This window comes from Chenopodium quinoa, unplaced genomic scaffold (genome assembly GCF_001683475.1).
Source record: "Chenopodium quinoa cultivar QQ74 unplaced genomic scaffold, ASM168347v1, whole genome shotgun sequence".
Taxonomy (NCBI): domain Eukaryota; kingdom Viridiplantae; phylum Streptophyta; class Magnoliopsida; order Caryophyllales; family Amaranthaceae; genus Chenopodium; species Chenopodium quinoa.
Window position 1 is genome coordinate 4,901,969 of NW_018743292.1, and position 60,948 is coordinate 4,962,916.

At 34.2% G+C, this 60,948-nt stretch overlaps 5 protein-coding genes across 8 annotated transcripts; 3 read left to right on the top strand and 2 right to left on the bottom strand.

Annotated features, from left to right (window-relative positions):
- The first annotated feature begins 8,787 nt into the window (after positions 1 to 8,787).
- Positions 8,788 to 14,355, top strand: LOC110736576 (anaphase-promoting complex subunit 11). Of its 3 annotated transcripts, XR_002514254.1 has the most exons (5): positions 8,788 to 8,997; positions 9,431 to 9,520; positions 11,185 to 11,333; positions 12,625 to 12,819; positions 13,066 to 14,355. XR_002514254.1 is itself a non-coding variant. In XM_021916830.1 (4 exons), exons 3-4 carry the CDS (start codon positions 11,195 to 11,197, stop codon positions 12,738 to 12,740), a joined length of 255 nt encoding a protein of 84 aa, XP_021772522.1. In that variant the 5' UTR covers positions 8,788 to 8,997; positions 9,431 to 9,520; positions 11,185 to 11,194; the 3' UTR covers positions 12,741 to 14,355. The 3 variants fall into 3 exon arrangements, 2 of the variants coding, with proteins under 2 accessions (XP_021772522.1, XP_021772523.1); XM_021916830.1 differs by having other exon boundaries at positions 12,625 to 14,355; XM_021916831.1 differs by lacking the exon at positions 9,431 to 9,520 and having other exon boundaries at positions 8,789 to 8,997; positions 12,625 to 14,355.
- Positions 14,224 to 16,394, bottom strand: LOC110736577 (hydrophobic protein RCI2B). Its single transcript, XM_021916832.1, has 3 exons — positions 16,215 to 16,394; positions 15,236 to 15,333; positions 14,224 to 14,468 (listed from the first exon to the last, which is right to left on the bottom strand). Exons 1-2 carry the CDS (start codon positions 16,293 to 16,295, stop codon positions 15,250 to 15,252), a joined length of 165 nt encoding a protein of 54 aa, XP_021772524.1. The 5' UTR covers positions 16,296 to 16,394; the 3' UTR covers positions 14,224 to 14,468; positions 15,236 to 15,249.
- Positions 16,395 to 26,867: 10,473 nt separating this feature from the next.
- Positions 26,868 to 29,201, top strand: LOC110736578 (pentatricopeptide repeat-containing protein At5g04780-like). Its single transcript, XM_021916833.1, has one exon. It carries the CDS (start codon positions 27,024 to 27,026, stop codon positions 29,172 to 29,174), a length of 2,151 nt encoding a protein of 716 aa, XP_021772525.1. The 5' UTR covers positions 26,868 to 27,023; the 3' UTR covers positions 29,175 to 29,201.
- A 16,432-nt stretch (positions 29,202 to 45,633) lies between these two features.
- LOC110736579 (transcription factor PIF3-like) lies at positions 45,634 to 50,954 on the top strand. Of its 2 annotated transcripts, none has more exons than XM_021916835.1 (8): positions 45,634 to 46,435; positions 46,915 to 47,062; positions 47,203 to 48,367; positions 48,460 to 48,558; positions 48,658 to 48,723; positions 48,873 to 48,932; positions 49,292 to 49,783; positions 50,275 to 50,954. In XM_021916835.1, exons 2-8 carry the CDS (start codon positions 46,974 to 46,976, stop codon positions 50,293 to 50,295), a joined length of 1,992 nt encoding a protein of 663 aa, XP_021772527.1. In that variant the 5' UTR covers positions 45,634 to 46,435; positions 46,915 to 46,973; the 3' UTR covers positions 50,296 to 50,954. The 2 variants fall into 2 exon arrangements, with proteins under 2 accessions (XP_021772527.1, XP_021772526.1); XM_021916834.1 differs by having other exon boundaries at positions 45,635 to 46,435; positions 48,873 to 48,938.
- Positions 50,955 to 52,309: 1,355 nt separating this feature from the next.
- Positions 52,310 to 60,664, bottom strand: LOC110736581 (cell division cycle 5-like protein). Its single transcript, XM_021916836.1, has 4 exons — positions 60,194 to 60,664; positions 57,618 to 59,321; positions 55,050 to 55,331; positions 52,310 to 53,595 (listed from the first exon to the last, which is right to left on the bottom strand). The coding sequence occupies exons 1-4, from the start codon at positions 60,368 to 60,370 to the stop codon at positions 52,819 to 52,821; spliced, it is 2,940 nt and encodes a 979-aa protein (XP_021772528.1). The 5' UTR covers positions 60,371 to 60,664; the 3' UTR covers positions 52,310 to 52,818.
- Between the last annotated feature and the right edge of the window lie 284 nt (positions 60,665 to 60,948).

The following is a 60,948-nucleotide window of genomic DNA, read 5'->3' on the forward strand; positions in this document are numbered from 1 at the left end:
TTGCTACCGGTTGGGTGTTCCCTTGTTCGCCGTATCGGCACCTTGTTCTGATTGCTCAAGGGTGTTTGATGGGGATATTTATGGGGATCATGCAGTGTCTTGTGCTAGGATGGTGGGTATTAAACATCGGCACAACGTTGTTTGTGATACCCTTGTTGATATTTGTTTCCGCTCTGGGATTTCTGCAAGAAAGGAGGTCAACGTTGGGTTGTCTGGAGGGAACGACGGGGCTCTTCGGCCAGCAGATGTGTTGCTTTACTCTTGGGATAGAGGCCTAGATGTCTGTGTTGACTTGACGGGGTCTTCTCCATTGACACAATCTGGGTTATCTGACTTCGTTCCTGGTCGTGTCGTGTCGGCTGCGTCTCAGCAGAAGCGGGACAAGTATGGGGCGCGTTGCAGGGCTATTGGCTATGGTTTTCTTCCTTTCTCCTTTTCTAATAATAATAATAATAATAATAACTTTGATTTAGATCTTACAACGACGCTTCGATTGCTTTTCGCTAATTTTTTATATTAACTTTTATAATTGAGAGAATTAAAGATTATATGAGATTTTTTTTTTTTTTGAGAAGTAGAGATTATAAGAGAGTAGGAATTTGAGAATATGAGAGTAAGAGAATAGATGAGTTGTGGAAAAAAATGGAGGAAGAAGTGAAGTATTTATAGGAATTAGGAAGCAAAGTAGCCGTTAATATAGTCGTTAATATGGCCGTTTATAGTCGTTTTTTGTTGTTGGAGAAATAAAAAATGTGGCCGTTGTGCACGGGCCGCGGGTCGTGCTGGGCCGTGCCTCGTGTCGTGCCTACGGGCCGTGCTTGTGGGCCGCCCTGCTGACCAAAATTCATGCCGCCCACCCGTGTCGTGCCATGCCTGTGCCGATTTCCAAAAATATTCACGGCACGGCCCACGGCTGGGCAACCGTGCCGCCCGCGTGCCGGCACAGCCCATGCCCACCTCTGCTATTAATACAATAAACATGTTAGTAACTTCAAGAAAGATTAAATCAACAAAGTAAATAAATCAAATAATAATTGAGATATAGATTTGGAACCAAACCGTCAGAATTATCAACCTTTCACGTCGAGGTAGAAGGCAACGTCGAGAAGGGCAAGGAGTATTCAAATCTCGTGAAGAAAGTATGGTGTTTGATAGAGGAGAGTATCAAGGATGTGTTTAGGCTAGGCTAATAATATGAAAAATCAAGAGAGAGGGAAAGTATTAGAAAGGCTATTGGTGATGATTGTTGGTGATTGAAAACGGGGGAAAACGACCTCTATTTATTGGAAAAAGAGGATCGAAGCGATCAGAAAGGATCCGAATTCGAATCGGAATAAAACTCCTTTTTATCGTGGTGCGATAGAAGTATCGTGGCGCGCTAGGTCCATCGCGACGCAATGGTGCTGTCATGGTGCGATGGTCCTACGGTTTTGCGAATTTTGTTTTTATCATAACTTTTGATCCAGAAATCGGAATAAGATAAATAATATATCGTTAGAAAGCTTTGGAAGTCTACCTTCCAACCCAAATATTATATCTTTTGTAGGATAAAAGATATGACCGAAATAGTGGAACATTGTTAGTTTTGGATAAAGTTCGGTATTTCGTTCATATCTTTTTCGTTTCCAATTGGAATTGGTATTATGATGTGTCATTGGAAAGATAATTTCAAGGCTATCCAACCATCCAAGATTTGGATAAAAATTATGAGGCACGAAATTCAGTTTTGACCGGGATTAGGATTATAAAAAAAGAGATGTTTTATTCAATATCAAATTATTAATCTTTATCTTTCGGGAAAGGATTAATTAGAACCTTCTAGAGGATTCTAGATGCTCGTAATAAATCCTTATTGGTTTAGGATTGTGATTAAGGCATTGGACCCTTCTCATGATCATTGGGTCGTAGGTAAGGTGGACCTAAGTCCGGTTTGGGCTCGGTTTAGTATTTTGGCCGTAACTTACTCCTTTTAAGTCGGATTTGGGCTTATATATATCGTTGGAAAGCTCTTTTCAAACTCCATCCAACTAAACAATAATTGGACCAGGATTATTGACCAAAATAGACTGGTTTGGACGTTTTTATAAGTTGGACACGAAATGAGTGATTTTGATTTAAAACATTTTAGGAAAGGTTAGGGACATGGTCAAGGCTTAAGGAAACTTCACGGGACTCTTTAACTCTTTACCAAACTCGTAAATCAAAGACGTGAAAGGTACTCATCGTTGGGTTTGTTTTTGGGGAGACACAATTAGGTGTCTACAGCATCCAAGGTTATTTTTTGCTCATTTGATGATCAAATAAGTATTAACCATCCTTTATTTGTCAAAATAAGCAAAAAATATCTTAGGTGCACCGTGCATTTGGGTGTATATAACAAAATTTTAAAAAAATGGTGTTAATAGATTATTAAAAGTAAAGAATGTAAAAGCAAAAAAATTATAAAAAAATATTTAGCAACTTAAGGCCAATGAACACTTTTACCGTGTGTTTGGATACAAAGAAGGGGAGAGAAGGATGTGAAGGGGAGGGAAGGGAGAAAGATGAGTTTTTCTTCTAAATCTCTTAATTGATGGAAAGATTATTTTTTTGTAATTTAATCACTCCATTTTTCTCCCCTCCAATTCCTTTCCTTCCTCATTTGTTATCCAAATGAAAGATATTTATTGCTCCATTTCCATTCACTTCCTTTCCCTCTATTTCCTTCAATCCAAACAAAGTGTTAACATTAGAAAATTTAAGAAAAAAAGAAATATGTCAAGTAGATTTAGACTGTATTTAACAACCCCTAAAAAATTTCCAGAGTAAGATTTAAGCAAAGTGTTATAAAGTACAGGAGACGGGAGTGCAAATTCATACTCCCTCCGTCCCTTGTAAGCAATTTTCACGGGAATTAATAAACATAAATAAGAAGTAGTAAAAGTACATTCGAAAGGTAAATTTACATTGGGTATGCAAAAAAGTAGAGAGAGAAAGTAATAAAAATACATGGAAAAACAAAATTTACATGGGAAAGTTAAATTTGTACAAATATTGTTGCAAATTGGAGGGAATTTTGGTAAAAAATTAATATTAATGGTACTTGAAAAAAACAAATGAGACTATCATTTTGGGATTTAAAATTGGTCATAAGGAACTATTAATAAGGGACGGAGGGAGTACCACAACTAGGGGTGAGCACGGATCGGATATCTGATCCGAAATTTTCGATCGGATAGTTCGGATATCCAATATCCGACCCATCTAATAATATGGGTTTTTTTTTACAGTAATAATATTGTTAAATTACTTAATTAATAGCAAAATTTAGGAACACCATCAGCCTAATCAGCAAATCAGCCACCGCACCGCAACAACCACCAACCTAATTTCGCCCACCAACACCACTAGTAAGACGCACCGCCAGTCTCGCCCACCAACACCACCAATTTCTTCTTGATGCCACACAAATTCCAGCCACCAAATAAACAATATCGGCCAACAAATACATCAATTTATCATATTGGGAGGTGCGGACGGAGGATTGCGACGGTGGGGAAGGAGGAGGAAGAAGGGGAAGCAGCGGGGTTGGGTTTCGGGAGGGGCTGGGGGATCGCGACGACTGAGGAAGTTAAGGTTGTGATGCGCCGGTCGGAGCAGGAGGATGCTGCCATCGATGGGTTGCCGCAGTCAGGGGGAGGGGGAAGTGGTTGTGCGGTAGGGATGAAGGTGGTTTTGGTTTTTTGTTTTTATTTAAGAAGATGAAGAGGAGAGATAAAGTTAGAAAAATAGGTGAGAAAGGGGGAGAGAAAGTCAGAGGCGGTGGGGGGGTTTGAGAGAATGATTATTAATTAGGGTTAGTAGATTTGGGCCTTGGGCCTTTGGGAAGGATTTTAAATAACCAAGCAATACTTCACCCAAAAAGTAATACGTACCAATAAGTGTTTTTTTTGGATATTGGATCGGATATCCGAATCCAAAATTTGGTTATTCGATATCCGGTCCAATATCCGAAAAAAATCCGGATCGGATATCCATAATTTTCGAATTGGATCATCGGATTTTCGGATCTTCAGATAGTTTTGCTCAGCCCTAACCACAACAACTCAAAAGAAGAGGGAGTACGTAACCACGAGTACATGACTCTCTAGGTCACTGAGTCACTGCTCAGCCTTTTCAAAATTTCCACTCCCTCCAACATTCTCTCTCCTCGATAGATACTCCGAGATTCTTGGTTGTCGATGTTCTTAATTTGAACTTCATTTTTAGGCCTTTTCCACTGGTTGAACTAATTACTGGATTTGTAATTTAATAACCAACGCTCAATTGGGTTTCAATTTCTCAATTCACTGCAATTTCTGGGGTTATCCGTAAAATTTCAAGGTAATTTTCTCTTGAACCATTTCAATTTTTAGGTGGAAATTTTGTGAAAGAATTATCAATTGTTGGAGCTCAGCACTTCGGCTCCATGTTATTAATGGATTATGATAGGTCCTATTTTGCGCATGTTTTAGGTGGGTATCTAAGCTCATTTGATTACAAAATTAGAGATCTTTGGTGCATATTTGCATTATTTGCTTAAGTTGTGCTCTACTACTCTTCATTTGTGTGTTTTGATGAATTTCAGGTGATTTATATGCAAATGGAGTATGGTTGGCTAATATTGAGTATAATAATCATGGAGTATGAAAACATATTGCTTAAGAATATCAAATCATGTGTTCGAGACGAACTTGAGTGAAAATGAAGCAAAACGTTGATGAAATACTTGACAAATATGACACCTGTTCACTATTATGCTCATAACTTTTTGTATACAAATGATAATGGAGTTATTCGAATTTCATTGGAAAGTAGACTTGAAGACCTTTCCAACGATATATTACACATCTCAAACGGAGCTCCGGATATGAAGCTATGACTGATTTAAAATGAGTGATACGCGCAGCAGAGCAGGCACGTCCATGCCCAGAACCAGGCACGTCCGTGCCTGGAAGATAGACTCAACAGCAATTTGCTACGCAGTGTGGCACGTCCGTGCCTCCTGGAATCCTAGTGCGCCAAAGCTTGGAGTTAAATCTTATCTTTTTAGGTTTATTTATATACTCTTTTAGGCTTTGTTTTAATTCATTCATTAATTAATTAAGCATTGTTTTATTTTATTTTCTCTCCTTAAGCACTAGTTCTCCTTTTTTTTTCCAAGTTTTGTAATTCAAGATTCAAGATTCAAGGTTTCTACTTTCAATTTTATTCAAGATTTGGTATTTATTTTTCATCCTTTGTTATTTAATTATGCTTTCATTATTTATTATTGTTTTTGTTTCTTTAATCATGTGTGAGTAGATTCTTTAATTCAAGGTCTAGTGTAGCCCAAGTATTATTGATGCATGAATTAAATCTTTAAATTTTTTGACAACTTTAACAATTGAATTGCTAAATTGATTGTGATTATGCCAATGCTAGGTTAGACGTAACTATAGTATTGCGATTATTCCATTGTTTTTACCACAGCGAGAGCTGGGTATAAACGGATTTGAGTAAATTAATTTAGGGTTTGATTCATAACACGAGAGTAGTTATGTTTGATAATTGGGAAGTGAGAGTAAAGTGTTTAATGTCTTTAATATGCATGATACCATGAGAATAGGATTGATTGTATGATAGGGAAACCATTGATATTCGAGAGAGATCCTTGGTAATTATTAGGGTTTACTTTTCCCCGTTCGATTGAAATCGTATGTTAAGGGTAGAATTACAATTGCATTGATAATAATTGTGGTGAAACTAAGATCTTGGATGTTTTTTTTTAGTATTTGAATTAATCATATTAATTAGTTTGTTTTCGATTTTTTTTCCATATTTTAGAACCTTGGATAATTGATTTTATTCGATTCTTGCTTAGTAGAAATTCGAGTCTGCTTAATTGTTTTGAATCATAGTCTCTTGGGATCCGACCCTTACTTGTCAATCTACATTAGTATTGGTCTGTTAGGTTATTTTTGATAGGTACGCGACACGCCTACCAGATTAAATGCTACAATTTATCCAAATTTGTTAGTTATTGTAGGGTAATTGTAGAATTTGTTTATACTATTCAAATTTATGAAGAAATTTTCTAATAATATCATTCAATTATTTGCAGAAATGGTGGTGTTCGCGGCGAATTAGTGTATCACTGTATCAGGGTATTGGTATGTATTCTTCATCTAATTTCTTATTAGGGTTTTGCAATATTAATTTAGGGTTTTTTCTGCTCTATATTATTATTGTAATATTGCTGGAAATTAATTTGAAGGTAAAAATGAAATAGCCTAACTCATTTAGTATATGCTTGGATGATTAATTGGTTAGAGAGAACTACTGCATTTGAATTGATTTTGAGCTTTTCCAATGGCGGATCCAAGGGGTACACAGAGGTACATGCTTCATGTGCTTGTGTGATTAATGGGTTAGAAAGAACTGTTGCATTTGTATTTGAAACATTGAATGTTTTTTGCTTTTCAAATATTCAATGTTTAATTCATTTTGATTATTTCAATTTTTATTATCTAGCTGTTAGATTAATAAATTACTTCGTATATAGATAATATATGGTTGAATTAGTTTTAGTTTTTTCAAGTGAGTAGTTGAATTAGTTGTTAGATTAATAGATTATTGTCTCCTTATCATTTTATACTTAACTCCGTTCAGTTTCAATTAAATGCTTAATCAAGTAGAAAAAAGTGCTGGCTATTGCTAATAAAAGTTTCTATTGTCGATAATGTCTTGCTTTTCCTATTTAGAATTATACCCACCATCTGGTCGATGAAATGACAGTAGTCTTATTTTGCTCAGTTTCATGGTATTGGTTTTGAATGGCGAAAAGGGTATAGCTTGAAAATTTGGGAGATTGGAGGGGCATGTTAGATTTGTAGTTCTTTGTAATTACTAGACCTTTACTAGTAAAACATGTAGCGGCTGTTACAAGATATTAGAAAGATCCTTTGAAGGCGCTCAAAACATTTAAATCAGTCAGAAAAGAGGAGGGGTTCAAGCATAATTTGTTGACATGTAAATGCATGATAGATAAGTTTGGTTCACATGGGAATTCGAAGCTATTCAGACTTTGCTTTCGGATATGAAAATGGATATTAATTATAGGATTGTACAAAGAGTGTACGTTGGGGCCATCAAGTATTACGGAAAGAAAGGGAGACTTCAACAGGTAGTTGATGTGTTTGAGAAGATGGATTTTTACGAATGTTATCCGTCAGTCATGTTGTATAATGTCATCTTCAATATCTTGGTTGAACATGGTTACTTTATTCAAGCTCGTAAAGTATAAAGATGGATTTGTAATACAATTATGTAATTTATACTTTGGTATTGAACTCTTTTTTTTTTTTTCCTATTGAATTATTTTACCTCATAATATTTTTATTGAGTTCGTACCTCCATTCCCCAAATCCTGGATCCACCAGAGGCAAGGTCGTAGTGGTTATGGGTAGCTGTCAAGTTCTGCTAAAGATTGTGGATTGTAGTGTGGGCTATTATTCTGTGTGAGTGCTGCTTTGATGCTGGGAGGTAAGGTCGGGTTGGGGGATAATGGGTGGCTGCTAGTTGGTTGGCAGGAGGCTTTTGGTTGTGGGGCTGCGGCAGTGTCGAGCAGGCTGCGTGTGGGTAGGCACCATGCAGCTACTAGGTAGATACAGGGGGTGCAACTGTGCGAGTGTCAAAGTGTGTTTTAGTGTTTATGTGAGGCCTCGGTAGCATTTTGCAGGCTGCTTGTGGTTGCGAACTTGCAACTTGCATGTGTCGCTGTTGATTCTACTGGTGTGCAACATATGTGTTTGCAGTCGGGGGTCAGGTGCTGGTGTGCGTGTGTGAAGCTGTGGGGGTGCTGGGTATTTATTGGCGGACCCACATGTAGTCATTGTAGGTCCCAGGACACACTATTTTTTTTTTTTAAAAAAAAATTAATAAAAACTAAAAAATTTAGTGAATTGCTAAAACACGTCCAGTATTTACCGGGTAACGCCCGTATTTTAACATGACTTTATAAACATGCCCCCATACAAAATGTACCCTATTTCACTTTCACTTTCTTTAACCACTATCTAACTTGTTACCCCACAAACCACCAAACAACCATCACCTATGAACAGCTACCACGTCATATTTTGTTTTTAAAAAAATTGCTTTACCCTTCACCAATTAGCGCAAAACGGTGAATGGACGAGTTTAAGGAAGAAACGACGCCACTGGAAAGGTCGTCGGAGCATACGGAGTCGGTGAATGCTCTGAATTTTTGTCGTTTTTTTTAAAAAAAAAATTTAATTTTTTTATTTCGTAATCATAGAAGAAACGCCTTAAATTTTAGAATCACCCTTGGAACGTTCTAAAATTTCAGGCGTTCAAGGGGGGAAACGCCTGAAATTTTAGAATGTTATGGGGGGAAATGCCTGGAATTTTAGAATGTTCCGGGGGAGATTCTAAAATTTCAGGTGTTCCTTCCGTGGAACATTCTAAAATTTCAGGCGTTCGTCTGAAACGACTGTATTTAAAAAAAAAAAAAGTAAAACAAGTACCTGATCGCCAACCCTCTTACCTTTTCGATTTCTTGACATCGTCCCTTATAGCCGGTCGCAACCCTTGGTGGCGACGGAATTGTAGTGGCTTTGCTTGGTGGTGACGGAATTGTGGTGGTTTGCTTGGTGGTGGTTGTGGATGAAATTTTTAAGGTGAAGAGAGAGAAAAGTAAAAGTGAAAGTAAAAGAGAGAAGATTGAAGAATTATTTAAGTATGAGTTAGTTTATTTAAGTATGAGTTAGTTAAGGGGGTTCATATAAAAATACAGGCGATAAATAACGATGAAGTTTAGTACCCCCAAAATTTATTACTAATGTTATTTTTCTTTTTTCCCCTTTAGATCTATTTCACGGTACTCCTTCCTCTCTCTCTCCTCCATTGAAGCGTACTCGAAATTCTCCATTGAAGGGGCTTCTGAGCTTTCTCTCCTCCATTGAAGCAGTCTCTAAGGTTAGATGCTTCTTTTTCTTTAATCATCTAATATTAATTTTGACAATCTAGTGTTAATCGTGTATTTAATTGTCAGTATATACTCAATATAGGGTTCTTCGAAGTTGGATAATTGAACTATCGGTCATAGATACTCGAAGAATTTAACGTAACTTTTGGAGTCTAGTTTAATAATTGAGTCAATTTTGGTTGAATCTATGCCATTTCCGCTCTTGGGGGAATAACCGCAGTTGGTGCTCCCTTAGGCATTTAGCAGGGCCGTACTACCTACCGTCTTCTGCTTCTTGGCCTTGGCTTGCAATGAGTCCTCCTTTCCTTTCTATCAAATAGTATTCATAGTAAGACTTGCATGTCTTAATCATATAGACTAAGTGAACGAGGTACAGAGAAAGCGAATGTTACTCACCCGCCCGCCACTGCTAATGTGTTGCAGGGTTTGGTTTGTCAAGCGTACTCGAAATTCTCCATTGAACCGGCTCCTGACTTTCTGAGCTTTCTCTCCTCCATTGAAGCAGTCTCTAAGGTTAGATGCTTCTTTTTCTTTAATCATCTAATATTTATTTTGACAATCTAGTGTTAATCGTGTAATTAATTGTCAGTATATACTCAATTTAGGGCTTCGAAGTTGGATAATTGAACTATTGGTTATAGATACTCGAAGAATTTAACGTAATTCTTGGAGTCTAGTTTGATAATTGAGTCAATTTTGGTTGCTAATGTGTAATGTGTTGCAGGAGGGTGGTTTCGGTGTTGGTGCAGGGGGAGGGGGTGGCTGTCGGGGCTGGGCTGGGGGGTGGCTATCGGGCTGGGTGGGGAATTGTTTCATTAATTTGCTTGTTCAGTGAGGAAAATTAATTTGCAACATGTTTATTGAACTTAAAATTGCTATTATTTTTGGCTTTGTTGAATTTGGATTTCTTTTCAAATTGATGTTCATTAATTCTGTTTTTGATTGTATGATATTTCTGTGATAGTTGGATTAATAGAAATGTTATGTATTTCCTTCGGCCCAAAATTAAAGGAATTGTGTTGAAATAACAAGCTTTTACATCTTTATCATGGTGCAAAGTAGTTTTTTTGTTTGTTATCATTGTGGGAAATTTGAATAAGTTAAACATTTAGATTGATTTATCTAATTCAACCTTTAACTTCAATTTCAGAATGAAAAGAAAAACAACTCAAGATATTTCAAGTTTTTTTACTGAAAAAGTGCCTACTCTAAATCCTCCTCCTCCTCAAAATGATACTCCTCCTCCACAAAATGATCTACCTATTAATCAAAAGTATTTTTCTTTTGTTCATTATACAAGCTTTGACTATTTTTTGATATTATATGCCGTCGATGGACGATGATGGGACAACCTATTAATCAAATCCTGAATCCGCCACTATGGGCATAGCGTGTAGTTGCATTGTAGTTATGTCACTTATGTGTGCCCATCATCTTGATTTCTAAATGCTTCATTTGATGCAGGTGTTGGTGGCAATGGATTGTTTGGTGTTGTAAAATCTAATGGAGGGAAAATATTATTTGAAGTTTAGAAAAATCATGATTGTGATTTTTGACTATAAGTTGCTGACATTTATTTTTGTTATCAATATAGTTCGCTGTACTAGTGAGTAATTGACTTATTCGTCAATCATTGACTCTATGACTTGTTGTAGCATTAAGTTCATTAGATGTATTATTATGATTTAGTTGGACTTGGACTTTTGATGCTGACATTGTAGTACTTTATATCATTACGTGGGTTTGTGCGGAAATGGTTTATCATGAGAAAAAAATGTTGGGACCTTTTTTTTTAGACATACCCAGAAGACTGTTACTTCCATTGTCATTGATTTGTTACACTAGAAATGTAGGAATTTGGGGGTATTAGTCGTATATGCTTTCTTTAAATTGCTGTATGACTAATACCCCCCGAATATTGAACAGCAATTTAAAGAAAGCATATTTTGCCTTTATGATGCTCCCAAATTACTCGTGTGTATTTGGCAATTGAAGCACTATATGATTAGTGTCTGCCTTTTGTTTATATTTACTGCGAGACTGACCATCAACTTGATTGGTGGTTGGAAAATCTCTTGATTTTATTCAACTATAATTTATGCTTATAGTCTGCTTTACTATGTAACGATGTTAGTTGCACACTATGCTAACTATTCTGAGTTTTTGCTTCTTCCCAGAGTAAAGAGGATGAAAGTTAACATTTTACAATGGCATGCTGTAGCTTCATGGACCTGGGATGCCCAGGATGAAACATGCGGAATATGTAGAATGGCCTTTGATGGTTGTTGTCCAGATTGCAAACTACCTGGTGATGACTGCCCATTAAGTATGTGACTTTCTTTTTATTTTTTTGTAAACTTTGACTTCTTTTGATACCTGAGTGATTTTCTAATTGTCCTGTTGAATGGTTAAAGTGCAAATAGATATGCTGATCGAGTGCATTATGCGTATATAGACATCAGTGCGCCTGATCTAGTGTTTTGGCAATCTTTTTATTCAGAGTAGGAAATTTGCTCAATAAAATCCACTTAACATCTAGTATTCCAGGTGTTTTGTCTTTTAAATATGACAGCACACTCTTCTGGTGAGATTCAAGTATGTGTTTGCAGTACTGAAATAGAGCCTGTACTCTATAGGAGAAAAAAATAAAAATTGATAGTGATACATTGAGATCTGAAATGTATATGGTAATGTTGGTCTGAATCATGCAATTTGGTGGTGGATAGTGGGAATGAAGATGAAATGTGGTGAAAATGACATTGCTCATCTGGGTTAACTGGTTAAGTTATTTAAATAGTAGCAGGCTGCTGATTAACTGGAAAACAACTCCTCTGAAGTTGATCCGTGCAACCTAAACCCTATTCATCTAGTATGCTCATATGGCATAGGTCACTTGTCATCTTATGATCTTTTCCTCTGATCTCAGGATCTTCTGGATTTTAAATCAGAAATCAGAATACAATCTATGCCAAATGATGTATATGGTGATGATATAGTACCAGGTTGGTTGGCAAAACCAAAATGGTATTGGCATGGATTGGTTGCCTTTTTGTCAACTGCTATGCTTTTGTCCTTTATCAACCTCTCTTCTCGCTATCACTTTCAGAAATAGAACAAGCCATCTCCATTATGGAGAGAGAACTGTAAGTACGAGGATCCCTTCCCATGCTGAGGATAACAATTGGGATCAATTGTGACCAATGCTATAGGTGTTCACCAGGAGGAATTTGTCCATATCAGAGGGCTAATTAGAAGAAAATCAAACTTTGATGCCCAGAGCTCTAGACGATTTGAAGTTCCAGTTGAGGACTTGAACCCACCATCAACTGCTTTTGCGTTAAACTTTGTAAAGCATTCTGTTTGTTTCTGTGAACACAAAAAGAGCCTAATTGTGCTTGTGTTCTGAGGTGTCTAATATTTTACATGTGTGCATGGATTTACCATGGACTGTTTATACTTCCTCAACTAGCACAGGGAACAGATAGACAGTGTGTTTGTGTGTGTGAATTTCACTATTTTGTGAAGTGTTTTGGCTTGAGTGGCGTCCTTGTGTGTCCTTATCTTGAAATTTTACAATTATGAGGTTGGGCGAAACTAATGATGTTTAATGGTTGCAGTTTGGGGGCAATGCAACCATGCTTTTCATCTACATTGCATCTTGAAGTGGGTGAATTCTCAAACTTCTCAAGCTCATTGTCCTATGTGTCGTCGGGAATGGCATTTTAAGGACTGATCATTTCTTCACCTGTTCTTTCTCAATTATCACCATCTGGTGGAAATTGGCATGTTATTGCAGTGACTAACTGACTATGGTATAACTCTTAACCTATCTTATGTGGCGATATCTGTTTCAGCTTCAATCTCGTTTGATACAAGTGGTTGGTATTATATCCTATTTTGTGGAACAACTCACAAACTTTGCTTCAGTTAGCTATTCCAAAACTTCTCTTTAACTTGGTGTAATGACATGATTGAACTTGGTAGATGATTGAATTTACAGGTCATCATATTAGTTTGCACATTTTTTTTTTTGTTGATCATGATTAAATTACTTATAGTTTCATGATTCACGAGGAGCCAAGTGGCATGATGGAGCGATGGAAAATCAAAATCAAAATCAAAATCAATTTGAGCTGTAATTGGAACTTAAGTGTCAAAAATTGGAGCGCAGTCTCTTTCAATCCATGTAGATGAGGAATTGTACCTGTAAATGCTGTGAACAAGTATACTACTATGGTCATATGGGTCCTTTTCTCTATTTTTGTATAGATTGTTTTGGTTTTTTCCTCTCTTTCTGTCTTTTCTGTACAGGGAAGAATATAACGTGACAAGCAATTTTTTGTTGTTATTTTTGTGATTTGATGGTGATATACATGTTTCTGGTTCTTGTTGGTGATACATGGTGACTTGATGAGGTTCTTGTTGTATGATCCTGAGATACTACTTACCTGTACTCGTAGCATCTTCGACTGATAGAATTAGTTTGGGTGGGGGTAGATGGCTGAGATACTAAATAATCCTAGACCCGTCTTGATCTCTTGGATGATAATATGTTTAGTTGTTTAGGCTTGAGGATGATACCTGAGATCGATTCTATCTACCATACCAGTCATAGCTGCCTCAAATGAAACCTTTAGACAGTTTCAAAATGAGCAAGGACATAACCAACTGCTATGATTTGGGAAGGTGACCGATTACAATTAGAGAAAATTAGATTCGAGGGACTGATTCAAACTTTGTACTAACTGTAAGTTGATACTTCTACAATAGAGTATGAAACATATTCACGGGCCTCAACCATTAGTTTAAGCTTTTGGTTTAGATGGTCTATCATGGTTTCAGAGCCAACGTGATATAAAAATCACGGGTTCGAATCTCATCCACCCTCACCTAAGTGGAATATTAAGCGCTGGGTATGAAAAGGGTCTATGCTGTATTCACACTTCAAGCCCAATGGGCTCTCGTGTTAGGGAGCGTGATAGAGTATAAAATATTCATGCCTTTTTCTGGGCCTTAACCATTAGCTTAAGCTTTTGGTTGAGATGGTCCATGATATTCTAGTAGATTTAGTGAAGCTACTTCGTTTAAAATTATGGGGATTTTAAGATTTTCCCATATGATCAAAAATCAATTTTCATAAAATCAATTTTCATACAGGTTTCAATTGGCCAACTTTTGTGCCAATAATTAAAAAATCAAGACTAGACAAACATAACTAGACACTAGTAGATACATAAAAGTACCATTTCATAATCAGCAATTTTCACTTTAATTTCATCAAGAAATCCATGTAGCAAATCAACGGCGAACAATTTCATACATTATAAAAAAAAAAAAAAAAAAAAAAAGGTACTATTGAAAGTGAAAACAAGGCCGATTCAATGAATAACCAATCAAACTAAACAAGAAATTTCTGCTGCATACTCATCATCAACGACAACGAGCATCCTTCACACCATTTCTGCTCAAAAACAAAAGTCCTCTTGTCAATGTATGTTCAACTAGAAGCATTATTAAGTTAATAAGAAAAACGTGACAAAAGCTACATCTTATTATAAAAATGTCTTCTATTACTTCGGGGTTGTAAGATGGTTGCACCAATGAACGCGTAAGATACTTATAGTTATTTAATAACATGCTTAAGTAACACCTATTTTTTCTGCATTTTCTTTCAAAGTCATAACCCTACTTATCTTGTATGTAGCGTGTTACAATTTTGTTTTTATTATTACTTGTCTTATTTTGGTTTTTTTCCAATATAAAAAGTGGTCCAACTAAATGATTTATAATCATCAAATAAATCCCTCGCACTAGTGGCCAATACTTATTATCAGGTGCTTATGTCGGTATAGGCAGAAATCATGTATTATAATTTATAATTGTTTTTTTGGAAACATTATAATTTATAATGTTAATAAACAATGTTTTCAGATACTTGGGGATTCTTTGGTACGGTTGATGAACTAACCATTAATGGGAAGTCAAATAAGATGTGCGGTCAAATTGTATATGATGTATTACAAATTGTATATTTGTATTATACTTCCTCTATTCTAATAATATCGCAACAAGAATATGTTAAATATTTATAAAAAGTTGATAGTTTGAAAGTATTGTATGTATACTATATTTTGCTTAACATTTAAATCATATTATATGCATTTTGTCCAAAGTATTATACAAGTAAAAAAAAGCGTAATTGACTAGAAGAGGAAATGAAACACGTACAAGGAGTGAAGAGATCATCTGAGGATGACATAGAGTGCATAAAGAATTCCAGGGAGGTACCCCAATAACGTCAGCACCAAACAGATCCAAAACTCAACCTGTTCATATCAATCGAATAAATACTTGTATAATATTAGTTTTGGCTTAGCCAAATATTTTCACAAAATCATTTAATTTTCTAACCATTAATCAAACAAATAATTACCCCCCGTCAAAAAATAAAAAAAATTCAATCAAACAAACAATTACTCGGTATTCATTATTCTTTTGAAGGATTCAAATGAATCACATATATACGAGTACTACGGAGCACTCATATTAAATAACATGAAATTTTGATAGAGTGCCACGTATCTTTTTCTTTTACATTGGTTTTTGATTTCATGCCCCTTAAAAACTCTTTCTTTTCGAATTGATTAATAATTTATTAATTACGTATTTTTATCTTTAAAAATTTAAGAACGTATTGAAATTGAAGGGCTTTTAAAATTGTTCAACACCACAAAACGTTAAACCTAGCACTTCGTATAATTTTAAAGACAAGTATCGTATTATTAAAAAATCCTAATTACTTCATAGATCACTACAACACCTACTTCTTTGAATTCTTCCTTTCCAATAAAAAAAAGAAAAATGATATCTTCTAAGATAAGTTAAAATCCCATTTTTTATAGTCATAACCTCCTTTATCTCTAAACCACCAAGACATAGTTAAAAAATTACGATCAATACACACATAATTTTTTGAAAGTATGTCTTAATACTAATCACATAAAAATTATTAAAGAAGAATTTTGGAGCCTTATTGAATATTGACCAAAAAAAATGTCATGTATCGAAGACAATTAATTCCTCAAATTTTTGGTTATAAACAAAATCCATTATTTATACACCTAATTGATTTAAAACAATTTACGAAACAATAAGGGAAAAAGAATAGAGCGTAACAAATTAAAATAGGTGCGAAAAATATATATACCTGGCAGCCAAACTTCAAGAAAACACCAAGAGGAGGCAGAATGATGGCAAGAATGACGTCGATGAAAGTTGCTGTACTCATTTTTGGATTTGGAAATTGAGAGAGTTTTGAGTAAGAGACTTAATAATAATAGAAGTATAATAATGAAAAATGATATTTGGTACAAGTATCTCAATGTCTCTAGAGTGTATATATAGTGAAAAACTGACTGTACCACGTGTCTACAGCTCATTTGTCCAACTAGGTTTGACACTGTTAAGTAAAGGGGCTTTAAACCGTTATCCCTTTACAAAATTTGGAGTTTTTTTTATATTAATAAACTATGTCGGCCAATTGGTTGGTAGATCCTACATATTTGCCAAAAAAAAAAAAAAAAAAAATTCAACACTTAATTCTTTTCATTGTTGCTGATCAATTTTATCTACAGTACTATAAAATTCACTTTGCAATGAATTTTTTTTTTTTTTTAAAGGATTACGGAGTAGAACACTTGCAAAGTTGCTGTAGACATCAGAGCATCTCCAATGGTATACAAAAAGAATCTGATTGCTAATTAAATAAAATTGCAAGCATGTAGCTTACCATTGGAGTGGCAATATTGATGTAGCTAGATTAAGCAACCCTGCTCAAACAAGTTAATTAGACTATCTCCAATGGTGAGACTTAAGGAAGTTTTTTAGGAAAGAGAGAATATTTTTTGCAAAGGATACCAATAAGTTGGTATCTAAACTTAGCAACTCTATAAGAAAGTTGCTAAATTTAGATATTCAAGTCTCAACTTTGAGTCTCATTTGACAAAAAGTGTGGGCCCATATTATACAGTAATATATTTTGTAATTTATTTAAGTTTTAATTTTCTTTTCTTTTTTTGGAAAAACTACAATATGGATTTAATGGTCTATAAATTGAAAGTAACATTAGTATACTTTAGATATTCTTACCATTGAGAAATTAGACTTTACATGTGTTGCTAGATTGAGAAGTGGATTGAGTATCACCATTGGAGGTAAAAAATAACTCATTTTGTATTTCAATACTCAGAGTTGAACCTTACCAGTGGAGATGGTCTTATGTTGCTAGATTTTTTAATTTAAAGAAAATTTTATCCACTTAAATTATGACATGTATATGATTAAAACTATTTTATTTATTTATTTTTCCAAGCTACAATATGCTATTGCTCACCATTGAAGCACTTGGTAGCTTAAAAATATACTGCTTAAAATTTCGATGTATCAAGATACCTTGTAGCTCGTTGAAAGTGCTCTTATATATCTAAGCATAATTTGTTATGATAGTAAATTTCCATCGATCCCAAAGTTAGAGAAATAATACTTTAAACTACATATGAGGTGTTTAATACAAATAGGTCTTTCTTCTCCAATGTGTGACTATTAACATGTGCAAAAGCAACACAACATGAAATTTGAAATGAGTTTCCCATAAACGTAACTCTAAAGTCGGCCGAATGTAAATAGACATGTTGCCAGTGATATTGATGGAGAGTGAATTTTCTAGTTAATGTCAATGGATAGCATAATAATAATACCTAGGATTGACTTCTTTTTTTCCTTCTCTAACTAAAATTGGTACAATTATTAGGACAATCTCCTTCCCCCAAAGTCACAATATTATTCACACTTAATATGGTTGTTAAAAGTTAGGCTAAGAACAAAAAGGCGGGGGTTATGTACTTATGTGTCAACGAATTCTCTACTATCTCCAATAAAACTATTGAAAATTTTACAATAATTACCTTTAAAATGACTACCATTATACTTAATTTTCTACTACGTATATATATCAAGTCTTTCAACTACTCACAATATATTGCATGGACTATTATGCACTTATGGAGTAAACCAATTTATTTGAAATATAATGAAGTTTTTTCACGAGTATTTATTGATATACAATATACATCGTATATAAGATAAAACATACTAGTATAGGATCTTGTGAAATTTGTAATAATAATGTGTATTATTGTAGATACACGTAATATAATTAATATCACATGGACTTATGGAGTTAACTTGTGAAGTAGTATAACTTACTTGAAATACTAAAAAAAACAATTGGAAAGAGGTGCATAAATGCTACAACTGGGCCGGTGCATACATGGTGCAACAAGATGCCTGGGCTCGTGTACAAGCTGTAGTATCTTGCAAAAGCTACCTAGTGGAATACTCGTATAATGCAAAACATTTATACTTATATTTTTTCTTATATGATATGATATGTTGCGCATCTCATACGGTTGATGCTTATTCCCCAATTCATGATGAGCCGTTTAGTGGTCAAATACATTGAATTGGTTTTTTAACGAATTAAATGATGACACCCATTGTATACAAGTTTATGCGTATTATAAGAAGCCAGTGATGAGTCGATGTGTCATATGTTAGTCTCTTAAACTTGGATAATGAAAAATGATTAATTAACATTAATAGTAGGCATAGCTTATAAGCAACATTATTGATTAATATACACCTAGAAATACATAGAGTTATACACTGAGGTTTTATAAGAAGTAAAGTACTTTACAAATACAAAGAATACTCTTCACGCTAAATCAACACATACATATATAATTGACAATGAATAACCAATCAAACTAAATTTAAGAGAAGAGAAGAAAAAAAAAAAAAAAAAATACTCTTCACGCTGAGGTCGAGGGTCCTTTTCCACGTCTTACCTCTTACCTGCTCAAAAATGAAATTACAAAATTTAAGAGAAGAGAAGAGAGAAAAAAAAAAAAAAAAAGGTGGGTTCAATGAACCCACTAGAATCCACTGTGGGTCCGTCCCTATGCACTTGAGACTTTGGGCTTTTCCCACTACCTCCGCCTAGCATGTTTAGTTATGACTTACGAGCGAGTAATTTTTATATGCTTGTATATTAGTTGTAATCTTTATTACGTGCAACCTGAACTAGTTTTCTCTATGTAAGTCCTTGTTAAAAACCAGGATTAATAGCATATTGATTATATTGGGAGAATTTGTCAAACAAAAAAAAAAAAAAAAGAGTTTTTTTTTTGGGTAATTATCACTGGTACACTCCATCTTTTGGCTTTTATCTTTGGTACACCGACTTGACTATTGTTTATCAGTGGTACACCCAAGGTTTTACACAGTTATCAACGGTACACCTACCGTACCCTTTCCGTTAAAAAAACGTTAGTTTTGGCTTTTTTTTCGATTTATTTATCAATGGTACATCAAAGGTTTCACACAGTTATCAGCGGTACACCTACTTTACCCTTTCCGTTAAATAAAAAACGTTAGTTTTGGTTTTTTTATCGATTTTTTAACTTAAAAAACTGACACGTGACGGCCTGTGATTAGTCCAAAAAAATAAAAATAAAATAAAATATAAAATTTTAAAAAAAGTTCGATTAATTTTTCCTATTTATTATTATTATTATTTAAAAAAAAAACAAAGCCCTCTCCTTTCACGGCCTTCAGCCACCCCCTTCCCTCCCTGCCCTCATCCCTTCTCTTTCTCGGCGCCCGACCCCATCCCGCCGGCGACGCCCTCCCTTAATCACCTCGCTGGCACCCCTCCCACCAGCGATCCCTTTTGCAACCCCTTTTCCCCATCCCTTTTCCGGCACAACCTCCTCTACCCTACGCACCACCCACCTACGGACCACCAATCCAAAGCACCACAACGAAAGGAAATGGGAGGTGAAAGGGGGGAGGGGAATTTGATTGTTTTGGGGTCTGATTGTAGGGTCGTAGTTGGGGGGTCGAGTTATATGTTGGTTGTCAAGCTGCAGGGGTTTTGAGGTTTGTGGTGGTGGTGGTGATGGTGGTGGTGGCGCCACAGTATTGTTGGCCTATGTGGTGGAAGGGGTCGGAGGAAGGCCATAGAAGGGAGATGAGGGAGAAAGAAGGTTTTTTTTTTTTTTATTTTTTTTTTTTTTTTATTTTTAGAATTAAGTTAAAAATAGTTAATTAATTTTTTTTAAGTTACAAAATCGAAAAAAAAGCCAAAACTAACTTTTTTAACGAAAAGGGTACGGTATGTATACTGCTGATAACTGTGTGAAACCTTGGGTGTACCACTGATAAAAAAATTGAAAAAAAAGCCAAAACTAACGTTTTTTTAACCAAAAGGGTACGATATGTGTACCGCTGATAACTGTGTGAAACCTTGGGTGTACCACTGATAAATAATAGTCAAATAGGTGTATCAAAGATAAAAGCCATAAGTTGGAGTGTACCAGTGATAATTACCCTTTTTTTTTAAGCTATGTCCCTCAGATAGTTGAGTTTCTAAGATATGTCCATGCCTTTTAATTTTCTAAGCTATGCCCCTCAATTCACTGTCATTAATGAATTGTATCCTCTTTGGACGTTATAAGTTAACTGAGGTTAGATTTAAATTTCAGAAAAAAAAAGGCAAGGAAAGGAGAGAAAAAAAGAAACCCTAGCTACCACAACCCTAACCACTGAAACTCCAACCACGAACACCAACCTCAATTAACTTGTAAACATCCAAAGAGGGTACACTTAATTACTAACAGTGAGTTGAGGGGCATGCCTTAGAAATTTGAAAAGGTATAAGCACACCTTAAAAACTTAATTACTTGAGGAGTTTAGGGGCATAACTTAGAAAAATCCAAAAAAAAATTCCATTATTAAGAGAACATTTGATAAGAATGAAGAATATAGTATAATTTTTACGGAGTATTTATTTAAATTAATATGCTTTTCTCAAATAATAGCCCCACATATATCTTGTAGATAATGTGTTTATGTGTCATACTTTTAGTTTAGTTGCTCCTTTTAAAAGTGGAGTCTAATTAATCAAGTAATCTTCAAATCAATCCAGCACATAGTAGCCAACAGTAATTAGGTGCGTTGATGTTGGTATTAGTAGAATAAAAAGACTAGAATCGAAATATCAAATTGTAATGATAACACACTCAATAATGCTTTAAAATATTAATATTAGGTAGGATTCATATCTTGGATTGGTTGGATATAGAGTATACAATTGAATGAAATCAAAGTAGATATATAACTGTATAAGAAATTGTTTTACGTAGTATATACTTTATATAAGACTCCTAGACACTAGAATCCTAACTAACTCGTCGTCACACTTGGTAGGTTTATCAATGTTGTTAGTTGTTATTGTAACATATCTTTAGATGAAAAATTATTAGAAGTACTATGGTATATTACTACGGAGTAACATCTATTACGAAGTACAGAATATTATCATACATAAATGCATAAAAGTGATTTTATTTAGAAAGGAAATAAAGAAAATAAAGTTGTAAAGATGGGATGATTGAATCATACTTACATACAAGGGAGTGAGTGATCATTTGGTCTTGGTGATGACCCAAATAGCAAAAAGAATCCCAGGGATGTATCCCAGTAATGTCAGCAACACGCAGATCCAAAACTCTATCTGTAACAATTATTTCAATAATATAATCAACAACCCATTTAATCAATTTTTTTTTTTTCTAATATAAATCAAGTAATAATTTGGTAATTCAACTTAGCATATACGTATAATATACTTGGTACTAGTTTTAAAGGCCTTGAATTTTCAACCAAAGTATATGAACAAAGACTATTATCTTGATCTTTCATCGAAAATTTAGTTGATATCTATTATACCTTTAACTAGTTCAGTTCAGTAAAAATCAAGCGAAGATAAGACAGTACACTCGCAAAAGACACAAGAACAAGAGAATTAAGGAGTATATATACCTTGCAGCCATACTTTAGGAAAACACCAAGAGGAGGCAAAAATATGGCTAAGATGATATCTATGAAAGTTGCTGTGCCTTCGTCTGTCATTTTTTTTCCCTTTAATTAATTGATTAGAATGATTTGATTAGCAGAATGAGTAAGAGAATTAAGTGTAATGACAGTGATTATTGATTAACTATCCCTAATTCCGCTGCTATATATTGATAGAAACAATCATAGAAAAGTGTAGTGCACCACATGTCAACTTGTCATTTGGCCACCTGGGTCTATTGCAGTTAAGTAAAGTGGGATTAAACGTTGTTATGATTATGATAAGTGTGATTTTAACTTTATTAATTAATGGACATATATTCGTTTGAAATCCGCTCCAAAACAACCGTTTAAAAAGTATAAGTATAGTGATAGTTTCTTTAATTATTTCAAAATTAAAAAAAATGATTATGGAGTAAATTTTTTTTCAGCCCGTTTTGAGTTGTAAAAGAATAAAATAACCCCTATAAATATTAACCAACTAATTTTTGTAACACTGACCGAGTAACTAGAAAATAACTATGTTTAGTTTAGGATGCGGTAATATATGCATTTCATAAGGCAACTATAAACCTTCAATGTATATTTCAAAATTAGTTTTAGTTTAAGAATTCATAATCATAATAAAATCACACACACCCATTAATTTATTGGTATCATTTCTAGTTGATTTAATTTAGGACAAAAGTAGTTAATAATTAATTGATTATAAGCTATCTAGTTGTGTAAGTTACACTCCTTGCATATAGAACAATGCAATAATAACACATGACATATAGCTCATACTCAAAAGTTTTTTGGTAGTGGAGTGAAGAACTTAAGCAATCTAGAGCTTGTATAATTAAACGTATACAATCCGAAAACACAACTGTAAAGCTAAGATCGATCGAGTGATCGAGCTTCATTCATTCATATAAACATGTTGCAACCGCAGGGCTACAAATGCTAACACTGAAAGTGGTCTGGTTAAATTGGACCCTAAAATTATTTTTTATAGGAAAAATATGTTACTAATTAAAAAACCGGGGCCCTTTTATAGTAGTTTCACTTAGAGGTCCTGTGCAATCGACCACCCTGCACATGCTCAGAACCACCCCTGCAGCAACTACTGGTGCAAAGCAACAAGCTGATATAATTTTTTTATTGTAGAGTATCTTGCAACGCAAGTGGATTCTCCTACATCAAATAAAGAGATGCTTATTCCCCAACTCATCATCATCAATAAATATCATACTTATATAATTGCTTTATTTCTTTCAAATCTGTAACTTTAATCTAGATCTTGTACATTACTATTATGTTTATAGCCATAAAGTATGTTTAATATGGTTCCACTAGACATGCACCCAAATTATTCTTAATATGATACAAATTAAAGTGATACGTACTGATTAGTTCTTATACAAAGTAACACTTTTATGTTTTTTAGTTAAGCTAAAGTTATGGTGATTGAACCCAATTTCTACTTGCCGCCATTCAAATCAAGCCTCACAAAGACTTCATTCATATCAACATATAATGGTATAATTAGGCTGGATGTTGTATATTATATTGTACGTACGACCCACTTTCCGCCTCTGGAGTGAATTCAAACATAACCTTATATACTCTTAATTAATTAAATATGTTTATGCATTAATCATATTATTTATATTAATTAAAATTTAAACCTACACCGTTATTTTTATGATCATAAATTCATAATCATATGTTGGTTTGATAACATACATCATGCATGGATTAAGTTCTAAGGCAATGGAATACAACGTGAAGGATGTTATTAAATTCGACGCAATTGACGCAAAGGAGTAAAGACTCCTATTCCCTATATATCAATTTTCAAACACTATCCAAAACCGACCAAGTTATATCAAATTATTTCATACAATAACATGTTATTCATTCAACATATATATTTGTTTTTGGGAAAGACGTAATTTCCAAAATTTAATGCTGTACAACCAAATTCTTTGCATAGAACTATAGAAGCCCCTTTCAAGTGTCAAGTCTCAGTGTAACATGGCGATTTCTGAGGGTTGCTATTGACTTTTTCGATATTATTTATCTATTCACTTGCTAGTCGACAATTGTCCTGTGTTTAAGGAAAGCAAGTGTAGTCATGTTAATTAAAGAGAAGTTTAAGGAAAAGATAATGATTAAAAGACGATTAAATTACTTATTATCAATAAGTAACATTCAACTGTTCATCTATTGTACTAGATAAGTGTAAAAATTCGATCTTGATAGATAATAACTTGTTAAATTATGTGTAAAGAGAACTCCTGTGTATGTATGTATGTATGTATGTATGTATGTATGTTGTGAGTTTGTGACTAATTGTCCAACATTAGAGAAAATAGAAAATAGAAAATAGAAGATGACTAACATATAAACATGATAAGATACATATATAGCTCGTAATTTCATGTTAAATGGAATTATATAGGACTTGTGGTTAATAATTATCACCATTGACATGAGATTAGTTTAGTCCAATGAATTATCACATACTCCGTAACACACATAGGAAGAAGAAAAAAAGTACCTATAAACTTTTAGTCATAGTTTTTAGTTTTCATTTTAGACATGATTGCTTGATTACAAATTAGTTTTACAACGGCATATCTTTGAGATATATATCAACGTTTTGGAATGGGCCCTATGTTTTGCTCATCTATAAAACAAGGTTGTCATCGTTTAACACGTACATAATTAAAAGTTCACGAAGATAATAAAAGACAAGTTAGTCTATTTGTTGAATTTTGGTTGACATTGATTGAAGTAGATCTCTTATTCGAAAACTAAATGGATAGACTTGGTGGTGTGAAACGAAAGAAGAACAATAAAACAAGATTTGAAAGTCTTAATTTCATGGGTCTATCTAGTGACAACGTTTGTATTAAGTGACAGGTTAAAAATCTATAAATCATCCCTTAATTTTTCCGAATTCCGAATGAAAGCCTCTTAAAAGTATGTAAGTGAAATTTCGTTCTAAGGTGATTTTAATCAAGAATCAAGATGATATTACACTTTGAGAGGCCATTTCATGTTATTAGAAGTTTTCAGGTATTAAGAGGTCACATCATTAACTATGTGATTAAGAAAGTAATATTATTTTAATTAGCAATCATAAACTTGGAAGAAACTAGAGTGAACAAAAATACAATTATTATATTAGTGTTTTTATCTAAATGTGGCACACACTTGATAAATCTGAATTTCTATCATTTTATTAGTTAAACTTAAGGATGACATCATAAAACAATCAGAATTAGCAAAAATATTTATAAGAAACTTGAAACCACTATGACACAACACGAATACAAAACAATTCAAACTCAATGTAACACAATTAGTGCTGTCAAATTTCAAACCGAAACCGTTTAAGGCCCGAAACCGACCGACCCAAATGAGAACTGAACCGATTAAAAACTGATTTTTTTGAAACCGAAAACCGACCCGAACCGTATTGTAGTAAACCCGAAACCGAATCGACCTAAATAATGTTAAACCGTATAAGAACCGAACTCGTTAACAAACCGAGCCGAATGTAAACTGAACTGAAAGAAAACCGAACCGTATCTAACCCGAAACCGGTACCAACCCGAAACCGTTTAAACTGGCAAAAAAACCGCTTACACCGAACCGTTAGCAAACTGCTACCCGTTTGCACCGAACCATTTAAAAACCGAACTGATTGTAAACCGAACTGGTTATAAACCGAACCGTTTATGAACCAAACCGCTTCTAAATCGAACCGTTTACAAACTTTTTTATATAATTAAATGGATTTTTTTTTTTGACGGGGATATAATTAAATGGATTAAATATTAGAAATCTTAGAATATTTTTTTTAAAATAGCAAGGCAAATCATTCATTAAGGTCTTAAGGATAATCAATGTTCACAAACAAGAGCAAAACAAGCAGGCTCAGGCCCTGCCTCAAACTATTAGCAACACTACTGCCTCTAGTCATGTATACATTTGAGGTGATGAAACCAAATGAACAAAAAACTTGTAATATTAAGTACCAAGGCTTGGCTGAAGGCGTAATAAATAAAATTAATTCACAGAGACTATTAAGCATATGATTACATTGATTCTGTGAGTAATAATGAAATAAAGATGGGAGTGTGCTAGTGACATGAATATACTATTAGGCTATGTTTTAATTCAGATTCAACTATAATTTAGTAAACTTGAAATGGAACCGATATGAATAACGTTAAAGTGGTTATACAATTGAAGAACCGAACCAGTTATAAACTGAACCGAAAAAGAACCGAACCAGTTATAAACTGAACCAAAAAAGAACCGAACTGTTTCTAACCCGAAACCATTTCCAACCCGAAACTGTTTGAACCGGGATAAAAACCGTTTACACCGCACCGTTAACAAACCGCAACCCGTCTGCACCGAACCGTTTACAACCCGGACTGTTTACAACCCGAACCGAATTAAAACCGCTTAAGAATAAACCAAAACCGAATCGAACCGATAACTATTTAAACCGAACCAAAACCGACCCGTGAGACAATTAAACCGATTCCAAACCGACCCGATTAAATACCGAACCGATTTCAAACCGAATTGAAACCGAACTGTCAAACCGTTTTGACAGTGCTAAACACAATGGATCATATAAGTATACATATTTTTTTTCTTCATATTTATATGGTAGTAATTTGCTCCGTGATTTTTATTTAGCGAGCTTTTAAAAAATGCTTAAATGTTAAATCAAATTTGAACGCGTTTTTTTTTTTTTTTTTTTTAGAACTAAAATATGAACGCGTTCTATTGACCCGAATTGCCAACCCTAGACATAACCCACCAGCAAAGTCACCATTTTGTGGGTTCATCTCCTTAAGCCCAGTTTGCCAAGAACAATAGTCAGGCTTAGGCCCTTCACAACACACCAAGTAGTTCTTCAGTACTTTCTTAAACACACTAGTAATTTCAAGTCCCATATCAATAAAACAATGTCAATTTGTCAATTAAATCTTGTCATTTGAGAACCATTCAAAATCTATAATTCAGTATTATGAAATTTTGCTTCTTGTTTAAACACAATTACCTCAAAATTCTTTCTCCTACAATCTTCTATACCTTGCAACCCAGATCATATCATCAAAATCAATGGAAAATAACTCCAACCCATCTCAATTCTCTACTAAATACAGCAACCCAGAACAAGAAAATCTTCAAACAAGCTACTCAAATTCATACCCAGATCATTATCAACCATTATACTACCCTCCCTTTCCTCCTTTGTAATCTCCTAAATTTATATGCCAAATCTGGGCATATTATTCAAAGTTTAATCTTGTTTTCTAATATTGAAGACTGCTATAAAAATGTAATCACTTGGACTTCCCTTATTACTCATTTATCTCATAATAATTTACCCATTAAAGCTTTAACATTGTTTAATCAAATGAGGGTTTTGGGGGTGTACCCAAATCAATTTACTTTTTCTGCAATTTTACCTGCTTGTGCTAATTTAAATGACTTTTTTTCTGGGGTTCAAATGCATGGTTTGATTAGTAAACATGGGTTTGATAATCATGTTTTTGTTGGGACTGGATTGGTGAATATGTATGCAAAATGTGGTGATATGTTGTGTGCACAGAAAGTGTTCGATGAAATGCCTGAAAGAAACCGTGTTTCTTGGAATTCTATGATTGTTGGGTTTTTAGATAATGAGAACTATGATGAAGCACTTTTAAGCTTCAAGGGGGTTCTTTGTGAGAAATCAATAGTTCCAGATGAAGTTAGTGCTTCGAGTGCCCTGACTGCTTGTGCTAACATGGATGGTGGTTTAGACATTGGAAAGGAAGTCCACGGTGTTGTGTTTAAGCGCGGGTTAATAGCTTCCGCTTATGTTAAAAATTCTCTTATGGACATGTATTGCAAGTGTGGATCATTTGAAGATGCTGTTACGTTGTTTATGAGTTTTGCTGAAAAGGATGTGGTTACATGGAATGTGATAATGACAGGGTTCCTCCAAAATAATAACTTTGAAGAAGCTTTAATGTATTTTGTGCTCATGAGGAGCGAAGCCATGCTGCCTGATGAGGCATCATACTCTACTGCTGTAAATGCTTGTGCCGGTCTTGCAGCTCTGAATCAGGGGACAATGATACATAATTTGATCTTGAAAAGTGGGTTTGAGGAAACTATGTCTCTAGCTAGCACATTGATCTCAATGTATGCCAAATGTGGAAGCGTGGTGGATGCTCACAGGGTGTTTCGAGCAGTAAATGACCCAATCGTCGTATGTTGGACCGCAATAATTTCAGCTTTCCAGCAGCATGGATGCTCAAACCAAGCAATCGAATTGTTTGAAAACATGTTGCAGCAGGGAATAAGGCCTGATTATAGAACTTTTGTATGTGTTCTTTCTGCATGTGCTCACACTGGTAAAGTGGAGGAGGGATTTGATTACTTCAATTCAGTGGAATCAGTCCACAAGAAGAAACTTGGTCATGAACACTACGCTTGCATGGTTGACTTGCTTGGCCGCGCAGGTCGTTTGGAAGAAGCTAAGAGGTTTATAAAATCAATGCCTATGGATCCAGGTCCATCTGTTTGGGGGGCATTGCTCGGGGCCTGCAGGAATCATGGGACTCTTGAAATTGGCGAAGAAGCAGCTGAAAAGCTTTTTCAGATTGAACCTAATAACCCAGGAAATTATGTGATCCTTGCCAACATTTACACGCGTAATGGAAAATCAGAAAAAGCCGATGAAATTAGGAGACGAATGGGAGTTATAGGGTTGAGAAAGGAGCATGGATGCAGCTGGATTGATGTGAACAACACCACCTTTGTATTTACTGCTAACGACAAATCACATTCAAGAACACACGAAATCTATGCTCTACTAAGAAATTTGAAGGAACTATTGAAGAAAAGAGGCTATGTGTCTGAGACCAAATTTGCTACAAATGACTCAGAGCAGAACAAGGAGCACAGCTTGTGGCTTCACAGTGAGAAAATAGCACTTGTATTTGGGCTACTGGCCCTTCCTGCTGGTGCTCCAATTAGGATAAAAAAGAATCTGAGGACTTGTGGAGATTGTCATACAGTTATGAAGTATGCTTCCGAAATCTTCAATAGAGAGATCATTGTTAGAGATGTCAATAGGTTTCATAATTTTTCTGGTGGCTGTTGTTCCTGTAAAGATTATTGGTGAATCAGAATATCAAATTATTCAAACTCAGATTATTGGTGCCCCTTTACTCTTCCATCTGTGTTTTGACTTGTTTATGTATGTGTATCCTCTAGTTTTACAGCTTTCATAGCTGCTTTTAAGCTTGATCTTAAGCTCCATCATGAAGTATGTGTATCAAGTATTCAAGTGCAACCAAACCATTGTCCACCTCATGAACTTCGTGTATCCCTTGCATAATTGGGAAAACAAGGCGCTGCCATCACAACAGAACCAGTTACTTGACATGTATGGTATCAAACTTCTACTTTGCTTAAATAAAATTAGGTTTTTTATGGATCTATCAACTTTCAGATAATCTAGGTACAGTATGAAATGAAATCATCATATTACTTTAATACTTTCATAGTTTGCTGGCCTACCCTGCTGATCTTCTTTCTCATAAAACTTGTTAATGCATTGTTCATTATGATAATACATCGCGTTATCTCACATCAATGTATCACGGAGTAATGATAGGTTAATCTCAAGATATGCATGTAACGATGATATTACATTTAAATAGCGCCTGTTTGGTGGTAGCTTTTTAAGTAGCGAGTAGCATTTTGACTAGGTCAAAACACTATTAGGTAAAATTAGTGGTGTTTGGCAAAGTAGCGGGTAGTGGTAGAGGTAGTGTGGTTAGAGAGATTTTCTCAAACGTTAAAAAAACAAACGTTTTTTCCAAAAAAGTAGCGGTGTAAGCTATAATATTCTGACTACTACTGTCATCAAGTCCAACAACTTTTCAAGTTTTCATCTTCTTTCAAATTCCTCCATCATCAATATTGGATTACTGATTATCATTGTTTAAGTAAGTATTCTCCTTAAATTTATCCCTCTCCTTGTTTCATTATTTTTTTTATGAAATTTTTTGATTGAATTTCTGATATATAAATATATATTTTTTTAATTTAATTCATCTTTTGGGAAAATTACACAAGATGAAAAATTATAACCTTTGGTGCAATTTGATAGAATTTATTCTCGACCGATTTAATTTTTAGTGATATGTGATGATATATATATATATATATTTTGAGAAACATATGTGATAATATTATTAGATTATCATGCATAAATTAATAATTTAATTAATAAATTTAATATATTTTATTGTTTTTACATAATCCAATTGCTAGTTTTACCACACACTCATACTATCAATCGCTACTTTGATAGCTAACCGCTACTCAACAACTACCCGCTACCCTCTACCGCTAGTTTTGCCAAACATACCCATAATCTAACTTAATAGGTGGTCCAAATTTAGAAATATAAGGGGGCCTTTTTATGTACACAAATTCCATTATGTCTTTTTTATTACCAAGGGAGATGAATTGAAAACGTAAAAGCCTAGTTAGGAACTAGATCTATGTCTGTTGTGCAAAGGACAAGGTATTGGGCATGGGCTTTGTATTTGAGTTGATGTCTTGTGTAAACCCAAATTTGGTCTCCTTATCATTTTCTACATGTGGGACAAGTAGCTTATTATTATTATCAAGAATGATTTACACTCTTTTCTTGCTTTCTTTTGATGAAATGAATATTGTTTCTAGCCTTTCGATGATATTATTGGTCTTTAAAATATCTCCTTCTCCTCGTTTAAAATTTAAATGACGAATAAGGAGAACCATAATTTGATCTAACTCCAATTAGGAGTTGGATGTTATTTGAAGGGTTGTATTCTTATAGGCGTTTTAATCAAAATGTCATTGAAAATGCAAAATTTGTCAATTATTCAATCACAAACATTGTGCATTCAGTCCATTTAAGGTGGACTAGATTTATAGTTTCACCAAAGTATGTACTCTATGCTTTCTTGGGAGAATACTGACTAGGGTTAAAGTTGCGTACATCTAAATCTCCATAAGCCTGGTTAGTGGCCTGGTTACGTGATACAGGTTACAAATGTTACACTTGCCCTTCACAACTTGGTGGTGGACCTAATATATATTTGTCTATGATGAAGAAGTCTAGCATGGGCATAACTCAATACCTGCCAACTGAAAGCTGACCTTTAATGGTTCCCTTGTTCTGCAGGAATTAGCAATCATTTTACAGTGGCTGGATATCTTGTCCCAGATGATGTATACTCCCTTATTTCTTCTGCATTGCATAGCTGTTTCAATCATTTGGCCTTCATTATTCCTCTTTTTTCTTAAAGTTGGTTGGCTAATTTTAATTATATTATTCACATACTTTGTACAAGTTGCATTCCTTTTTTTAGCACACAGGAGAGTAAAATATCTTATTGACCACATCAAACATCATGGTGTACATTAATTGAGAATTACTACCCTAGAAGTCACGATACATTCGTATTCGTGTTATGTCATTACATTTCTACTAAGTACTGACATATCGTCTTTTCGTAATTCTATGTCTGTTAACTTCTTTTAAAAAATGTTATGAACGAACCACATAAGCCTCATACAATGCTGATTTTGGGTCCATTTAGTCTTCATTAAACATTAGTCCAGATTGTTTGGATTGCAAAAGGTGTAAACGAGGCTAGCTCATTTACTATCGGGCCAGACGAGCAGTGAAGGGGTCTTGATCCATTGAACAAGTCTAGTAGTGAGTCTTGTGACAAGTAAAGTGAACCTTCTTTATGACTAAAATCTTTTCAAAAAGTTGAACATGTACATCATAAGTTTGGAGTAGTGGTGGTGATGGTGGTTGATCTGGGGAGCAATTACTCCACAAATATTTATAATTGAGGTGGTCAACACTCAACACGAGCTTCCTGGGACCAGACAGTAGCTTCATTGCTTTGGGAGGTTTTTAAAGCATATATTTTAAGATAACTTTTTTTTTATATTTTGTCAAATCATTATGTAGGCATTTATACGAATAATATGCTGATGATATACTATTATCTTCATCGTGTTATAATACTCCCTCTATTTTCAATTGTTTGCTCCTCAATTACTCTATGCTTTGAAATCAAGCATGTTTGGTGCAGTTGGTGGGGAACTCATAAGTTCGAGCCCTATCAACTATATATGCTTGGATGTAGGGGGATGCCCTTACCTCCCTCCTCTATTCTCAAACGTGAGGGTTGAGGTACGGGCATGGTCCCCTCTACTTTACCTTAAAAAAAAAAACACTATTCCGTATTTAGTAACTCTGATAGAATTTCTAGTTGCCAAATTTCATTTAATCCTAAAATTTGCACGAACTACACCCATCCTTTATAAGTGGTGATGTACATTGCTCTGGTTAAATGTTGTTGTGCTAAGCGCACCCGATGGTATAATGGGTGCTATTCTAGCTAATTTCTTGTACAAAGTTGATAAGAAACAAAAAGTTGTTAAACCAAATGTATTGTACGTAAGAGAAATATTATACTTCTATGATTTCAAAATAAAAATAAGAAATTTTGTCAGAAAAAATCATTTATAACAACTTTTTCGTTGGAAAAACTTTATAAATGTTTTTTGGTAACTAAAAATCAGATAGTAAATTTTTTTTATTAAGGACAACTTGAGATCTCTAATCACTCAATTAACCTCTAATTTTCCCTTAATTCTTCTAATTACTCATAACTCTCACTAAATTATTTAATAATTAAGTTAATTTATAAATGAAAAAAAAAACCACCCTCACCACCACCAAGCACCAGCCACCCTCTCCTTCTCCCCTTCACATGGCAGCAGCCCCCTCCCCCATCCCCAGCCTAGAACCCCCCACCCCCGCCGACCAACCTTCACCGCCGAATCGACCACCTCCCTTTCCCCTTTACCCTCGCCGCGACTACCCTCCTAAACCCTAACCCAAATATTCCACCCAATAGAGTGGCCACCATCACTGCCGCAATCAACGGCGACCCATATCAGGAAACGAGGATTAGTCATCTGGGATTCTGGGCATTCACTAGAATTGCTTAAAGCTCTTCCGAAATTGAGATTCAAAGGGTCCGAAGTTTGTGCGATTTGTTTTGATAATTTGACGGCGAAATTTGCGATTTGTTTGTGCGATTTCTTTTGAAAGGTGAAATTTGCCGGCAAACCGGGTAGGGGCGGCATTGCCGCCGGCGCGTGGTAGGGGAAGGGGGAGGTTGACGGCAGGTGGTAGAGGCAGCCGTCGCAGGGGAGAGGTAGGGGATTCTGGCCGCCACGGCTGCTGCAGGTGAGGGGGTGGCTGGGGTGGGGGTTAGGGTGTTTTATGTTTTTTTATTTAATTAGATAATTAATTAATTGACTTTCTTCCAAAAAAAAAAAGTATAATTAATTAATTGAGAGTTAAGGGGTAATTAGGGAAAATTAGAGGATAATTAGGGTAATTATAGTTTTTTGTTTGACTTCAACAAAAAAAATTTAAAATCAGGTTTTAATTTGCCAAAAAAATTTATAAGGTTTTTTTCGACAAATAAAATGCTTTAAATGGTTTTTCTGATAAATTTTCCATAAAATTAAGATAATATGACCTTAAATAAAATAAATGAATACTCCGTAATAATGGACGGATGGAGTAGTGTATTGCACAACTAATAGGAACTAAATAATGCAGGTCCCTGCCAGATTGTTTTGGCAGGAGTGGTCATGTGCAAGTTTTCAGGAGGCATAAATACAAATATGTTGAGCATGATATGAGTTACTGAAGAATTACACCTGATTCATTGCCTCGTGCTTTTCTTTTTTAATTCAATAAACTCTACAACAAATAATACTCGAATTATTCTATTTATTATCATTGCTAAATGCGGAAATACATTGTTTTGGGGAATGTAATATGTGGCGGCAACTTATTATGAGTGCTAAATTTCCACTTAAGGAGTTGTTGATGAAATAGTGATTTTAATAGCAGTTAGAGGTAGAATTAGCGTTTTTATAACAGTTTTTAAAAGAATTAAATCTATCACTAGTTGAGCCAATGGCTCTTAACCTAATCACCTCCGTATATTTTTACGTCTAGCTTATTATACTTATCTTCATTGCAAGCGATCTCAAATTATAAAAATAATAAAATGTTTGAAAATAGGAAAAGAGGGTGATAATCTAAAAGAAGGAAGAGAACTAAAAAGGAGGGTATTTTAGGGAGGTCAGTGGCCTTATCTCTTTGGGAATGAATTCGACAAAACTTACAATTAACATATTAAGAATTTGAGTTATAACTACAATAATTTAATGAAAGTCCGCCTTAATCATATTAAGAATTTGAGTTATAACTACAACGTTTATGTAGCTAATTATCTTTGTATTTGAGGGAAACGAGATAAGAAGGGATTATATACGAGGGAATCACTGTATAAAATTGGAGTATTGGGGTGTTTATTTCTTAGAGATCATGTGCAAGTCTACTATAAAAATCTAGCTAACACATTTTTTTTTTTTTTTTTTTTGAATAGTAGCTAACACATTGTTTGGATAGAGGGATTTGAGGAGAAAGGAAGAGAAGGGAAAGGGAGGGATGCAATTTCCTTTGTTTGGATAGTAAATTATGGAGAGGAAGGAAATGGAAAATATTTCAATAATTGCTTAAGAGTAAAATATTTCCAAATTTGAAAAGATTTGGAAGGAAAATAAATTATACAACTTGATTTTTTTTTAAAATGACAATTTTACCCTTTTTATTTTCAAAAATTAATCCCCAAATTTTCTCTGAATTATTCTACGCTAATTTCCCCAATTTTCTACCACCACCAATTCGCCATTGATATTGTCGTCGTAATCAATGGCTTCTGGTTTTCAAGCAAACTCTACCCCTTTCTTTTCTCCTTTATCTAAACAAGGGAGCTGAATTTTTTCCTCCCTCCCTTCCCTTTCTCTTCCCTTCCCTCCCTACCTCTCCCTTCCTGAATCTGTATCCAAACAAGCTGTAAAGGTCCTCTCTCACAAGAAGTTTTTTAAGAAGGTCCTTTTTTGCTACTTTTTTTTTTTAAAAGGTCCCTTTTGATAAAATTTTCCTTATTTTTGGTTTCGTTCATGATATATTAATTGTCACCTATCTTGGCGGATAAAAGAAATTCCATGCGTGTTACTGTGTTAGTTTACATTATATTCGGCCATGATCACAAATAATTAATATGGTGGTTCTAGTCAACTTGTCATTATTTATTAACTTTGTAATTCAAATCTCAAACTATAGATTATATCAATACGAAAATGCTACCATAATGGCTACTTATTGGATAGTTGCATACTTAATTGTTATGGTTCATGACTTCTGATTGGACAATTATTCATATATATTTAGTTTGTCTTTTGTAGACAATTCTCTCTCTCTCTTTTTTTTCTTTTCTTTGGTAAGCAAGTGTACATATCTTTTTTGTACGGAAATACTTTTGCTAAGTCGTCATATTAGTAGTCATGATTATTATTTTGGTGTGAAGAAGCTGATTAATACAAATTACAAATGGGGATGAAGGAATACGAATTTATAACATCTTATATTAGGCTAAAACCTCATTAATATTATATTAGTGTTAATGAATGTTCGGGAAAGTCCTCGTAATATTCCCCTCGTCTTTATAATTAAACATACTACAAAATAACATAATATAGGGAATATGTCTGTTTAATTGATTCCATATATATTCTTATTGCAAATGCATGCTTACCTAGCTAATTAATTATTTTCTATGCCTTGATTTCAAAGGTTAACTACTTGCTTATGTAATAAAAGTTTTCAAACATAGCTCAAATTAGGTTTAGTGGCCTTATTAGCTGTCTTTCCATTTTATAGAAAAAATATGTGGTCTTATTAGTTTGTAGTTTGGATTTACTTTAAGTGAGCATTTGCACTGCGTGTCCAAAATAAGCTAGGGTTCTAAGTTAAGATATAAAGTATTGTACATGCATGTGTTGGGTTGCAAAAAAGCAAGCCTTGATACCCTTGCAAAGGACCTGGATTTGTTTCATATAGGAACACGATCACACAATTAAATTAAATGTGATTTGCAAAGATTTACATAATAAGCATAAAATTACATTTGCTTTCTTGCGCTACTATTCTATTATAGATCCCCTTCTAAAACCATGTGTATGTGTAACATATATAGTACACATATATCGAGCATTATTTGCACCACATGCTTAAAATAAGAGTTCTAAGTTAAGATATATATAAAGTATGTACGTACATGTATGTGTTAAGTTGCAAAAAAATCAGCCTTGGTACCCTTGCAAAGGGATTTGTTTCATATAGGAATACGATCGATCACACAAATGTGATTTATTTGCAAAGGTTTATTACTAAACATAAAATTACATTTGCATTCTTAAGCTATTGTTCTATTATAAATCTCCTTTTAATAAAACCGCGTGTATGTGTGATCTATATAGTACAAGACAATCTAATCTAAATCTAGTGATTAGACTCGCACCAAAATTAAGTAGGACAAACAATTAAGTACCAAGATCCTTGTAGATACCTAAATACTAAGTATACACGTGCTTGAAATCATGCAAATGAGTGGTGCTATGCAAAGAGCATGCATAACCAAGAAACGCAAAAATCAAGTCAAATCATGGTTTATTAGTTCAAATCTTTAATGCCACCAACCATACTTTAAAACTTAGTGGGATCAAAAACACTAAAGAATCTTCTCCTTTGTAATAAAAACAGTCAAGTTGGCTTATTTTAGAACACACATATAAAGTGACATACCTTATTATTCTAGCTTTAAATAAATTAACTAGTTCGTACTAAGCTAACTCTATATTCTTGCATGGCTGTAACTGAATTAACAAGCAAAGGAGATATAGCCTGTTATTATTAGTATAAAAAAACCCAAGGCCTCAAAACCCTTGAATATATATCTTAGGATTGATTGGACCAAACTTTATCATATCTTTTGAATTAAGAAGCTTCTACAACTAGTACGTGGCAAAGTGTTTGCCATAATTAGGGTTGTGCAAATTCTAGCTGTCTTACTCATTGTTTCCTAAGAATAGTTCATATTGGATCTGAGTACGTTTCATAGATTAAAGCCACCTCCAATGTTATTCCTTATTATTGCATGTCACATATGGTTTTGAAAGGTTAAACTAGTCTTAAACCGGTGCGATGCACGACTTTCTTTTTTTTGTTTGACAGGAATGTACGGCTGTTTTTTGTATTGTAATTTTTGTTTGTTTAAAATAAACTTTATATATAATAGTTATTAATTTTGTTCTTTTTTATTAAATAAACATTAATAATTTTATTTTTTTTACACACAACATTAGTAAAATAATACGGGATTTCAACTTTATACTCCAAACTCACAATAAGTGCAAAAACTCACATGCAAAATATTCATCTAAAACCTCAATATTAATTTTCAGCATTTTGAAAGAAAAGAGACACCAATACAACCACTAAGTAAAACCGCAACCCAGAATGGATCCACGACTATCCGAAATAATCAAACAATGCATTATAAGTGAAAATATAAGTAAAAATTAACATCAAAATGCAATTTAAATTAGTTGAAAAGTGAACAAAAATACTAAAAAAATGAAACCTTCAACAACTACATGCAAAGCAGTGAAAAAATTGAATCAATTTTATCGTCAAATACAGTCTTGTACCAAAAATGCCATCCAAAGTATGATTAATACTGCAGAAATAAAATTCATCCATTAAAATAATATACTAAAAGATGGCCCAAAATTATACATCAATAACATCGTTCAACCATATATTTCTACTAAATCATTATAACGAAATTAAAACAAAAAACTAACTTTGATTTTGACGAATAAGTTGAATAAGAAATTTATAGCAATTAGTATACGAAACTAAGCAATCGTCTTAAGGGCTCTACAACAAAGTATAATTTAGAATATATCAATTACTGACTTAGGCAAGTGGAAGAGAATGGAGTGGGGAAGAAGGAAAGGAAGTGATTTCCAATTTAGAAAATAGGGAAAAGTTCTTAATTTCAAAATAACCTGGTGAAAAATTAGACTGCAACTCTTCAATAAATTTGAATTCGTACCACAATTTGAATCTTCCAAAACATTTATGACTTTGAAAACTTGAAATTACTATAAACATGAACCAAAGGCAATTAACATTTGAATGATTGAAATTTTTAAAATTGATATGTCAACCATACTAATTAATTGATAAGCAAATTAATATAGAAAAAATAAAATAAAATGAATGTTCCTTGATCTTCAAATGTATCATAGAATGCCTAAACAGGATAAAGTTCAATATATTTAATTGATTACTATTATATAAATACTAATAAATATATAGTTAGATTGAGAGATGCCAAAAGATGCCAATGAAAATGGTTGATTGTATTATTGATGATGGGGTTAGCGTTGTTGATTCAGTCCTTTCAGATGGTATGGGTTGATGAAAAAACTTATTTTGTTGAATAGGCATGATTAGGGGATTGGGATTGAAGAGATGTATGATTGATTTTTTTTTTTTAATTTAAAATAATTATTTTAAAACAGGAAAGCAGAAAGAGGACAAGAGTCTTTCCAACTTCCTGTTTTAAAATAATAGTATTGATTTGATATTCCGCGTATGCACTTAGCCTTCTGTCCGATTTGCATAATGTTCATTCAGTTTTTCATAATTAAGGATGTAATATGATTTCATATAAAAGGCTCATCATCTAATAGCGCGAATTATTTAATTCTGTATCTTTATCATCGCTTCATTATTATTTCGTATTGTATTAGAAAGTGTTATGATTTTTTTCGATATATATATATATATATATATTTCAATGTATTTTAAAAGGAAAATAAGTATATAGATCGCTGTTATATATGATGAGGTTGGATACTTGGATGTTCAATTCCTTTAGGAGAAGTGACATTACATACTAAGGATATGATGAATTCAGATTGATGTAACTATGTGGATCTTATTCATCTACATGATGTTTTTCTGGTGCTCATTTCTTTCCTTTGCCAAATCATAATCCTTCCCAAAAGAGAAAAAGAAATAGAAAGAAAAGAAATGAACAAGGATAATTGATACGGGTAGTTGAAAGTTATAGTGGTACCTCAGCTCATCTCATTAAGCCATGTAAGTTTGTGCATTATATATTTGCAAATGTTGGAATATAACTTTAAAAGGGGTAAAAATAAAAGAAACATATTCCATATTTTGGTAAATTAATAAGTACGTTGAAGTGGTTGGTTAGTTCATCATCCACGAGGTTAATGTGCATGTTAAACTAATTTAGTATAATTTCCATCCATATATATTTAATTTGTGGCAAACAACTTTAATTTTACATATATTCATTAGTTATCTTTGAGTTATTACATCTTTGAGATTACAAATTATCGCAACTTCAACTCTATTGTTAGGGTTGTCATTAATCTCTTTATTAATTCGACAACATGCAAAGTTATCAAAATCGGGATTCTACTTTGAATCGAAAGGGGATCTCAGAATTGAATCGTAGAATCGTAAGTATCTACAGACATGCATAATCAAGATGTCATATCCAAATTTAATTAAACGTATTTAAATTATAAGTTTGAAACCTAATTATTAATAGAAAATAGTTGTTTACCCATTAAGCAACCAATAATAATTGATATTATATATTTATAAATAACTTTGTAGGCATAATTTTAACATGTAAGGATTTCGCTAGTTAAGAGAAATATGTAAAATCGGGTAGAATTGTAAATCGAATCGTATGACTTACATAAATCATAAAATCGTAATATTCTAAGATTTAAATCGGGATTTTAATAACAATGGTACTAACATGATAGATCAAACTAGGATGAACTCAAGAAGAGATAAGAGGGAAAAAAACACAAACACAAGAACAATAGATTTAGAAGTTACCATTATAATCTCCCTCGATTTTTTTTTGGGTGCATATAATGATTATAATTTAAAGAAATTTTTTGTATGGTAGTCTCTTTCAAAACATTAATTAAGGAAGGCATATACGCTAATACATATTATAATTAATGCCAAGTCTCCTAAATTTACTTGTCATTGTCTTTGTAAAATTAGTAACCCTATAGGACAGACGTTATATAAGTGGGACGTGGGCGGTCCAATTCAAAAGTTGTTTTGGGACAAAAAAAAATGGCTTTATAATTTAGTCACATGAACATAAGATCCTACAATATTCTTATGAAGTTATATTTGAGCGAAAAAACACCTTACTCACGTGAACATCACGTTCACTTTTATTTTTTCCCATTCTCTCTCCAAGGTACTTTTCTATCAAGGTACAAGACAAAATATATTTCAACATTTTCACTTTTTTTTTTTTTTGAATCAATTTCAACATTTTCACTTTATATATTGAAATATGGTTTCAGTTGACTTTTTTAACATTTTTTGAAGGGGGGAAAAGAAAAAAAAAACAATTTGGTGGAGAGGAATATTACAATGCACGACAAAATAAGTAACAAAGATAGTCAAGTTCAAATATGCCATCTATATATATATATATATATATATATATAGTTGAAACATGTTATAATAAGAAGAAATAATGTTTTAATTAAAAATTAACCAAAAATAAGAATTTGGCATGTTTCAAATATATATTATTATTTATAAGTAAATTTTCTCCATCTCACTGTGAGGAACCTCTTCATCAATATAATGTAATGGCTATATACTCCATCCAGATTTAAAAGAATTCATGTACTCAAGTATATGATATAGTCTCAATTAAGTTTCCTTGCCATATCTTCAAAAAAAAAAAAAAAATTCTTTGCCATAAATGAATATTGTTTAGGAAAAGATATTTCTAGCTAGATTGTTCATAAAATTTAAACTGAAACATCGTATATGACTAATCGTATAATTCAACAATATATCACGACCATATGTGTTCCTCGAGAGCATTAGGTTTCCACTCTTTAGGTGCTTGGCGTTGATATATATATAGAGTGCAATGTATGCATGGATAAGTAGAAGTGGTGGTCAACATCTTGCAAATGAGGTGTATGAGGGTGATCGATTGACTAATTGAGTTTCACAATGAATTTTAAAGCTATACTATGTATGTTATTAATTTTGTTCTATTCTATTAGTGGACAAAAAATAAATAAACCCTATGTAAAATGAAACTACATACCTGAAAGAGTTTGTTTAATTTTGCGAGTTTAGCTTAGACATGATCAACCTAAATAGTCTTGAATATAGACTGAGTATTTTAAATTTCATAGATAAATACGGAGTATGATTATTCTCATTAGGCTATGCACTAATAAGGTTATGGTATTGAATATTGTTCTAATGGTGGCATAAGTTTGCAAGTGACATGCATGAGAAATATGCATGTTTAATGTACTTACCGTCGCATGAAGCTCATGCATGCAATAATGCTGCGCTCTAGTTACACATTCACACACGCATGTTGCTTGTTTTGTTTTGAATTAAGAAATTGGGAGGTGAATACGTCCAAAAAAGATTCAACAAAAAAGCAATAAATTCAAACTTTTTTATATATAATTATTATATACTTCGTAACTAATATCAATAGGATAATAAATTACTTATAAATCCTAGCTAGATTATCTCTAGCATGTTAATAAGCAAAGTGGAAATGGTTAATATGATTAGTACAAAATATATATAGATTGTCAACTTATCTATTTTATTGATTTTTTTAAAATTGATCTATCACCTTAAATATTAGTAACATACTTGAAATTAGTCATCACCATTCTCAAAAAGTGATTATAACAATGATCAATTAGTGAAACTTACATATATCAGTAATGTTTGATTAGTGGTTGTAAAACAATATTCGAGGGAAAGGGAAGAGGGTCAAATTCATAATACGTAGTATATCTTGAAACTATACATTATATCATAAAGTATATTATTAGGTTAAATAATAATGTGGTTGTCGATATCAATACATTCATACTTTTATGATTTGAATGATTCTACGAATAGCAAACTTTTTATATAACGGTAGCACCACATATTTTGAATTACATATTAATTTATGTGATACAAGTTGGTCCGAGAAATTCCAAGGAATATAAAAATAAAAATAAATATAAAAAAAGAAAGGGCTAAAAAACAATAGTCGTATAAGATATGATGACATGGCTTAAGTTGGAAAGTTCCTTTAAATTTCAATGACAAGACGAAGCAACATCTTTTCTTGGGGGTTCATTGCACAAAATAACAGAAGAGGAGATTTTGATTTGCTGCTCTGGTCCTCATCTTATGCGCTACACCTGCACACTTCATCAAAGTACCTCCAAAATCTCTTACTTGGCTTCTATGGTACCACGTGGAAACTTCTTTTTCTCCTTCGTTTTGTGGGCTCCACACGTTCAAGTTTATTTTTCTGACGAACACGTTTAAGGTTTTCAAATGACCTGTTTTGACCTTTATATTATTTACCATATTACTTTGATTAACATTTGTGCTATATACAATATATAAGATTAACTATAATCATATACGTACTTGTTAGAATTGCCTCTATGTATTAATTTTTTAATAATTCATATATAATATATTAATATTACCAAAGAGTATTACCATAGACTAAAAATTACTTGTACATATAGTCATTTGAAATTCTTCATTTGTTTTTCTTATATTTTGACTTCTTCACTATTTACATACTATAATATGACTATTCGAAGATAAAAGCATAGTTTTATGAAATTTGTCAGAATAATTGAAACTATCAACCTTGTAAATGTACTCAATAATATTCTGAAATTGTAGAACAGACTCATCAGAGTTAACAAATACGAAGTATGTTATTGTAAAACTTAGCTTGTAATTATTAACAACAGTAACATATTAACATTTATCTATAGTTTTCATTTGTGGGTCGATGGGTCCTATATCTATGGCATTCTATCCTAGATAATAAAGGAGGTGATTTGGTGTCTGCAAATTATTGAAAACAAAATTATGCTTTGTTTATCTTTATCTTCTTTTTCGTTGTATGAATTGATTCGAAATTGATATAAAATACATTAGCCATGATTCCAACAGTTTGTAAATTAAGGCACGGCATTACTTTTGTCACCTAGTCTATTCACATATCCTTTGCTAACTATTTGACCTAATATTATCCCAACTCTTTATTTTGCCTTTTCTTAAATTTATAAATCCAAATTATTCTACAATAAGAAAATATAACTTCCTATAATGTTCTGCTTGAGTAATCGATGTGATGTGAGAGTGAAGGTTTTGTTTGCTCTAGTTGATCGAATTCATGCATAACTCTTTCTTGTTATTTCATCTCCGGTTATAAGGAATATGAGAATGCAAGCTACTAGAGATAAATAAGGTAGGGGCTTTGAGCTACATACCAATATAGGGAAAGGCACAAACGTAACACAATGATAAAAAGAAATGTTACTCTTATGTATGTTGTACATAAAATGACAGACATTGGAGATCGATTTAGATAAAAATATATAAAAGATCGAAATTCCAAGATCCAAAGAGTGCTGATCAAGTAATGTTAATATATTCTTACATAATTAATTTTTTCCATTCATCAAAATTATTTATATCAATGTTAATTTATGTTTCTATTGTATACTTGTGACATTATAGTTAAGAATATAACTTCGATGAATTTCAAGTATAATATTTGCCCTGACTTTATATCGAATAACTTGATCAATACTTCTAACTAACTAAATTAGGTCATTGACCATTGCTAGTGATAAAATGTTTTTGTTATTGGACCATTATTTGGTGTAACAAAGTAGGGATATGGGTTTGAAAACTAGGTATGTGTAGATAGATTAATCAATAATGTGGTAGATGTAGTAAGGACCATGTAACGAATGATGGAGACTAACTATGAATTAATAGTCTCAGTCTCTTGGAGGAGTTATTATTGCTGGAACTTTGGAAGTGATGTTTCATGTTTGGGCCATATCCTTAGCAAATTTTGCTTCAATTCCAACTAAGATTTAATTTGACACTTCAGAAAGGGTCTCGATCACAACCATTGATTTTATTAGTGTATTGTTGGCGGTTTTGAATCCACTGTATTGTTTAACATTCACATAAGTCTAGTCTCTATCAAATTTGAAAAATTAAGTTCAAATCTTATCAAAAATAAGTTTAGATCTATTATGTTTCGAAAATCAAGTAAAAATAACAATTTCATAATGTAATTTACAGTAAATATAAATGTTATTTACAATACTACTTTGCTAGTAACTTGTGATATGATATGGTTCATAGTATTCTAATATTTTAAGATCGGGAGAACATGAATTCTTTTTGTTCATATATGAACAACCCTAATTATTGTATGATTTGGTGCGATCTAGACCGCATTCTGAATAACCCTAATTACTGTAACAAGAATTAACATGTTCCTTTTATTGCAATTTGATTGCACTATAACAAATAAATTTTAGTTCCTTTTTGCACTACAAATTCTTCTAAATATAAGATTGGTAGAGTTCTTTATGAACCAACCATAATTAACCCGTTAAAAATCCTATCCAAAATCATAAAGTGAAATCAACTTTACTTTTCTTACTTAATTTTATAAAGTACGTAATTAAAGCTTGATTAACAAGTGAAAGACCTTCTAATCATTGTTAATCCTATAGTTATCATAGTCTTGTTCTTGTACCTACAATCAAGGGAAGATTAGAACTTTGCTACCCATTATAAACTAAGTCTTTGACTTTTTAATAATTCTTTGAAATCAATCTATTCAAATGATATAAAGTGACCCAAAAATATATTTTTTTAAGACAAAAATGACACGACAGTCTCACGCTCTCACTCCAAATACTATTATTACAGATCTAATCTATAATAATAAACAATTTTTTTTTTTTTTGACAATCATGAACATTATCTATTTACTTATTTATTTATTTATTTTATCCATTATTAGCACAATCTATCTATATCAACTAACCCCACAAAAAGCCATGACCACTATTCAAATTTATGAACCTTTAATGAAATTTTGAGGGAAGAAAAAGGAATACAGTATGAAAGAAGGATGATTATTATTATTTTTATTATTATAGCAAGTTTTAAAATCAGGAGAAACATTAATTATTTAAAAACTTGCAAAAGTTGTAATTGTTCCTTTTATCCCATAGGGTGCAAATGCGGAGACACAAGCTAAAACTTTTGTCAAAATCTACAAAATTCTTTTATAATAATTGTCAAATCTACATGATTAACAATTTCAAATCATAAGATACAATATTTTAATCCCAATTACTGTCTCATTCAAGAAAAACTATATTATGCACGTAGAAGATGAATTTATGCATCTAATTGCAACAACTAACTATAAACAACCATAACAAATACTCGGTACTATATAATACAACTAGCAACCATCCTCAAAAATGAATTAAGATTTATTTCAAATCTAAACTTTATTGATTTAATTACTCCCTTTGTTCCTATCATATTAATCTATTACACATTTAAAGATGAAGTATACATTTAAAAAAATATAGCAATTGGAACAATTTAACTAAAAAAACCCTCACAAATATTAGTCAATCATAGCAGTAAAATGTCAAACCGTATTTTTACGGTTTGGTTTGGGTTAAACCTCAAACCCCACTAAACTGGACTACGTACATCCCCAAGTAACGTAATACAATCATATGGAAAAGGGGAGAGTACATCTTAAACACACAAATATACCGTCAAAGTGAGATTGTGAGAGTGAGGGATAAATCAACTGGTTAGACCTCCCCTCTCGACTTCAGGTGATCTTGAAATCGATTCTCATCACCCGTCCTTATGGTTCTCTAAACACCAAAAAAATAAAAAACAAATATACCGCCAAAGTGAACAAACGTATACATCCAACCAAAAAAGAGTAGGTAAAAAACGGTAATTGGAGCTTAAAAAAAAAAAAAAAAAAAAAAAAAAAAAAAAAAAAAGGCAATAAAAATGGTCAAAAACTGAAATGATCTTAAGCATTAGCATTTAGCACAGTATCCTGTTCTTGTTGCCTCCTCTGCTTTCTCTCCCCTTTTCTTGGCCCCGCTTATACAGCAACTCTGCTAGCCTTACGCCGTCTTCTACTACAACCCACCTGGATCGTCTCTCTATTTCTCTCTCTAACCCTCTAAATTATAAGTCTTGTTGGATTAGAACTTTCTAGATTAGTGTGATTGGCTTAGTTCCTCTTGAAATCTGAGAAGAATTTGATAAAATTCTGATTTCCCAGAAATTTTGTGCCCTTCATTTTTGATTTTTCATGATTGGTTTTTTTGGGGTTTGAGTTTTGAGTACAATTTCAGCTAATATTAGGCCTTTTTCAGTTTCTGGGTATTCTTCCTTTTGCTGCCAATTTTTTATATAATAATAAGGTTGGTGTTTGTTTTGTGTTTTTTCTATAATTATTGTTTGATTTTGGATAATTCTGATGTGGGTTTTTCTGGGTATTATATTTTAATCAGGATTGTATCATAAAGATTGAATTTTTTAACCTATAATCAGTTCTAATTAGTGGGATTATTATAGTATATGGTGATACTGTGAGTCTGTGATTAAACAATTAGTTTGACTAGTACCTTTAAATTATTCTAATTGTGTGTATCTTTGTGATTAGGACATCAGTTAAATAAGATCTCATTTGGGCTGTTTTTATTTTAATAATTTAAAGGGTTTCCTTCTAACTGTATATGCCACTCATTCCTGTAAACTTTGAGCATGAATTTCCACAGAAAGTGTTAAGCTCAATGAATTGTGAAAACATTGTTCTTAGAGCTGGATGCCCTTTAATTTGGTTTTATTGATAGAAATTTAGATTTGAATGAAACTGATTCGGTTCGGAACTTGGTTGCAGGACTTGGCTTTGCCAGAAGAGAAGTTTATGTTGTGAAAGATACAATTTTGGTCTGTAATATGCCTTTAACTGAGCTTGTTAGGATGTTCAAAGGGAAAGTGGATGTCACCAATGAAGTTGCCTCTACTTCAATTGATCCTTCTTCTAGGTATGCTTGATTTGGTGGATAAAAATTGTATTAGTAGCTAATCTTTATTGGTTAGGTTTTATTTTGGTCATTTGAATATACCTTTATTTTCCCTTATTGTGTACTTATATTGGTGTATTTTTGGGGGGAATTGGATGCAGACCTGATACTGATTGTGTTGAGCTAATTTGGGAAAATGGTCAGATTATGATGCAAGGTAATAAAGCTAGAAAAAGTACTAATTCAAACAATTTTCAAACCTTTGGCCTCAAGTCTCAAGATGGTAGGAATGGTACTAATTGCTCGAAAATGGCCAAGTTTAGCACAATGGATTCTGTAATGAGTGATTTTCCAATGTCTGTACCTTCTTGTGAAATGGGTTTGGATCAAGATATTGACTTGGTACCTTGGTTGAATTATCCCATGGAAGAATCTTTGCATAATGACTATACTTCTGACTTCTTGAATGAGTTATCAGGAGTTACAATTAACGATCTCCCTACGGAGAATCATTTAGCATACCGGGAAAGGAAAATTAGTTTTCATGGTGATGGCCATGATAATTCTGCAAGCTTGAAGCATAACGACACATCTAAGGATTTTTCAAGTAATGAGAAGGATAATAGAGGGGGAAGTATTGAGGTACCGCAATTTATGTTTCCCTTCCAGCAAAGTGTCCCCAGATCAGGAATTTCTGATATTACTGGTAGCAATGCAGGCAACACCCACCATGTTGGTTCACGAGACTCCGGTCTTAATCCATCTTCACTAAGTGCTTTTACCAGCTTGAGGTTGCAGAAGCTGGATGCTGGGCAGCCTAGCACTACTAGTTCGGGCTTTACAAATTTTCCCTGCTTTTCGCGGCCTGCTGCTCTTTCTAGAGCTAATCATGTGAGTGTAAATCCCTCAAAGAGATTAGAGAATGGGAATAAAAGGTGCACCTTGAGTAGTAGTTATCCTGCTAATTCTACACTGGTTAATTTGGATAGTAATTATTCCCAGAAGGAACTCTTATCTCACAATCAATCCATTATGGCACCAACAAACGACAAGTCAATTACTTTGCCCACAAAGCCGCCTACTGAAGAGCTGCTTTCTGCTAATCAACCTATGTGTAGAGAAGACACAGCTAAAAATCAAGCGTCGCAAAATCAAGTGTGTGATTCACCAATGAGCAAAGTGGGTACCATTGGTAATAAAATCATGGAACCAGTAGTTGCAACATCTTCTGTATGTTCAGCCAATAGTGCAGAAAGAACTTCAAATGAGCCTGCACGTAATTCGAAAAGAAAATTTCGTGAAACAGAATCAGAAGATCCTAGTGACGTAAGATTTCTTCTTACTCCTGATGAAATCTCTGCTTGTTGTCATTCTATTTTTCAGTTCTCATGTTAAGCTGGAAATTGCCTAACTTGCAGGAAATTGAAGAGGAATCAGTGGGTGGAAAAAAACCTGCTCATGGTCGCGGAGGCTCAAAGAGAAGCCGGGCTGCAGAAGTGCATAATCTATCTGAAAGGGTGAGCTCATAGTTTGCAAATTAGTAGTATCTGTAGTTGTGAGACTGGTGACAGTTGCTTTCGGAAACTAATATGTACCTTTTGAAACGTTACCAACAGAGACGAAGGGATAGAATTAATGAGAAGATGCGTGCATTACAAGAGCTCATACCCAACTGCAATAAGGTAATTCTTTTGATATTTTCGATGCCTTTGGTTAGATATACCATCTGTGTTTCAATTGAATTCTTGGGGTGTTAAGACTCTAGATATGTAATTGGTACTCACTTTTCTATCATACACGACTCTGCTAACTATTCCTTTCCAAACACTAGGCGGACAAAGCTTCTATGCTTGATGAGGCTATAGAGTATTTGAAGACCCTCCAACTTCAGGTACAGGTGAGCTATTAGGTTGCTGTGGTAGCTTGTTTGGTATAATTGACATATCAATTGTATGGCAATGAAGTTTTATGTGTAATATTGGATTGAACATTGATGTTCAAGGTATTGATTCTCCATCAGCAGCATTTGTTTTTCTTCATCCATTTTCATTGCCATTGAGAGATGTGGATATAAGTGATGATGAAAATGAATGAAAAGAGAAATGTCTGTCTAGTGTCTATTTAGATGCATTTCGTCGAACATTGACACGGAAGACTTCATTACCATTCCCTTGATTTATTACTTTGTACCCAAAATGCCTTAAGAAACAGGACAATCCGTTGGCTTACATCAATTAGTGGATGCTGCAGGTATTGTCAATGGGTGCTGGGATGTATATGCAGCCTATGATGCTACCACCAGGAATGTCGCCGATCCATGGAGCACATGTGCCACATTTCTCTCCCATGGGGGCCATGGGGCTTGGAATGGGCATGGGAATGGGCTTTGGGATGAACATGCTAAACATGAATAACAGCACGAAGATGGTACCTTTCCAAGGCCCACATTACCCTATCCCTGGAACCGGGCCTATGTTCCAGGGAATGCCGGGTTCTAATCTTCAGGCATTTGTGCACCCTGGTCAAGGATTACCAATGTCCATGCAGCAAACTCCTACAGTTTCCGTTCCAATGGGAAGTCTTTCGAAAATGCCCATAGGATTAAATGCCTTGGGTGTTGCTGGGTCATCAAATGCGACACATCTAGCACCATCTAGTAGTAAAAAGGATGCGAACCCACAAGTAATTTCTAGCATGGATAGCAACAATGTTAACAGCTCGATGAATCAGGCAACAAATCAGGTATTGGCATTTTGTGCCTACATTTGGATCTTTTAGTATTGTGACATTATTGGTCTTCAATAATTGATACCATCACTAGATATTTGCATAATTCATATATTTTGAATGATTTGGACTTTCCTTGTTCCTGTGAAAATACATCTGGGGTCAATTATTGAACAACATTAGGACTGTAGGACTGTTGTAAAATGACAAAGTTGGCTGCTAGCCTATTTTTTAGTACTCCCTCCATTCAACTTTTATATTTATTATTGTTTAAGAATATGCTCAAGTTTAAACAGAGGTAAATTATTGCATTGGTTTTCAAAATGATATGTTTTCACCAGAAGTTAGGTATTGCATTGTTGTCTTAAAATAGCCAATAATAATGCATCGAGAAAAGTTAGTTAAGTAATCCGGTGGAGGGTAAGCCAACTTTTTATTGTTTTGATGGTGGGATAAATATTTTCTACAACAAACCTTCACCATAACTATGTGTATTCAAATTGCAGACATCAAAAGAGGGTATTTAGGAGTCTGCGCTTTGTGCCATAACCAAGGTCAAGATGTTAATGCCTCAGAAACTGCTGAAGCTGCCTACAGAAACGACACTACGCATAGCTGACACGCCTGACAGAAACTTGTTGCCTGCCTGTAGTGGCAAACTGCAACATGTCATCTTCATAGAATGTACAAAAGTATTGACAAGTAACCTGTTTCTAAGTGTATATTCTCAGATTAGATGTTTGATCAGAGGTGCTCCAAACGATGAGAATTTCTCAGCTGTGAACTCGTGACTCCTGTTAATGGGAAGTATAATATGCTCGAGAGTGGCATGTCTGACTAAAATGCAGAGTTTTTGCCCTCTACAAACACTAAGGTTAGGTCTTTTGTAGATCTGTACATCTTATGAAGATGACACTGTACTTTGATATCCTAGTGCTGATCTCCTAGAGGTGTATATGTGGTTTATGTATATTTCCAGTCCAAAAGCCTTTTTTTCCGAGGAAGTACTTGTATATGATATAGTTGTCGTCATACATCTCTAATAATTCAAGGGAGCTGTGTCTCTTTGTCATCACCTACATTAAACTAAACATCGAGGAAATACTTCTGTAAATGTACACCAAACATGGTGGCTTTGATGATTTCATAATGTAATACTGTACTGTATGAAATAGTTGGATCAATATTTATTTCTGCATATGAAAATAAAAGAAATTATTGGCTTTTCCTCTCTGTCTTTAGTTTGTATCCAAAGATTCCAAAACAACATAAGAAAACATTTTCTTCTCAGGCATACTTAGATTTAGCTACCCGATATAGAGTGAACTAATGCACTCTCTTAAAGACCTGACTTTTCCCGAAGTTGATTTATTTTCGGGTTTGTAGGGAGCCATGGAGGACAGTGATGTAGACAGAATTTCATCTCTACTGTAAAGTATCATATCTAAAACCTTACCAACTATCTAGACAACCAATTTGGTTGTAGTATGCAAATTGATTAGCTATAAAACATGTAACTGATGTAAGTCAAAGATTACTTTTTGGGATTAGATGTGAATGCACGCAACGTTTGAAAACCCACGGCAGATCCAGACCAAGTATTGCTAGTGAAGATTGGAACTGACACATATGCATGATCTATGTCTGGATATAATTGATTCAGCAACTCCAGCAATTCTTAAAGTAGTCAATTCATGGAAGGTAGGCTTTAATGAGAAATTATGAATATGGAGTAGAAGTAGTCATAGTTTTCAAGGGTGGTTCTGAGCATGTGCAGGGTGGTCGATCGCACAGGACCCCTAAGTGAAACTACTATAAAAGAGCCTCGGTTTTTGAATTTAGTAACATATTTTTCCTAAAAAAAATAATTTTAGGGCCCAATTTAACAAAATTGCACCGGACCACTTTCAGCGTTAGCATTTATAGCCCCACCTCTGATTATTGTACTTATTTTACTAATTGCTCATGATTAACATGGAGTAGAAGTAGAAACCTAATTCTCCCTTCGTCGACTTTTGTTTGCCCAAATGTGGTTGTCACTTTATTAACTTTTGGCTAGGTGGAATCGGTAACAAAGAAAATTGGTAGAACCAAATGCAATGTATTTCAGATTAAATCGGTTCCCATAAACATTTGTAGTATGAGGCAAACAAAAAAGGATGGAAGGAGTAATTCTTCAAGTCACTTGAAATTAAGTTCCTTATATAATGAAACAACCGCTTACTCGACTTAAAAGACCTACATAAATTTTGTAAAGCAAAAGCTTTAGATGCTTTGATATCAGTACAGAAACATGTGTTTAAATCTACAAAACAAGCATACAGGATCTGTAACATTTATAGCTGCAAATTCAGAAAAGAAAAAACATCGAAATAAGCTCACGGTTAGTCTTGTCCTCAACAGAGAGCTGAAAGTGAAATTCTGCACCACCGTTTGTAAACCATCCCGCTCCTCTAAAGAAAACAAGAATAAGGATATAGTCCCATACGGAAAAAGTTACTAGGAACAACGATAATTAAAACTCATACGAGAAGACATAACTTAGCCTGGTATCAACAGACTTGGGGGCAGCTCAAGCAGTTTTAGTATAAGTTGCAAATAGAACAATTAGTAATACCAGATTGAAGCAAGCTATCCTCTGAAAATTTATCCTTTGAAATGGTATAGGTATTTTAAGCAGCTTCCCAGGAAATGGCACAACTTCTAACATACAAATCAGATTGTTGTTTCTGGACAAGTTTTATCTCCAATAGATACCATACTATTAGATAAAAACATGATATATGCCCACACATTCAACGTATTTCAGAGTTGTTCTAACAGCAGAAGACCAGGGAACATGCCAAATACCATGACATGGGAGCGAAGCAAGATAAATAGTTTTTAAATCCATATTCACTAAAGGAACAATGCACAAGCAAAAATGAAGACCCAACAAACTTCAATAGTCTCATTCGAATCATCTCTTCCACATTCCCTTTAATGCCTCTTTTAGGTGCAGTGGGCTCCAACAGATAGCAACAACCTACTACTTAAGTTGCAAGCCGGTGTCACACTTGGTTATTACTGGAACCATCTTCCACCCTTTCTACAGGCTCGCCCACATCTCCATCTATCATAAGTTTATTCCCTTCTGCCTCGTTGATCTGGCTACTGAGCTCCCCATCTACTTCTTGTGTCTCCAGTTTAGAGATAGTAACAGGCTCTCCATTGACAAAACCATTGCTTTCAAGAGCTTCCCCTACAGGATGATCTGTGTTATCCAAAATGCTATTGGGAACATTAGTGTCGTCTGCATTTTGCTCCATGGCAGCTTCAGATCCCTTAGCCTCAGAAGCAAGAGAAATGCTTTGTGTATCCGCAATTGATGCCACATCACCATCTGTGTGCATGTCATTTTGTAAACTAGCTCTATTGACCGTTTCAGAAGCTTCACCATCCTCCTGAGGTCTTACATCATCAGAGGAATCCACTTCCATGGCACTTACAGGTTCCGGAGTTTCAGAGCTCAGTAGTGAAGCCTGATTAGCTGCATTCTCAGCCAACTCTTCTAAGTGTTTCTTAGCTTCTATATCTTCCGCTTTTCTGTACTGATCCATGAGCTGCCGAATACTCTCCAGTTCAGCAACACGATCTCCATATCGTTTCTGTAAAGTTTTCTCTACCTCTTTCTGCTTCTGGACTTCTTCCCAAAGGCCCTTGATTCTAAATGAAGCTGCCATATTTTCTTGTCTCTGCAAAGCTAGGAAGCAATCCAATTCAGTTCCAGCAGTATTCATCTGTTTGAATGTGAGCTCGATTTGTGTCTTCAGTTTATCAGCCCGCATCTGAAATACATGAGCTATCACATCTTAGCATCATCATGGCTATAAATATCAAATACTACATCTACATGTGCTCTGTATAACAAATTAACTTGTACAACACAAAGATGAGCAAAGGATGGATGTGGTCTTGACCTATAGTCAGACAAAACCAGCAAGGTAATATGGTGAACACCACATCAGAAAGCATAAAGTTATAGAGCCTTGAAGAGCACGTAACCTCACATGCATAATCAAATGTATTTCTACAGACAAACTAGCTAGAAAAGCATGCCAGAAAATTGCGTATTCAAATCTTCTCATGGCCATCACATTCACAGTGCTCCAAGAAATTTGCAGGACAAATCCACATTAACCCTTCACATCAAACTACACATAAAAGTAGCCGCTTCACAAAGAAAGTAAAGATGTCTTCTGTCTTAATCTCCCTAATCCATAGTACTTGACCTACATAATATGAAAACAATCCAATATACTTCCTCCGTTTTCTTTTATAGCACCATAAGGACTTTTACACTATTCACATAACCTTCTTTGACCATCTTTGGTGATTTATCCGGAATGAAAAATAGTCATGTGGGATCTAGTTAGATTCTTCTCTAAAAATACTTTTCAAATATCAACTTTTTATAATTTTTACAAAAGTGTAATTAAAGATATTAATAGCCAAAGTATTGCATTGGCAAGCGTGAAACCCTTCATGGTGCAATAAAAAAAAAAAAAAAATAAATAAAAAAAAAAAAAAAACTAAAATAACTAAACTAATAGGAGGAAAGGGGATTACTCCCTGCCGGAATATTATAGTAATAGGAGGAAGTACAATATTTTTCTAGAGAGGATTCAAAGGAATTAAATTACCCTGTAATTTATCTCTTTAATTACAATGTGAAGATATCTTGTCCTCTACAGTAATCTTTTACTTGATTAATTAACATAATACTTTTTCTTATTTAATAAAAGAAATCTAGGTATGATCTTTAGATGCGTAACATATTTTTTTTAATATTGGTTATCAGAAACAAAACCATTTCAATAATACCTCAAAATTCCACGGTAATATGAAGAAAGTTGCTGTCATCAAAAGTGTTTGACATAGTAACTTAAAAAGAAAATGGGTGAAATTTCACTAGACAAGTACTACTAATAAGACAGGTATGAGCTATGGCTAAGACAGGCAGACAGCCAGAAAGTTGATGTTCACTATAAGTACATGAAGTAGAATGTAAGAGGTCAATGGCTCAACCGCTCAATGACGTTGTGTTTCAATCTATATATGATACCATTTAAATTAAAGTATGAAGTTGCTTAACACATGCTGTCCTTATTGGCTAATTCAGAGCAACCCCAACCACCCTAACTTTAGCACAAAAAATTAAAATAAATAAATTATAAATAAACTGAAACAAATTGTGAATACAGAAATATCAATTAAATAGAAATTTAACATAACAACCAACCTTATAACCATGAGTAAGAACATCAATCTTTTTCTCAAGCCGTTGTGCCTTTCTATTATCATCATCCATCTTCCTCTTAACATTTTCAAATTCATTTTGTAAGGCAGCAAGCTTCTCTACAGTTCCAGCCACACTGGAGAGACCATAAGCATTACGAGTGGGAAAATACATCAAATCATTTAAGCAAGTCTTGTGTGCCTCAACAAAATCATCTAAGGTCTCTTCCTGATGTCCCGTTGCTACACATAGATACTGCGCCTCTTCCTCAATGAATGAACCAGCCTGACACAAAGAATACAAGTCATTAAAACGTAAGAATATGAATTATACATACTAGATAATACTCGCAACATTGAACATTAGCAAATGAAGAAACTCGTGCACTTCAGTAGCAATAGATATATGCAGCAAACAGATCATTTCACAAATAAATCAACTACTATATCCAAGTTGTATTGATCAGTTGGATGTGCACAGTGCTTGGAGCACAAAATGTAACTCATGCTTGAGAATGGATAAGGGGGAAGGGGAGGAAATCAGCAATATAATTCCATCAGCATCCCTCTACTTTTTTTAAGTGACGCACATGATGCAGATTTTTTTTTTTGAAACAAGCATTTATTAATTCAATATAAAATCCACATTTTCTCAATGCTTAAACAACGTACTTTGGCCCTATTTGGCAAAATGTAGTTGCAGGGTTTGCGGTTAGTTTCTCTGTAATTGTGGTAGTAGCAATTATCTAGAACAAAATGTTAGCTGGGAAGATTGATAATATAAGTTTGAGCGTTAGATAAAGTAGCTATTGACTAGTAGCAAGTTGTTACTGGTAAAAATATTTTTTTTTTTCCCTTAAAAATGTAGAAAAAATATCAACAGTCACTCTTGCTTGATAAAAGCTACTCCATAATAATTTCAGCTTTCAAAAAAAGCTACCTTCACCACTAAAATAAGTTAGACTACCCCCACAACTACATTGCTAAACACAGATATTTTATCAAGCAATGGGTTTGACTTGGTCAAACCACTAAAAGCTACTCAAAACCTAGTGCCAAACATGCCCTTTATAGTTTAGTAAGTTTACACAGCTTCCAAGTTGGGCATAATTAGAATACAGATTGGATCCATCAGTGTAGCATCTAGAATTGCAAGTTATTGCATTGTGTTTAGCCAATTAACCTGATTGAAAATTAGACTTACCACCTACAATCAATTTCAAAATATTGACTTTCTCTTCCTGGGTGATACTAGCCTTTCTGTCAGCCATTAATCATTGAGTACTCTCAAACAATAGTCACTAAATGGAATAACAAAACAACACAATGAAGAACTCAAATTGAAGTTATCAACAAAACAAAACAAAAAAGGGAGCATATGATTCTCTCATAATTGTAAGATACGGACACACATTTTGCTCCCCATGGCCCTTAAAGTCCTGAACAAGTAACATCATCCTTTCACCTTGCAGAAAAAGGGCCATCCATCAACCAGATGGCTCGAGGCAGAAGGATGAGAGTGCAGTTGACTGCAGACTCAGGTTAGTGAAAGGATGTAGGAAAGCAGCACAGCTCAAGGTCCATTGAAGAAATACCTACAACTCATTTGCCTCCCTCTGTCCTAAAATTAACAAAATGCACCTTGTTGGCAAGGTCTGAGGATGTCAAGGTTTACACAACCTTCCAAGTTCTAGACAGTTATACCCTACCCTATCGCATAGATCATAAAACGGTAGATATTCCCTCGTACAAAAAATGATATATGGCACATTAGGATATATTGAGAATCATGTCATTTAATAGCCAGGAAAATAGATGACATGAGCTGAAAGAACACAAGCAATTGATCCATAGGAGAGGGTTGCCTCATCATCAGTAAAAGCCCTAATGTACCAATCCATTACCATTCAAGTAAATGGGTCAAAATTTAAGAACGAGGGATTTCAAATCTAAACCCTAGATTTGGGAGTGATATACTACGTATTTATCTTCTTTTTCAACCTGGGCCAATAAAAAAGAAATAATATTTTTTTCACATTTCATTAAGTGTGCCTAAGGAAATCCTTATCGCCTGGTGAGCCTTAGTGGCCTCCAGTTTTTTATACATATCCCAAATCAAGTACCATCTTAGGCTTTCAGCAGTCAGCACAGGATTCCAGATTATTACACCCACTATGGGGTTTGGTATAGAGGTTCCTATATCATTTGTTCCAAAAAAATGTAGCATCAAGCTTGAAACGTTGCATTGATGAGTTGACTAGTGACATGGATATTTTTGGGACAAGTAAAATTCTTCAAAAGACAACAAAATTTCTGGGATGGAATATTAAAGCAGCTGACTGGTAGAAAAAAAAAAGCTTCATCAAAGCTTGTTGTGGTGGCCAAGTAGTTTATGTTATCCTTAAAGATAAAAGTAGAGAATAGTGCTTCTTAGTAATAGTTTCTCAATATCAATAATGAGATTCATCATCTGATTTCCATGTTGCCAATTCAGGTTCTTGAATTCTAAATTACCATTGTAGATTTAAAAAAGGAAATGAACAAAGAAATCGGTACATGAATAGAAATTTACCTCTTTCAGTTCATCTAATTCAAAATCCTCGATGACAGGTACTGTATTAGCATTTCTCTTAGCTGCTTTCTTCTGCTCTTTCTCGCTAAGTGGATACTTGGCATTATCATGCTCTAGCAAACTCAGCAACTCTTTTCTTACCATTTCATCTGCCTGCTCAATGTCAGTAGGAGGGACAAATGAGCTCTTGTCTTCACCAGCTCTCATCAATGAGTTCTTAATGAGCTCAACAGAGGCAGAAGGAGGTCGAGGAAGTTCCCTTTGCAGCACTTTCGACCTCTTTCTGAGTAATGCCTGCTGCCTCGCTTCTTCTGCAGCCTTCTCACGTGCTAACCTATCAGACATATCTTCTTCAATCTGCTCCTCTGGATCCTCGGAATCCTCAGGTTCTGGACGAACAACAACTTCATACTCATTTTTCGGCTCTGGTAGACCACTTAGACCCATACGCAGGTTCCTTTTCAGTTCAGCTTGTCTCCTAAGTTCAAGTTTTTCACTATCATGCATATCCATTTCTTCATTAATACGAAGTTCATCCCTGATAGGAGTTCCTTTGGGGGTCATGCTGAAAGAATTTCCATCCCTAGAGGGAGTCATACCAATTCTCGGAGTAAGACTTGTTCCTCCAGGAGTTGCTGATGGAGTAAGCATTGGATTAGGAGTTTGAACATCCCTTTTCTTTGGAGTGACACCAGAAAAATCTGAAGGATGCAAATCTGGGTTGTCTCCTCCAAGCAATGGTGTTTGAGATTCCCTCAGTCTTGCCAGATTTTCAGCTTCCATCATGATAGCATCACCCTTCCCAGCAGGGGTTCTCTGGGGAGTACGCATGGGTGTCATCCCCTGTCGAGGTGTCTGGGAATAATTTGCAAGAAGAGCATGGGTTGCACCACTCCCATCCGCAAGTTCCTGATTTCCAGCCAAAAGATCACTAGCATAACCCATTCGTGCAATTTCTTCCAACTCCTGGTCAGAAATCTGTGGAGGAGGAAGCATCAGTTTTGACCTTTTTCTAACTGTCTCAGGATCATTAAGTTTGTTGGCTTGCATTATCGCTCCCGGAGCGTCTTGCCTCTCAGCAATTTTATTCTTTGCAATGTCTTGTTTCCTTAATCGGGCTTCCCTATCCACCCTTCTCTCTCCTTCAAGTTCATCAATTGTTGTGGGAAATTTAGGTTGCTCTACAGGTCTTTCTTCTTCAACAACATCATAAAACCCTGGTGGAGGCCTTTTCTCAAAAGGGATCTCGGCATTATAATCTATACCTTTTCTTTTCCTCTTCCTTTGCCTGACGTCTATACCAGCTGCCTTAAGTTCTCTTCTTTTCTGTAAAGAAGCAAGCCTCCTTGCCTCTTCAAGCTGCTTCTCTCTTGCTTTCCTTTTAGCCTTTTTACCCCTTGTATTGGCTAACCGAGCTCTTGCTTCAGAGAGCATTTCTTTCTCATCTTCATCCATATCAACAGGATCTGGTCGTGCTGGTTTAGACTCTGGATTAGGATCAATTTCTCCAGGACGCAATTTACGTGGGTCATCTCCAGGTTCATAATTATCATCCTTAGTACAGGCTGCATCAAGAAGTTTCTCATAACGCTCAAGACATTGAGATGGAGTACGACCAACAATAGGTGCTATAGTTCTCCACTGAGTTGGCATAAGCTTTGCAAGATGAAGTAGCTTTTCATCCTCTTCTCTAGTCCACTCTGTCTACAAGTTTCAGGGAGATTCAGAATCAGTATCACTCCTAAGACTTGTTCAAGTTAATTTAAAAGAGGGGAAGAACATAAAAAAACAAAGAAAAGCTTCATCAAACCTTTCCCAATGAAGCTACCAAGAATGACAGAGTAATACCGCATTCAATTCAATAAACAAACTAACTGAAAATGGCAAACCGGATTGGGGGAGTAAATAAGGTAATAACGAAAAGGCTATCAAAAGGTTTACCAATATCAAGCGCCTCCTACAACACCCCAGCTTATGAACTACACAAAATGTGGTTACATATTATTTGGAACATTGCAACAACTAGCGTGTAACGTTATCCCATAACCACAACAACTTTTCTAGGTATAGAGAGTAAATTTTCGAACATCCATCACGGCATCACTCCCACAAATGAGTTCCCCTCCCCCTCATTCTCTCTCTCTCGAGTCTCTCCACCCTCCAATTAGATCAATTTACTTCTATTTTATCACCATCTAACTTCTGCCAGTGTGAATATGTGACTAGCATAACTAGGATATCAGCATACATGCAACCTTCGCCGCCGACGTTACAAAATGCATATAACTCCGGAATCCAATATCAAAAAATTAGATAAGTAAGCTCATAATTACACTCATGAAGTCATGAATAATAGCAAGAACTAAAACTCAATCCTTCAACCTAATGAAGAACCACATTCAAATCACCATCAACCTACCACTAATTCAACTTCAGTGAGCATAAAAATCACCAAAAACAACCTTAAATTATATAAAATCAAACCCAATTAACTCGAAAAAATTGATGGAAAATTCAATGATAACACTGAATAATCAAACAAAAATGAGAAGAGAGAAAGTAAAGAAGATGAATACCTTCTTAATAGAAGGGTCAAGCCACTCATACCAACGAGCTTTACACTGTTTAGCAGATTTACGAACAAGGAGAGAAGAAATTCGAGCCCATTGATTTTTCCCATATTTCATAACAGCAGCTTTAAGAATTTCATCTTCGGTGTTCTTCCAAACACCTCCTTTGATCATAATCCTCATCTTGAATCCCTTTTATTAATCGAACCAAAATCAAAATTGTTTTTTAAGGGTTTTTGTGTTTCGATTCAGCGAAGTTCGAATTGAAGAAAAACGAGAAATTGTTCGATTTCTGAATTGGGGGTATTCTGAGGTTTGAAGGATAGAAAATTAGGGTTTATGAGCTTGGAAATCGACGGCAATGGCGGGTTCAGAGGAGAAGGAAAGGTGAAAGGGATTAGGGAAGAAGAGGAGAGAGAAAAGAATGGTGATTTTTGTTAGTTTTCGTTGGTTTTTCTCTTCCTTCAGATCCGGAACCCGAATTCGTTTACAACTTAACAAAAATGGATCGATCGTACGTTTCAGTAAAACTTAACTTTACCCATGGGTCGTATCGGCCAGAGATGAGCGTAAGAACGACATGAATATGATCCGACTCGGCACAACATAAGAGGTTTGTCGATGGATTATGAGTTGTGCATGGACATCATCACATCAATATCAAAATTTGGCACGAGCTCAGCATGATCAAACCAGCGTTCGGATAGCGTGAGTCTAGCATGAAACGTAGGCTTGATCATCTCGACCGGTGTCAAGCTCTA

Coding starts and splice junctions, on each gene's coding strand:
- LOC110736576 (XM_021916830.1), top strand. CDS start 11,195: ATGAAAGTTAACATTTTACAATGGCATGCTGTAGCTTCATGGACCTGG. Junction 11,334..12,624: donor TGGTGATGACTGCCCATTAA/GTATGTGACTTT, acceptor TAATGGTTGCAG/TTTGGGGGCAATGCAACCAT.
- LOC110736578 (XM_021916833.1), top strand. CDS start 27,024: ATGAAATTTTGCTTCTTGTTTAAACACAATTACCTCAAAATTCTTTCT.
- LOC110736579 (XM_021916834.1), top strand. CDS start 46,974: ATGCCTTTAACTGAGCTTGTTAGGATGTTCAAAGGGAAAGTGGATGTC. Junction 47,063..47,202: donor TCAATTGATCCTTCTTCTAG/GTATGCTTGATT, acceptor AATTGGATGCAG/ACCTGATACTGATTGTGTTG. Junction 48,368..48,459: donor AATCAGAAGATCCTAGTGAC/GTAAGATTTCTT, acceptor CCTAACTTGCAG/GAAATTGAAGAGGAATCAGT.
- LOC110736577 (XM_021916832.1), bottom strand. CDS start 16,295: ATGAGTACAGCAACTTTCATCGACGTCATTCTTGCCATCATTCTGCCT. Junction 15,334..16,214: donor TCTTGAAGTTTGGCTGCCAG/GTATATATATTT, acceptor TGATATGAACAG/GTTGAGTTTTGGATCTGTTT.
- LOC110736581 (XM_021916836.1), bottom strand. CDS start 60,370: ATGAGGATTATGATCAAAGGAGGTGTTTGGAAGAACACCGAAGATGAA. Junction 59,322..60,193: donor TTGACCCTTCTATTAAGAAG/GTATTCATCTTC, acceptor TGAAACTTGTAG/ACAGAGTGGACTAGAGAAGA. Junction 53,596..55,049: donor TTCTTACTCATGGTTATAAG/GTTGGTTGTTAT, acceptor CATGTATTTCAG/ATGCGGGCTGATAAACTGAA.